General features: G+C 49.8%; 1 protein-coding gene across 1 annotated transcript; it reads right to left on the bottom strand.

Moving 5' to 3' along the window:
• Positions 1 to 40135: 40135 nt before the first annotated feature.
• EPHA8 (EPH receptor A8) lies at positions 40136 to 69884 on the bottom strand. Its single transcript, XM_007935870.2, has 16 exons — positions 69825 to 69884; positions 64062 to 64725; positions 55064 to 55219; positions 52604 to 52939; positions 47691 to 47815; positions 47458 to 47620; positions 45973 to 46066; positions 45157 to 45224; positions 44126 to 44290; positions 43748 to 43933; positions 43409 to 43470; positions 42455 to 42664; positions 41238 to 41387; positions 40963 to 41153; positions 40405 to 40578; positions 40136 to 40250 (listed from the first exon to the last, which is right to left on the bottom strand). The coding sequence occupies exons 2-16, from the start codon at positions 64657 to 64659 to the stop codon at positions 40136 to 40138; spliced, it is 2793 nt and encodes a 930-aa protein (XP_007934061.2). The 5' UTR covers positions 64660 to 64725; positions 69825 to 69884.
• Between the last annotated feature and the right edge of the window lie 1603 nt (positions 69885 to 71487).

Genomic DNA, 71487 nt, shown 5'->3' with positions numbered 1-71487 from the left:
TGGAGATCTTGGATTCATCATTCATTGGAGTCAACAGCCGGTATACTGCCTGCCAACCTTGAGCTCCTCAGCCCCTGCAGCTGCGTGAGTTGGGAAAAGCCTCCAGCTTGACGTTTGATCCAAGAACTTGGGACTTGCGAGCTTCCATAAGTGTGTGAGGGAGCTCTGGTTCTGTAGTGCCTAAGGTATTTGACTGCTAAGCAGGAGGCTGGCCGTTCAAACCCACTAGCCACTCCTCAGAAGGAAGGTTGGGCAATCTACTTCCGTAGTGATACTGCCTCAGAAACCCAAGGAGGGGTCGCTATGCCATTTTCCTGAGGTGAATTTCTCTTTCTCTTTCTTTCCCTATAAGCTTTACTGGTTTTGCTTCTCTAGAGAACCCAGCCTAACACAGTAGTCAAGGATCTAAGAAATAATCAAAAGATAATTTTTAAACTACTCATATTATTTATGATAGTGTCACATCTCATTCAAGGGTTGGGTTACAAAATCAGCATTAGGCAAAATTTATAAATAGCCAATATTATCCTTGGAAAAGCTTAGGGAGGCACCATATTTGAAACCATGCTAGTATTTTGCAATAGTCCTAGGCAGTCAGTTTTATCTTTGCCATTAGAACAGATTTCTCTCTTTTTTAGTTGAACACCAATAGGAGCTCTGGTGGCATAGTGGATAAGGCATTTGGCTGCTAACCAGAAGGTCAGCAGTTCAAATTCACCAGAAGGAAAATGGGGCAATCTACTTCTGTAAAGATTTACAGCCTCAGAAACCCAATGGGGGTTACTATGAGTCAGAATTGACTTGATGGCAGTGAGCTTGATTTTTTTTTTAATTTTTTTCATGCTAATGTAGACCCTCCCTGCTAAACAAAGGCATCCACTCTTTAAAGACAGGTCACACTCAGTGGTGAGGTGTTCAGACCACAAGAGGTGTGAAAAATGAAAATTTCCATGATATTCTGTATAAACGCTTAAGCTTTGTTTTTCAAATCATGGATTGAGGAACATCTATCTGGTCGGAAGTCAGACAAGAGTTCTGAAGAGTGGTTTTACCGTCACAGATACACAGGAACAAGGAAGCTATTCTGAACAAATATTACATGGGTTGGCAGGAATTTTCTTTCCTCATTTGGGACAAAGGGGAAATATTGAACTAGGTTAAACTGAGTAGACAAGTTCCAATTGGTTAGCTTAAGCTTCCATTTCTGACTGAGTGAATGACTTGGGTTCAGGCTCCTGGTAAGGTTAGACATTTACAAGAAATGGGAACTTAGGTTTTGTCTTGCTGGCATGAGGCCATCAGTGACTCCATTTTGGGCCCAATGTAAGCAGGTTAAGGAGCCCTGGTCACACAATTGCTAAATGCTTGGCTGCCAGCTGAAAGGTTGGCAGTTTGAACCCACCCAACAGCTCCATGGGAGAAAGACCTGGTGATCTGCTTTTGTAAAGATTAACCCAAAACTCCATTGTGGTCAAGTTGATTCTGACCCATAGTGACCTTATAAGACAGAGTAGAACTGCCCCATAGGGTTCCCAAGGCTGTAAATCTTTATGGAAACAGACTACCACATCTTTCTCTTGTGTCTATCACATGAGATCACTGTGAGTGAAATTGACTTGACAGCACTTAATAGCAACAGCACACAGGACTAGTCAGGTTAACAGAGGTTTACAGAGCCAGGGCAGACTGTGGGGACTCCAGGTCCATTGAGGTCTCCCTACCACCCCCACCCCCATGCTTACTACAGAAATAGGCTCCTTGAGGAGCAGGAGTGGCAGGCAGTGTCCCTCACTTTATTATGTCATTTCTGGCTCTCTCTCTACGGATCTTATTAAGATAGTCAAATGTATGTATAATGTGGCTCTCAAGTTCTTAGAGTTTTTTTTTTTTCATTAAAAAATTGAGATATAATTTACATACAGTAAAATACGTCTTAAGTATATTGCTTGACGAGTTTTTACACATGTGTGAGTACACCTGCTACCACCACGATATTCATGAGATTCATCCATGTTGTTGTGTGTGTCAGCTTGCTGTTGCTGAGTGATATTCCAGTGTATAACTGTATGGGATTTTCTTTATCTGTTCTGCTGGTGGTGGATATTTGGGGGTTATGACAAATAAAGCTGCTAGGAACATTTCTGTATAAGTCCTCCCCCCCACCCTCTGGTGAACATATGCACTCCATTCTTCCCTGTACGTTTTGAACACCATGAAGCAGGCAAAGAGTTGACACCAATACTTTTGACACACCTTCTGAGCCATGTTCTTCCTCCTCTTCTCCCACTCTGCTCTCTCTTCTGCTCTTCATTATGGAGAGATTCTTAATCTTATCTTTTTTACTAAACCCTCCCCCTTCCCCTGGGCCTTTCAGGTCTTTGCTCCCTTCTCAATCTCCATCACCCAACAAGATTAGAATTTTGTTGACCAAAAGGAGGGATTGTGATTGGGGAGGGGCTAGGAAAGCCTGTCTTATTTCACAGTGCACATTTTTTGTTCTTTGCCCTTCTGGGAATATAATAGTGCTTTGGGGATTTAATTTTTTTTTTTTTTTAAATTGTGCTGTAGGTGAAAGTTTACAAAACAAATTAGTTTCTCATTTAATAGTTTGTACATAAGAGTGTTGCATGATGTTAGTTGCATTCCCCACAATGTGTCAGCACTCTCCCCATTTCCACCCTTGATTCCCTGTTTCTTTTCATACAAATTTTCTACCCCTTCATGCCTTCTTCTCATCTTTGTTTTTGGGAAAATGCTGTCCCTTTGATCTCCTATAACTGATTATTCTAAGGAATGTGTTCCTCCTGATATTATTGTTTATTTTATGGGCCTGTCTATTGTTTGGCTGGGAATGGCTTCAGTTCCAGGTCAACAGGGTGTCTTAGGGCCATAGTCTTTGGTGTTTCTTCAGTCTCTGTCAGACCAGTAAGTCTGGTCTTTTTTGTGAATTTGATTTTTTCTGTTGTTGTTGTTGTTCTACATTTTTCTCCTGCTCTGTCCAAGACCCTCTGTTGTGATCCCAGTCAGAATGGTTGGTAGTGGTAGCCAGACACCACCTAGTTCTTCTGGTCTCAGGGTTGTGTAGGCTGTGATTCATGTGGGCCATTAGTTCCTTGCATCTTTAGTTTTCTACATTCTCCTTTGCTCTGGACAAGGAAGAAGCCAATAGTTGTATCTTAAATGACTGCTTACAAGCTTTTAAGACCCCAAACACTACTCACCAAAGTGGAATGCAGAACATTGTCTTTATGAACTATGTTGTGCCAATTGATGTTAACATTTGGGAATTTTTTTCAATGAAAGTGGAGGGAATTGTAAACAACAAATTTTTTTTTGTAAGATGGAGGCAGTGTGGTTTCAAATTCAGTGTCTGTCTCCTCCCTTTTTTATATTAATAGACTCTACATTTTAGAATTATTTTAGATTTACAGAAAAACTGCACAGAAGGCATATTCCCATATGCCCCCTCCTGCATGCACATTTTCTGCTATTATTAACATCTGATGAACAACAGAGTGAAACCCTGCCTGGTCTTGTGCCATCTTCGCAATCATGGGATTGCTTGAGTCCATGTTTGTGGCCACTGGGTATTTTGAGTGCCTTTCAGCCTAGAGGTTCATCTTCCAGCATTAGACTGAACAATGTCCTGTTGTGATCCATAAGGTTTTCATTAGCTCATCTTTGGAAGTAGATTGTCTGTCTTAGTCTGGAAACTCCACTGAAACCTGTCCACCCTAGATGACCGTGCTGGTATTGTTTGAAATACTGATGCCATAGTTTCCAGCATCATAGTAATGCACAAGCCACCACAGTATGACAATCTGACAGATGAGTGATATGAAGAACGTTAGTCAGTGAAGTCCATAATTTACTTTAGGTTTCACTTTTTGTGTTGTATAGTTCTATTGAGTTTTGAGAAATGTGTGATGTCATGTATCCACCACTGCAGTAGCATTCAGGACAGTCTCACTGCCCCAAAACTGCCCTGTGCTCTGCCTATTCATCCCCTCGCCTCCCCCTGAATGCCTGCCAACCACTGATCTGTTTTGCCTTTTTGCTGTGTGCCCTTGTCTGAGTGACCTCTATCTCTGAAGCTATAAACTGGTGATGAGAATGACCCGTCCAGACTGTGAGGCTTCAGGAAGGCTGGTCCTGGGATGCAGGAACTTTGCAAAAGTCTTGTCTCCTCCTTTTTCCCCAACCTGTCACTCAGAGGACCCATGCATGGTGACTAGTTAAGAAGTGTTGGGAAGAAAATGTGAAAAGAAGACCAAACAAGGCAAAAGCAATTTCTTGGTAGGGGTTGAGGGAGAGAAAATAGAAACGAAGCCTTTGGCCTCAGCTGGTGACCAGCATCCTGGATGTCCAGAGAGGAAGCAGCCCAGCTTTCCAGGGGCCTGCTGGAGCTGCTCTGGGACAATCTAGTTGGAAACATGCTCATGGAAGCCACCAGGCATGCAGGCATATAAGATGTAAAAAGATTAAGAGGATTAGGAGAGAGTTCAGAAAACAAACAGAGCTGGATGTGGGGTCAATGAAAAGGTATATTGCCTCTACCTTGTGGAGGCTGAGCCCTGAGTCCAGGAGGTCACAAAGACATGAGGGTCACAGGAGAGCAAGCAGGAGACACCTGCAGAAATAACCCCCTCTTAACAGACAGTGGTCCAATAACTTTATGTGTGTGATCTGAATTTCCAGGTGTATAATGGGGCTGACAAGGGGCAAGGTTGTAGTCACTGCTTGATCACAGCCAGCTACCCAGAGGGACCGAGTAGTTGAACCTGTGGGCTTGGGACCATAGTTCCAGAGGACATCAAGCTCAATTGGCATAACATACTACACAAATCATTGTTCCACCTTCTACTGTGGCTAGTAGCGGCTGAGATCTTAAAAGCTTGCAAGCTGCCATCTACAGGCAATGATTGGTCTCTCCTCGTCCAGGGCCAAGAAGAATGAAGAAAACCAAAAATTCATGGAAACAATCAGTCCTAGTGACTGGTACGCCATCCGATCTGCAGCCTATACGACTATGAGACCAGAAAAAATAGACGGTGCTTGGCTACTACTGTCAACCATTTGGAAGAGGATCTTTGTAGGAGATCCTGGATAGACAGGGAGAACAATGTGGAACAAAACTCAAAATCATTTGGAAAAAAAAAAAATCGGGGAACAGTTTTGCTGGCCTGATGGAGCCTGGTGGAACCACCGAGACTATGGCCCCTCGCTGCCCTTCAGGTCTGGAATTGAACACACACCTGTAGCTTCTAGCCAAGCAGTAGACAGGCATACTAGTTGAGCATTTACCTGAGGTGGATACACTCCTTGGAGAGAACAAGCAAGCAAGAAAGAAGGGCTGCTCAGGCACAGGGAGACAGCTCAGGGGGTAGGAGTGCATGGAGAGATGGCCACAGGGAAGCAGTACCTATCGGGAGGAAGTGGGAGAGGAGATGTTGCATTGTGCTAAATTGTGGTCAATGTCATGAGACAGAGTGTGTGTGATCTGCTGTATGGAAACTGTATTTGCTCTGTAAATTTTCACCCAAATCACAATAAAAATAAAATAATAATAATAAAAAGAAAAAAAAGAAAAGAAATACTTCCCTCATCTGCCCGTCATAGAGTCTGAAATTCCACCTTTAGTCATTCAATCCATGAGGCATTGCCCCCTCTGGGATGTTTTAAAATTGAAGATGCATCATGGTGCCTTTGCAAGATGCTAATGGGCACCATTTAGAGAGCCATACTACGTGTCAGACTCGGTACTAGGCGCTTAGTGCTGTTGCTGTTGTCAGTTGCATTGAGTTGATTCCAACTCATGGCAACCCCCCCATGTGCAGAGTAAACTGATCCACAGAATTTTGAAGGCTGTGTGACCTTTCAGAAGCATATTGCCTGTCCTGTCTTTCTGAGTTGCCTCTGGATGGATTTGAACCACCAACTTTATGGCTAGTAGTTGAGCACTTAACTGTTTGTGCCATCCAAGGACTCAAGGTGCTTAATACACTATCTCATTTCTTCACCACAAACCCCAAGGAGGTAGGTACTATGATTGGGCCTCTTTTACATGATGAGGTAACCAAGGATCAGAGAGGGTAAGTAACTTGCACAAGATAACACAGCCTGTAGGTGGTAGACATATTTTCACCATAACCAGTTACCTTTCTGAAGATGTGCATTGGCTTCCTGCAGGTTGGGATCTAAAATTGGGACTCAGAAAGGGAGAAAATGTGGGGAGATGAAAGTATTGGGTATGAGAGCTATGAAGACCTCCATACTCACTGCCATTGAGTTGATTCTGACTCATAGTGCTCCTACAGGACAGAGTAGAACCGCCATAGGGTTTCCAAGGCTATAAATCTTTACTGAAGCAGAGTGCCTTTGCCTTTCTTCTGTGGAGTGGCTGGTGGGTTCTAACTGCTGACTTTTTGGTTAGCAGCTAAATGTCTTAGCCACTGTCCCACCACAGCTCTTTAAAGACCTCCATAATGTTGTTGTTAGGTGCCATCAAGTCATCTCCAACTCACAGTGACCCCACGCACAGCAAAACGAAACACTGTCTGGTCCCGCGCCAGCTCCATCATCCTGGCTATATCTGAGCCCATCGTTGCAGCCACTGTGTCAATCCACCTAGTAGAGGGCCTTCCCCTCTTTCATTGACCCTCCACCTTACCAAGCATGATATACTTCTCCAGGGAATAATTCCTTCTTACAACATGCACAGAGTAGGTGAGACGAAGTCTGGCCATTCTCACTTCCAAGGAGCATTCTGGCTGCACTTCCTCCAGGACAGATTTGTTAGTTCTTTTAGCAGTCCATGGTACTTTAGGCATAGTTTTGCCAAATTCACAAACTTATCTCTTCTGTGCCAGGCATTTTCAATATATCAACTTGCTCAATTTACGCAGTATTCCTACAGGGCAGTGTTTTTAGTTCATTTTAAAAAATGAGGAAACTGAGGCTCAGAAAGATGAAGTGACATGGGTCTAGGGTTGGCTAAGTTAGCTGATAAAAATACAGGATGCTCAGTTCAATTTGAATGGGACATGCTCATACTAAAAAAGTATTTATCCTGTGTTTTATCTGGCAGTGCTGCCTAGGTCATAGCTTGTTAGTGACTGTTTGCCCCCAGTGCTCTGGCTTTCTGGTAAGAGTTGCCTTGTGAGGGAGTGGATGGGGATGAAAGGGAGACTCCTCTCTGCTTCCCAGGAGAATGTGAGCTTTTAACCACCACCTAGGGGAGGAAGTCATTGCTTCTGTGGAAGGGTTAGGAACTCCAGCCTGGTTCCCTCATCTTGACCCCCACATCATCTCCATGGCAGGGATGGGGCCACAAGAGTCTGCCCTGGGATGGCTCTGCCTGCCCAAGACTTTTCATCAGGAGAAGTCACTGTGGGCTGGAGGCAGGGCTGCATGTCCTTGGACAAATCATATGCCCAGGCCATAGTCTCCCCATCTGTGCAAAGGTGGGTTGAAGCAAAGCAGTGGTCCCTGTGCACCACAAGGGGAAGCTGGTGAGGATACCGACCTACTGCATCAGAATCTCTTCAGTAGGATCTAGGCTTTTGTGTTTTTAACAAGTGTCCACAGTGTCTGAGGCAGGTAGCCAAGCACCTTTCTGGAGCATTGATAGCTTCTAGGGTCCCTGAGCGGTAGAAACAATTAAGTACATGACTTTTAACTGCAAAGTTGGTGTTTCCAACCCACACAGTGTTCAGAAGACAGGCCTGGTGACCTGCTTCTGAAAGGTCACAGCCCTGAAAACTCGATGGAGCAGAAACACATGGGATTACCTTGAGTTGAAATCAACTTGATGCCAGCTGATTGGACAGCTTCTAAGTGTCTTTCCACACATAACATGGGGCTGGGCCTGCATGGGACATTTGGACATGATGTTTTAGCATCTGACAAGGGGAACAGATTCTGGAGGGCCTTTGGTGGTTGGGGGCAAGTTCAAGTTTATTGGAGGAGGAGGAAAGGACATTAAATCTCTCCTGGAGTTGAGACCATTTCCAATCTTGGAATAGAGAAATATTTCTTACATTTGAGTAGGGATTTATATTTTTCATGACCTCCACCTGCCTTGTGTGATATCCTTCAAGTAGGCATGGGGAGGCTACTGTTGCCATCGCCAGTGAACTGGTGGAAAAACAGACTCAGAGAGGGCTGTGAGTCACGCACGTCACACAGCAGAGCTGGGTCCAGACCCCAATCTCAGGCCAGGATTCCGTCTGCCAGCTCTGCCCTAGAATGGCTCTGGAAGATGTCAGGTTGAAACATACAAGGTGTTGCAGCATCTTGTCCCAGCCCTTTCCCAGCCAGGATCCTGGGTGCTGGATGCTACCACTCTATCTCTGTCCCACCAGCACTAAAACCAGCCCTAACAAACAAACAAAAAACAGCAACAACAACAAAAAAAAAACCCAGTTGCTATCCAGGCAATATTGACTGATGTCAACCCCAGGTGTTTCAGAGAAAAACTGCTCCACAGGGGTTCCAAGGTTGAGACCTTTGGGAAGATTTCCAGACCCTTCTTCCTTGCCTCTGGGTGAATCAAACCACAACTTTGGGTTGGCAGCCAGGCACTTAACTGTTTCTGCCAGCCAGGAATGATCTGCCCGCTCCTTCTCCCGGAACTCACAGCGTGCTCAGGGTCCACAATGTGTCAGAACAGAGCCAGGATTTTAGCGCAGGTCTTGCCTTGCACAGCTCACTCTTATTTCTCCACCCGAAGGAGCTGCTCCTGAAATCGGCGAATGGCAGCTGCTTCTGCCCTTTTCCTCCCCCTCTTCCCAGGCCTCTGCTGATTACAAATAAACACCCAGCTACATAGGAGAGTAATTAACTCTCCAATGTGGGGAGAACTAATCAGCCTGGAGTTTGCTGCAGGTGGGAAAAACGAAGGCTTTTCCTAAGTAGTATGCAAATGACACGGTAGTATGTAAATGAGCCCCTTGCTGGCTCCTGGGAAACACTGTCAAAGATGCAGCCGGAAACACTGACTGCTGAGGCAGGGGACAGACTCTGGGAATGGTGGCTGGTTGCTGTGGGGGCCTGGACCCTCAGGCTCAGGAGGACGGGGATCAGAGTCGGAGTCCTGATGGAGCTCACCTTCTGGGTTCCCCAGCACATCTGTGGTTCTTGTGTCTGCAGCACTGGGGTGAGGGCAGAGAGAAACAGTCTCAGGACTCAGAGAGAACTGACTTTGAATCGGAACACTACAGGTCCTTACCTCTGTGACCTTGGCCAAGTCTTTCACCTTTCTGAGCCTCAGCTTTCTCATTGTAACCAGCAGCCAGTTGCTGCCTAGGCGGCCCCATTCATGGTGACCTTTTGTGTGTCAGAGTAGAATTATGATTCACAGGGTTTGCAATAGCTGTTTTTTTCAGAAGCAGACCACCAGGCCTTTCTTCTGAGGCACATCTGGGTGAACTTGAACCTCTAATCTTTTGCTTAGTAGTCAAATACATTAACCAATTGTAGCATTAAGTGCAGTAAGATGAGGATTATAGCACGTCCTTTTTTAGGCTTGTCCCGAAGGCTGGACAGGTATTGTACATAAAGCATCTGACAGGGTCTGGCACTTAATGGATGTTCAGTAAGTAGATAGCATCAAGATGGGTCATAGCCTGTCAAGTCAAGGCCCAGCGCCCATGGGGCTCATCTTCACCACAGCTTGCCTTTCACAGTATGGTCAGCCATGTGGTAAGTGATTTGAAAGGCTTCAGAAATGGCCCTCCTGCTCCCAGGTACCATTAACTCATCTACTTTGCCTGAAATTTAGGTCCTGGACCAGGGCGAAATGAGTGAGGTGCCTAGGGTGCACAGTTTGAGGAGGCACTCACTCATGGGATGGTACAAGTGCAGATTCGGCCCCAAAGCTGAGAGCCTCCTTAAATATTGCCTCCTGGGCGTCTCACTTGCCTGGCCCTTGTCCTGGCCTCGCTGAGATTCTACCATTACAGAGTCATCACTTGTGCTTAAGCGTTGCCCTCATCTTGTATTTTCTTTAAAATGCAGGTATCAGGTGGGAGGTGGGCAGGAAGGGGGAATGAGATAATTTTCTAGGGTAATGGAAATATTTTTATCTTGGTTGGGGTGTCAGTTACACAGATGTATGCATTTCTCAAAACTCATAAAATAGTACACTTCTAGTCTGTGCATTTCACTGTAACATAAATTTTACCTCAATAGAATGCAGTTAAAAATTAAGTAAAATGGGTATCTCATGCTCATGGGAGATAGCATTCATCAATGCACAATGATGAGAGTGACCTAAGCGGTCATCCAGCTTCTGCTTGTATACCTCCTGTAATGGGGAAGTCACAACCTCACTACCCATAGAGCCAGCCCATCACCTTTTTAGTGGTGGGACTGGGATTTGAGTCCATCTCTGACTTCAGAGTCCAAGACCTTGGCCTGTACTCTATTGACTGCCCTAGTATTGTATGTGCTTAAGAATTGCCATGAGGGCTGATTGAGATGTGGTATGTGAAGTGTTTCTCATACACGGTAGAGACATTAAGAGCTCCCACACCCCTGGAGACAAGAGAGAATTGCACTTGCCCGCCCCATCCCTGTAGTTAGATGAGGCCTGGGACCAGTTCTGTGTGATGACACATGAGCAGAAGTGACATTGCTGGTGCAAACCCTCCTGCATGCTCTTGTTCTGCTGCCAGAGTCACGGAGTCCTTGAGTTGTGATCAAGGAGCCACGGGATCAAAGGGGCTTGCTTTGCTGAGGGTCTATATGAGGACAATTGCTCTGAAAGCCACCAAGATCCAGAGCAGGCTTTGCAGGGGTGAGAGGTAAACCTTTGTGCTGTTAAGTTGCTTGTGGTATGGGTTGTTACTGAAGCATAACTTAGTTTATCCTGACCAATACAGCACCAGAGGGGTCCAATAGAGAATGAACAGCACACTGATATTTTTGCTGGTGTCTTCATTATCTTAATCCTCCTCTTTCTCCCCTCCCCTCTCTCATTTTCAGTACTATCTTTGTCATTGATGACATTTTCTTTGAACTCTCCTCAGGAAGCACCAAGCCCAGCTGAGTCCAGTGGAGCTGTCCAGGGTCCTGCCCATGGCCGGAGCTCTCCACCACCACCCAGACTCTCATCAGTTCTGTGCCATCCAATTCAACACTAGTCTGGGTACCTGGGATTGAAATGAAAAATATCCAGACCCTCCTTTGGGGAATTTAGTCTGTTGGGAACATAGACACAGAAATAACTCTCAGACTGAGCAGGTCGGGTGGAGGGTGGGCACAGAGACATCCAAAACCAGTGATGGGAGCTCCCAGTGTATAGGACAGTCTGTTCCAGGAGGAGGAGGAGGGAGGTGGAAGTAGTGACTCACTTTCTGGTGCTCATATACTTTCATCACAACTCAGGTCTCAGTCTTCATTCCTCCATTTCCTTCTGTGTGACCTTGGGGCAGGTATTTTCACTTCTAAATCCTTTGTTTTCTCATATGTGGAATGGGGACAGTAAAAGTACATTCTTCATAGGGTCATTGTGAGTGTTGAATGAGTCAATATGTCTAAAGTGCTTTCCTCAGTGCCTGCCATATAGTAATTACCCAATGAACATTAGTTTTCATGGCATAAGCAGTTAAGCATTTGACTAGTAGCTGAAAGGGTGGTGGTTCAAACCCACCCAGAGGTGCTTTGGAAGATGTGCCTGGCAATCTGCTTCCTAAAGGTCACAGCCTTGAAAACCCTATAGAGCGTTTCCACTTGACTTGCCTAAAACCATGCAGCTAAGAAGCCAGGACACTGAGCCTGCCTGGCTTCAGTGCCTGTGTTCATTGTGCTGTTTGGGGTTAAGATTTGGGTCCTCTGAACCTGAGCCTCACTTGATTCCTCTGATCTGTCTACATCTTCTGGCCTCTCAAACTACCAGCCTGACCTTTATTATTATTATTAATTGTGACTTGGGTGAAAGTTTACAGAGAAAACTGCTTTTCCATACAGCAGTTCATACACATTTTATTTCATGACATTGACTGCAGTTCCCCACAGTGTAACAGCTCTCTTCCCACTTCCTCCCTGTAGTTATCTCTTCCCTGTGTCCTTCTTTCCTATGTATTCCTGCCCTCTGAGCTATTTCCCTATGCAAATACTGCCCTGTTGTTCTCCCATGATTAATTGCTCTAATGTGTATCTACTTAATATAAATGTTTACCCTACATGCCTGTCTATTGTTTGGTTGGAAGGTATGGGAGTGAGTTCAATTCCAGACCTGGAAGGGTAACTAGAGGCCATAGTCTCAGGGGTCTCACCAAGCTCCATCAGACCAGTAAACCTGGTCTTTTTCCATGATTTTGAGTTTTGTTCCACATTGTTCTCCCACTCTATCCAGGATCTCCTGCACTGAACCCTTTTTGAGTGGTTGACACTGGTAGCCAGGCACCATCTAGTTCTTCTGGTCTCATGGTCATATAGGCTGAGGTTCACATGGTCCACTAGTCCCTTGGACAGTTTCCATGTGTCTTTGTTTTTTTTTTTGCTCTGGATGAGGAGAGACAAATTTTTACATCTAGATGGCCTTGTGCAAGCTTTTAAGACCCCAGTCACTATACACCAAAGTAGGATGTAGAGCAATGTTTTTGTGCAATATGTTTGACGTCCCCTGTGACCATGGTCCCAAGCCCACAGATCCAACAACTCGCTCTATCAAGGTGGTTGACTCCAGCCTGACCTTTGAGACCCCACTATTATCATCTTCCTTGGGGCCACTCTAAGGGCTTTCACAGGTCCCAGAGTCCATGTGATGCAGGAAGTAGACCTCTAGCCAGCTCCCAGCCCACTGACCCTCTTGCTGCATCCTCAGCTCTATGCCTTTGTTCCTCTCTACATAGCATGCCTTTCCTACCATCTCCGAGGTCCAATCCACCCACTACTCAAGGCTCATCTTGAGTAGGCCTCCCTCCAGGAAGTCTTCTATACTGCTTCTGATGCTCCGTCTCACCTCTAGGGCCCCAGTCACCCTGTCTATCCCTCACTTCAGTCTCTGATCACTTTAAACCTTGCATTACTAATATCTGTGTCTGGTCCCACCCACCCCATCCCACATAGGGAATTTCCTTCAGAGTATTCTTGAGATTAGCTCTCTTCAAAGAAAGGCAAAAATGAGAGTCCTCTGGAATGGGTCCAACTTAGGAGACTGCAGATGCTTTTTATTATTTTTTAAATAATTTATTTTTGTTGTTGACAATATACACAGAAAAGCATACACCATTCAACAGTTTCTACATATACAATTCAGTGGTACCTATTACATTCAACTTGTGCATTCTCACTCTCCTTTTCTGAGTTGTTCCTTCCCATAAACATAAACTCACTGCCCCCTAAGGCTCCTATTTAATCTTTCAAGTTGCTATTGTCAATTTGATGTTAAAAGAGCACAGTGCTCAAGGCAGACATTCTTTATTGGTTAAGCTAAACTTATTGTTTGGTTTTAAGAATATTTCAAGGGATGTTTTTGGTTTAAGGTTTAAAGATTATCTCAGGGCAATAGTTTCAGGGATTCATCCAGCATCCATGGATTCCATGAGAATTTGGAATTCTGTTCTACATTCTCCCCCTTTTGATCAGGCTTCTTCTGTAGAATCTTTGATCAAATTTTTCAGTAATGTTAGCCAGGCACCATCCAGTTCTTGCCATATGGCAAAGAAGACAGTTGTTCATGTAGGCAATTAGCCACATACCCATTTCCTCTATTCCTATTCTCACTCTTCAGATGCTTTAGTTTAATGTGCAATGAATTGCAGGTCACCCTGCTTCTCAAGTCTTGCTAAATAAAACTCTGATTTTTCAAGCCAGATAAAGCTGCAGAGCTAACAGCCAAGAACCTCTTTCTGAATGGGCCTTACAACTAAACAAACTGCAGGAAGGAGAGGAGGAAGGCACCAGGAGCTGGTGGGTGGGGTGGGAGCATGGTATAAGAGCTGGGCCCATTGGCCCCATATTGCTTTATTGGATGGAATTTTGAGGATTGGCTTGAACCCAGTAGGTTACCCATCAGAACACATAACTTAAAATGGAACCCAGGCAGTATAAAGTCCCCATTCACAAGGGTACGTTAACCATGTCCTCCCCAAGAAAGAAATTGGAGATGGGCCAAGTGTGGGGAAATGGAGTGTGGATGTTCCTTTTTTTCCAGTGTGGACCCTGATCCCCAGGTAAAAGTCTTCTTTTCCTTTTGCAATGACTGGAGTTAAGGCTCCACATGATTGAGCCACACAACAGGACAAGAAGCATTGCAATGGACAGTTGAATTGCTCGAATTACATAGGAGCCCCAGCAGATGGTGAGTTTCTTGAGGGCGTGAGAAGGTTGGACTCTTCTTTGCCCAACCTGCCAGAGTGTCTGGCATGCAAGTGGTATCTCACCCACCATCCCTCCATCACTTGCCAGGGAAGAATCCTAGATAGCATGGATTCAAATCCCAGCCCTACCTCTCCCTGGCTGTATGATCTCAGGGAAGTTATCTCACCTCTCTGCACCTCAGAATGTTCATCTGAAAAATGAGCATAGTAATAGAAGCCACTTCACAAGATTGCAGTGAGTATTAATAGAGTCAAGTCAATACCACTACTACCATCAGTTGTCATTAAGTCAATCTGGCAACCCTACATGTGTCAGAGGAGAGCTGTGCTCCATATTTCAGTGACTAATTTTTCAGATATAGATTGCCAGATCTTTCTTCCAAGGCACGTCTGGGCAGACTCAACCTCCAGTCTTTCTGTTAGCAGTCAAGCATGTTAACCATTTGCACCATTCAGGGACTCTAAGCACAGTAAGTGCTCATGAAATACTAGATCTTGTTTATGCAAGAAGTATGGAGTGCTTGCTCAGGGAATCTTTGTCAAATGAATGAGGGAATTAGGCTGAGGGAGAATCCTGGGTTCAAAGTGATAGCACCTGGCTCCTGGCAAGCAGGGGTCCAGGTATCCTTGAGAGAGCTGCTGCCTGTCTCCTGCACTTCAAGAATCGCATGATGCCTGCACTGCATGGCTATTGTGGGCATTCATTGGGGGTTCACCACTACTAATCTGAAAGCTGGCAGTTACAATTCACATGGAGGTGCCAAGGAAGAAAGGCCTGGCAATCTGCTTTCATAAAGATTGTTGTTGTTATGTGCTGTCAAGTTGGACCCAACTCATAGTGACCCCTCCTTGGGTTTCCGAGGCAGTATCACTACAGAAGTAGATTGCCCAACCTTCCTTCCAAGGAGTGGTTGGTGGGTTTGAACTGCCAGCCTTCTGGTTAGCAGTCAAATGCCTTAGGTGGAGCACAGTTCTACTCCAGAACACATGGGCTCACCATAAGTCAGAAATGACTCAAAAGCAACAGGTTGGGGGTAAAAGCAACTAGTTTTTTTGTATTGGGGTGAAGGCATAGAGGGAAAAACAGACAACTGGGCTGTGATTCTGTTATTTTCTCTGCTGGGAGAGGTGAGTGATGCCTCTTTCCCTGCCCTCCACCAGCCCTCGTGGGCGGGGGTGCTTCCTGCACTCAATTTCTCTAACTTTTTGGCTCCAGGCAGTCAGGCAGTTGCTGGGATACCCGGGTGGGAATTGGCAAATACCAGGGTAGAGGCTGGTGGGATAAACCTTGCTCCCTCATTCCCACCGTCTCCTGCAGAAACTAAAGCTATAGGGGGCCTTCCGGAGGCTGAGTGACCTCTGTCAGGGAGGAGAAGAAGCAAAGGCGGGGGGGTGGTGGTGGTGGTGGTTGGGCTCTGGAGCCAGCCTGGGGAGATAGGTGTGGGTTCAAAGCTGCTCTGGGATCCAGGCCGGGGGTGCCAGTTCTGCCTCGGCACCGGCAAAGGGCACTGGATGAGGGGCCTGGAGACCTGGATTCTAGTTTCAACCCAGCCACACACACCCTCGGCCTCCTCCCTTCTTTCTTAGGGCATCAGAGACGTCGACCGCATCTACAACCACATTGCCCTGCTTGCCTGTCTCAAGGGGCCATGGGAGGCTCTCATGGGGTGATGATCACGAAGGAGCTTCCCAGAAGCCAGGTAGATCTAAAGGTGTCAGTCCTCCTGGTGAGTGACTCATGCTGGGTCCCCGCTGTACATCCAGCAAAAGGTGGAGCCAGATTTGAACTTAAACCTAAAAGTCAAACCAGCTGCCATCAAGTTGATTTTGACTCATGGTGAATCCACGAAAGCCAGAGTGGAGCTGTGCTTCACAGGGTTTTCAAGGCTGTGATGTTTCAGAAGCAAATCTCCAGTCCTTTCTTTCAAGCTGCCTCTAGTGGATTCAAACCACTAATCTTTTGGTTAATAGTCAAGTGCTTAACCATTTGCAACACCTAGGGATTCCTAGTTTGAACTTAGATGTTTATGGAATGGAGAGAGGGCTGGCTGGGATACCCTGTTGCCTCTGTTCCCCACATACTGGCCTGTATGAGTTGCCCCATCTCAGAGCCCCAGTTTCCCAATTGTTGAAGGCTGGCCACACTACCAGCCCATTAAGAGCCAGGCACTTCTAAATGTTTCCAACTTCCCACTATAGTAGTTGTATTGTTCCCAGTTTATAAATAAGAAAACTGAGGCTCTGTGAGGTGACATCTTTTACCCCCAGCCATGTATGAAGAGACTGAGAGAGTGAGGCCTTGGTTTCTGCATATACTAGCTGTGTGGCCTTGAGCAAACACCTTTGCTTCTCTGAGCTTTTGTTTCTATATCTGTAAATGGGAAAAACGGTCTCTACCACTAAATAAATGGCGCTTAATAATGGTGGTTGTGTGTTGTCAAATTGATGCCAACTCACAAAATACCCAAACCAAACTCATTGCTGTCCAGTTGATTCTGACTCACAGTGACCCTACAGGACAGAATAGAACTATCCCATAGAAGGAGCAGACTGCCACATCTTTCTCCCACAGAGTTGCTGGTGGATTCAAACTGCTGACCTTTTGGTTAGCAGCCAAGTCCTTAACCACTACACTGCAGGGCTCCTTTTCTGACTCATTACGAGTAGAATTGCCCCATAGTATTTCCTATGCTGTAATCTTTACTGGAGCAGATCAGCAGGTCTTTTCTCCCACAGAGTCGCTGATAGGTTTGAACCACTGACCCTTCAATTAGCAGCTGAGTGCTTAACCATTGCCCAACTGGGGCTTCTCTTAATAATAGTGTTGTTGTTGTTGTTGTTATGCGCTGTCGAGTTGGACCCGACTCATAGCAACCTCTCCTTGGATTTCTGAGGCGGTATCACTACGGAAGTAGATTGCCCAACCTTCTTTCTGAGGAGTGGATTCTAGGAGGTTTCACTGAGGTTGGAGCCAGGGTCTGCATAACACCCCCAGCCCTGCCTGCATATAGGTGGCCTGCTGCTGCCGTGTGACCTTGAAGAGCTTTGCAGTTTAGCTGGACTATCTTAGGTCTTAAGCTAAGAATTTGGATCCCTTGAGGATCTCTGCCTGATTCCGTCTGGTCTGCTGCCTTATTTTACTCAAAACCCAGGCCTCACACCTTGGTGCTGGTTTTGAGGACGTGGTGGCCTTCTCTCTCCCAGCTCCATCTCCCAGAGCTCAGGTGGGTGGGTGGGTGCTTCCGGGGTAACGGGACGCTTGTACCTTCTTCGGGATTCCACTATCTATACACTGCTGCTGGGGTGCCACTTCAGAGCACCCCCTTTTGCCTCTCAGCAGGAGGGGACAACCAGGTTATTTTTGTGATAAAAATGTAATAAATTGAAAGGCACTGTTTTCATTCTGTGGGTAATTAGCTGCCGCCTCTGTGCTCCCTCCTAATTGTCTCTCTCACTCCAGACAGGCAGAGATCAATAGGCAGCGGCCGCTGTGCGGTGAAAGTCACAATTAATTGTCAAGCATGTGTGTGTCTCCATCTCTATCACATCAAAGGATCCGGCAGCAGCTGCCCATGTCTCTGACTCTGCTGGGCTGGCCCAGCCCAGAGCCCCCAGCTCCACATGCCCACAAACCATGGGGCGGGCTTCCTACTTCCTGTCTCCCTGTAGGGCCGCGGGAGGCTCCTGGAGTAGGGGTCCCCTGAGACCCCAGCCTCGGGGGCCTTCTCTAACGGCCAGCATCCTCCCATCACTGACCCCTCATTTGATCTCCACCATAGCTTCTCTGCCTGGGACAGTTTCTGGTCCCTTTCTCCCCATCTTCCTTGTCCAATCCATTCTCCTCCTTGCAATCTGACTCCCTTTACTAAGTTGCAATTTTGACTGTATGGGTGGTCAGAATAATGGTCATCTGTGCTGGTGGCGTAGTGCCTAAGGCATTTGCCTGCTAACCAGAAGGCTGGAGGTTCTAACCCCCCAGCCACTCCTTGGAAGGAAGATTGGGCAATCTACTTCTGTAGAGATGCTATCTCAGAAACTCAAGGAGGGGTCGCTATGAATCTAATCGACTCTACAGCAGTGAGTTTGGTTTTTGGTTGGGGCTGGGAAGATGGGGGAGGTATTGACAGAGAGAGGCCCTGATGCTAGAAATGTTTCGCATTTTGATTCAAGTGGTGGTTTCATGGCGGTACACCTATGCAAAAAGCCACTTTGTTATACACTTTCGATTAGTGCAAAGAGTTAAACACACATACACACATACACACCCCAGTGGCTCCCAGTTCAATAATAACAACTTATGCTGAGAAGTTAGGATGCCAAAGATCATAGGTGCTCCTTGCACACACCTGTCCTAATCTTCACCACAGGCCTGAGGATGAAGAAGAAGAGGCACAGAGTGGGGTAGGAAGAAACTAAGGGGAGGAGAGGGTGGAGGAAAAAAGGATTAAATGTCGGGGGAGGGCGGAAGCATCTGTGCACAGGGCCATCCTGTGTGTCAGGCACCAGTCTGGTGCTTTACATACCTCAACTGCTCCATAAAGGTGGAACAACACAGCCCATTTTACAGACATGGAAACTGAGACTTGGAGATGTAGGATCTTTTGTCTGAGGTCACATGGCCTGAGAGTGATGGCTGGGTCTGGAATCTAGCTTGTATCACTCCAATATCCCTCCGAAGGGGAGGAGGAGGAGGAGTGGGAGGACAGAGAGAAGAGAGAAGGAGGTAGGGATTGGGGGGATTGAAGTGGAAAGAATGAATCTGGAATTACTCCCAGCCAGGGTGAACAGGAAGCAAGTAGGCCTGAAAAACTTTTCATGCTCGCTCGTACATGTGCACACACACACATTCACACTTATTCCTACACATACACACACTCATGCCTACACACACGTACACACACTCATTCACATACATATACATACTCTAATATACACATGCATTCACACATGTATACACACACACTCATTCACACACACTCACACTTTCATATGCAGACTCACACTTTCACACACACACACACACGTACACACTCACACACACATACTCAATACTTTAGCTTCACTCCAGCCTTTCTCAAGAGCTTCCTTCTGCCTCCCTGGGCCAGTGAGTCTGCCCACCTTTCTCTCATTCTTCCTCATCTATAAAAATACAGAGAGGACTCATCTGCTCCTGAAGTTTGCTGGGCCATGCACAGTGCTTAGCACACAGAAGGAACTCAGAGAAAGGTCTTTCTCTTCCTGTGCCTCCACTTTCCCTGAGCAGGGCAAGCTGGGCTCCGGCCTGCCCAGCCCTTTGCCCAAGGCCAGCAGCTCTGCAGGTGAAGCTTGGCTTTGAGGGGGTCCGGCCCCTCGGCCAGAACTGTGTTCTCCCCTCCACGTCCTCAGGGGGGCTTATGAGCCCCCCTGGAGCGCGCGGCTTGACAAATATTGTAACAGCTTCCTGCCTTGGGGGAGAGGCGGGGCCTGCCCTCCTGTCTGCTGTAGCTCAGTGAGAACACAGCAGTGCGTCAGGCCTCCCGCTCACCGCTGGTCGTCAGGGGAGGCCACCTCCATGCTCCCACCACCGCTGCCGCCTGTCACGGTGCCTTTGAAGTGGCGCTTGATTTTCCAGTCTGTCTGAAGTTGCTCGCTGTTTATGCAGCAGCTGGTCCGGCAAGTCCCCCCACCGGGCCTCTCCATGACGGTGCCAGCCGCCAGGGACTCCAGGAGACAGCTACCACTTCTCTGGGGGGGATAGTGGGAGGAAGCCGAGATGCTGTTTCTGTTCTCAGGGTCTTCTAGGCAGAGTTTGCTTATTTTCTGTTTAAAAGGACAAAAAACGAGTTTCTATGAACCCCGATGAGCTACTTCTCTTCAAAGAAAAAGAAATAAAGATTTTAAAAAAAAAAAAAAAACAACAGAAAACAAGGGCCAAAGGTAAAGCTCTTAAATTTCTTTCAATTTTTTGACTGCTGCGGCAGCGGTGTGGTGAAGTGCTACACTGGGAATCCTTTTGTGAATGCTAACGTGAGTGTGACCTTGGGCAAGTCACTTCTCTCTGGTCGTCAGATCCATGTCGGTGAGCTGATGAGGGTTGGATGCATTCTGGGACCTTCTCACAGACATTTCTGCTTTCCCTGAGACTCAACGCCACTGGCCACCTCCTCCTTCTGAATATGAAAGTCTTGCTCAGCTCAGACAATCAGAGAGGGGAAGTGGAAGGGCCTCCAGGGACCAGCCAAACAGGCCACCTCTTTCAGACATGATGCATAAAATCACCATTTTAAGGATGCCACCGACTCGACAGCAAACAACAACAACTGAAGATCAGAAGGGTTAAGTGACTTGCCCTAGGTCACACAGCAAGTGTGTGCCAGCATGGGCTTGTTACAAGCCAGTACTAGATGACTGTTTGTTGACTGTCCAACTGATTGTCAATGAATGAATGAATAAATATTGGGTTAGAAGCAAAATTGAACCTGTGTCTCCTCTCCTTTTCTCTTGCCTCCTTCAGCTGCAGAAGGAAGTTTCCAGAGAGCAGGCCTTACGTCTATGTGACTTATGCTTTTTCACTGAGGCTCCTGGGAGTAAAGTATAAGGGTGGAGGCTCTGGGAGCAGACAGAACTTGGTCCTACATCCACCACTCTGTTATGTGACCTTTGGCAATTAACTTCACGTCTCTGGGCCTCAGTTTCCCTTAACTGTAAAATGGGATCATTCATCATGCCAGCTTCATGCATGACTGTGAGGGTTAAAGGGACAGGATGTATGTAAAGCATGCAGCCCGGCATGGGTAAGCCCCATGAATGCTGGTAACTACTCTGGCGGGCCTTCAGTGTCAGGCTGGGCACATCTGCTTTCTGCGTCAAGCTCTTGGATGAGAAGGGCACACAGGGCCCATCTCCGGAGTCTGGCTGTCACATCTCTGCTTCTCACGCCATGCCTCCTCCCACTATAGCCCCTTCCTGGGAAAGACAGGCAGCTGGTGGCAGGCTGTACAGGAAATGCCGACCTCATCTCACTGAGAGGCTTCTGCTGACACTGACGAGGCCTCCGGTGGCGGGGCAGGCTGGGAGCAGCCAGAGCCTGGCCTCGGTCCCTCTGGGCCTGGCCTCCCTGTCACAGTTCTGACTCCAGCCCAGAGAAGTGATCCTGTGAATTGCTTGGGCCAGTTGCTTTGGGCTGGGAAACTGTCAGTCTTGGGGCTGGCCTTCAGGGGAGCAGGGCCCTAGGTGGGCTCATCTTCAAGCACAGGGTAAAGAGGGCAGTGCCTAGTGGGCGTGGGGTCAGGGATCAGATGCCAAATGAAGAGGTTGGAATCTTGAGTCACTACCCACCAGGTGTGTGCCTAGGGCAAGTCATGTCACCTTTCTGAATAGCTTGTTTAACTGAAAATGGGGACATGGTTAATGGCTTCTCCACAGGGCTGCTGGCAGGACTGGGCATATACAGTAGGAGCATAATAAGTGGGCGATGTTATGAATATTGCCATGATCTTGTCCTCATGGGTGGACATGGGAAGTGGATTCATTCATTTATTCTTCATTCACTTATTTAATACGGCTTTATTGTGCACTTACTATAATTTTCCAGCACAGTTCTAGGCACTAGGGATACAAAAGTGAGCAAAGAGACAAAGATCTCTGTCCCTGTGAAGCTGACATTCTAGTGGGAGAGGGGAGGATATGGAAAATCAGAGGTCCAGAGAGGACAAAGGATGAGGATGGGCAGCAGCAAGAAGCACAAAAGACCCATGTTCAAATCCTGCCTCAGCCACTAACTTGCTGTGTAACCTTGGGCAAGGCACTTTCCCTCTCTGGGCACGAGTTTCCAAAATGGGGCTAATTACTCAGCTTTGCATCACTAAGAGGAAAGTCTCCAATGAGGCCAGTCTTAGGGAGGCACTAAATGGCACTAAAAGAGGTTCCTCTCCATGCTCAGCTCCCCTCCATTGAGAATCAGGGTGGGGCTGCTAGCAGAGGACAGATGGGGCCACCTGTAGCATATCTACTCAGCCTGCAAGCCCAAGCCCAGCATACTCCAAACCTACAAACCCAGAAATAGTTGCTCTATATTTTGTGGTCTGGCCTGAGATGAGGGCTGCACATCCCTCCAGGCCTAGGCCCTCTTCCAGGAAATCCTGCTTCTTTCAGTTACCCTCAGGGTAGGATTCTGGGGATTGGGCAGCCTAGCTGTGCAGCTGCAGAAGACAGGCAGTATTTATTCATTCATTCATCGACAATCAGTTGGTCAGTCAACAAACACTCACCTAGTCCTTATGTGTAACAAGCTCATGGTAGGCACAGAGTTTTGTTAATTTTTCTAGTAAACCTTAAGTAGTTCCTCTATTTTAGACCCAGTGCCTGGCAGTGGGGTCAAAGTGATTAATTAATTTATTGAATGTTTAGAGGCACCTGCCATGTGCCCTTTGTGAGTGCCTAATAACAGAAGTTAGTTCAACAAAGATTGAGGCCCTACTCTGTGCCCAGCCGGGCCACTGGTACAGGGAGCAAAGACTCATCAGCTCCTGAGGCCGGTATCCGAGCCAGGCACCACACCTGGGTGAATGGCAGCCTGCGTTTTGTATGCGGGCTTGGAACCCAGCATCTCCCTGTGGCTAATGAATTACCGAGCTTCACAAGAGAAGCACGAACAGACCCCCTTGTCCATGAATTTGCTAATTGAGCCCCTCGAACTCAGACATTAACCTGCATTACCATAAATACTGCAGAGAACAGCCGTTCTCAATTGCTGCTCAGCGGTAATGGAGAAAATCAGTTGAGGAATAAAACTGAAATGAAATCATAAAACCTTATTTTCACCATTAATTGGAACCTAGTCTCCTCAAATACCTTTAGCTAAATCTTTCTATAATGCTCACTCCAGGGCTGGAGAGAGAAGAAATACAGGGCTGAAGAACAGGAGGGTCTGTACCACATAGGCTTAGGGGGGCGAATTGGGACTGGGGCTTGGAGGGCTCATGGGGCTGCTGGTGGTCAGCTCTGGCTCATGGCATGGAGGGATGGTTTTTAGTGATGAGTGACTCCAGGCAGGAAGAGATGGGACATGTAATAAAGGGCAAGAGAGTGGGCAGAGAGATAGGTGAACAGAGAGGTGATGGCCAGGCAGACAGATAGGAAGGCAGAAGGACTGACTGACTGCAAGATAATCAGAGGAAAACAGACAGACAAATTGAAAGACACGGGCAGCCAGCCTGACCAATAAGAGGCTAAAGTTAACTAATAGATGCAGTGACAGACCTCAGGTGGACTAATAAGAGACAGGAGGACAGACACATAGGTTTAATAGACAAACAGAGAGGAAGACCGACTGACAGACAGACTGATGAATGGACAGCTAGTTGGACCTACAAGAAGCCTGACAACCATCAAGAGTACTAACAGACTCAGAGGCAGACAGACAGACAGACAGGCAGGAACAGTGAGTGCCCAACAAGCAGATCAAGGGAGGGGCAGGTGGCCAGTCTGCCCATGGAGAGGACAGATTGATAGAATGACTGACAGACAGCAGGGAATGGAAGCTGGAGGGGGGGCTGGGATTATTGAGCCCTCCATAGATGTGCTTGGTGGGACGGGGGAGGTGCTGGGAGGAGGAGACCTGGCAGAGCCTTCACATTGCGTGTCAAGCCCCTTGCGTGAGGGAGACTGGCGTGCAGGGTGCTCCCTTGGGCCCAGGCTTCCTGGACTCTCCTCCCCACCTCCTCCTCCTCACAGCCTCATGCATCATCTGGCACACAAGCAAGGAGGTTCAGAACTGCTACTAAGGTCTGTTCTATGGTCGGGGAGTGAGGACAGCGTCTGGACCCCTATGGATCACCTGAACCCAGGTGTCAGAGGTGAGTCCAGGCCCAGTTAAGGATCCTAGCTCTGGGGAGTTGGGGAGCTGGCAAGCCTTGGAGGGAGCCCGCTGGCCGACTGCCCCATCCCACTGCTGCATTTGTACCATCTAACCCTGGTCACAGCACTGGATAGTAGGTTCTATTTTTACCCCCATTTGACAGTGGAACAACAGAGGGTCAGAGAGGGGAAGTGCCCAGGCAAAGGAACTTTAGCAGGAAGGTTATGGAATCTTTTCTTCTGGGAGCCATGCTGCCTACAGGGGCCTATGTGTGTGCTCTGTTCCTCTGTGGTTGATGGGGCTGCCAGGTCCCACACACCATAACTAGGCAGCAAATCTGACTCAGGGGTTTGCTATAAGAAACATACTAGCCCTCAGATCACCCAGTATCAGCTTCTTTCGGGGTCAAGATGCCTTTAGTCTCCATCTGAGGGACTCCTATCTGTTTCTTTGTTGGCTGCAAAGTCAGTTGGAGTAAACCCCAATAACTAGAGGTGTGACAAGTCTGACACGCTGTCACTGCCCCTCTTTACATCAGCAAGGGGCTGGACTAAAGAGAGACTGCTGGGGAGATGTAGTGGGGCTTTGCCAAAGAGTGTCCTGCTTCTCCACAAATGAGGCCTTAGCCCGAACCACTTTGACTTTCATCCATTTCTCTTTTGGCTGTAAGTCATCAGTATGAATGATGGAATGCTTCCATTCATAAATATAGAGATAGTAGTAGTCTAGCAAGGAGTCTTGGTGGTACAATGGCTAGGTGATCAGCCACTAACCAAAAGGTCGGCTGTTCAAACCCACCAGTAGCTCTGTGGGAGAAAAGACCTTGCAAACTATTCCCATAAAGATTACTGCCTAGGAAACTCTATGGGGCAGTTCTACTCTGTGCTGTAGGAACACTATGAGTCAGAATTGACTCAACAGCACACACAACAACAACAAGTAGTAGTAGGAATAGGAGTAATGGCCATTTGTTGAGTGTTAACCAAGAGGAAGTAAACTATGCTCACTTCTTACAGGAACTGTATGAGGCCAGCATTGTCCCTATTTTACTGGAGAAGTTTAAGTGGTTTCTCTAAAGTCTCTTAGTTATGAAGTAGCAGATCCAGGCTTGTTCTTCTGCCCTGGGCTTCCCCTGAGAGTGAACTGGGCTTCCAAGGGCCATGGCTGGGCCATGGGGAGCCAGGGAGGAGGAGAAGGTGGTGGCCGATGGTGGGGTGGGGTGGGTTGGGGTGGACAGCCCTGCGGAGCCAGGAGCCAGGTGGCCTTGATGACTTACAGGCAGCCTCCACTGCTACCCTGTGCTGCTGCAGGTGAGAATCACTGTACCATCCCTCATTAAAGAAACATAAGTATTAATCAGATCAGGCCCATACCCTGGACTCCCAGTCATATTTCATCTTTAAAACTCAGCCCAAGGGGATGAAGAGGGGAAGGTGCTGAAAAGCGGCTGTCGGGGAGGCACAGGGATGGGGTGGTGGTGTAGGAATGCTACACTTTCAAGATTGGTTCAGGGAACCTTCATAGCAGAAGTGAGCAACACAGGTTTAGAGTCAGAGAGATCTGGGTGTTATTTTCACCTGCCCTTGAGAAATAAAGGCCAGAAGAGAGACAGCACTCTACATGTGCCAAGCTGGCAGGGAGTACAATTGAGAAATCACCTCCCCTGACCATGACTCTCTGCTCCTAATAATCCAGCCTCAGGCTTTCTCAAGAGCAATGTTTGCAGCATCCCAAAATCCAGAGGTGGCTCCAGCCCAGGCCCTGGAGGCAGTCAAGTGCAGTGGCAGCTTCAGCACTAAGGACAGGGCACAGTGCCCTGGGGCTGCAAGCAAGTCCTGCTGGGCTCTAGGCCCAGCAAAATCTGGGGAAGGTGACAGCCATGTCCTCCTATCCTCAGATAGTTGGTTACAGGTTGACTGTCCAGGTCCTCTGGTTACAGGATGGGAGTGTGAAATAACTGTTGAGTGAATGATTGATTGAGTACCTTGGTTTCAGCCAGGACAAGCGTTAAAGGATGCTATGGAGTCTCTAGGAGCTCTGGTAGTGTAGTGCCTAAAGCACTTGACTGCTAACCAGAAGGCTGGCGGTTCAAACCCATCAGCCACTCCTCGGAAGGAAGGTTGGGCAATCTACTTCTGTAGAGATACTGCCTTGGAAACCTAAGGAGGGGTCACTATGAGTTGGGGCCAACTCGATGGCACATAACAACAACAACAACAACATGGAGTCTCTGGATGATACAAATGGTTAATACTCTTGGCTACCAGCTTTAAGATTGGATGTTCAAGTTCACCTTGATGTGCCTTGGAAGAAAGGCCTGGATATCTACTTAAAAATTATCCACTGGAAACCCTTGGAGCACAGTCTACTCTGACACACATGAGGCCACCATGAGTTAGCGTTGGAATTGGCTTAGTGGTAACTGTTTATTTTTATGGAGTAAAAGCTCAGAAAACCAAGGGACCTTGGGGAAAAGCAATTTGGACCTCGAGTTGGAGGCAAAGTCTTGCCTTGTCTGATCCTCAGCTTCTCAGCTGTGAAACGAGAAGGCATGTAGACTGTATATAAAGTGCCTGGTACACAATCCCTCTGAGACTTGGCCTTCCTCAGGATAGAGTCACAAGCAGCTGCCTGGCTTACAAGGAACACTGGGAAGCTGTCATGTTGTTGTTGTTATGTGCCGTCGAGTCGGCCCCGACTCATAGCTACCCCTCCTTGGGTTTCCGAGGCAGTATCACTACAGAAGTAGGATTGCCCAACCTTCCTTCTGAGGAGTGGCTGGTGGGTTTGAACCGCCAGCCATCTGGTTAGCAGGCAAGTGTCTTAGCCACTATGCTACCAGAGCTCCTGGGAAGATGTCATAGGAGAAGCCAAATGCATGTGTTAAGCAGGATTCTGAGGCTCTGTTATTCATCTGCAATTAGATAGTCCATGTCCAGATGTCTCTATGAGAATCATCAAATGAAGCTAAAATGATTCCTATGCTGAGCAGCTTGACAGACATAAGATTCTATCACTGGGAGAGAGACTTGGGGGAGGGGTGGAATCAGAAATGACCATCTTGGCTTGGCATACACACACACACCTCCCTCTACACATAGGCACACTCAGTCACACAGTGGCCCATATTACATGTGTGCTCAACACACACACACACACACATGCATGCACACAACCACATATGCAACATACCTACATAGATCACACACACATGCATTTGTGTATTTTATGTATTTGTCGTTAGATTCTACATATAAAGATACCCCCCATTAACTTCAACTACCCTCACTTAAGCATATTTCCACCTGTCACAGTCATACCCACACAGACACCTTCACATACAGCTGTACACCAATAGTCATACACACAATTGCAAGACACCACACATACCCTTTTGCACAGTCACATGCCAACATAAGCACAAAAAAATGCCTACACATGGTCATCTTAAATCCAAGCACAAATCAATAGCAGTGGGCTCCACCACTTGGCCTCATCACTCATCCGTTTGGCCAGTGGGTCTAGGATGCCTTCTACCTGGAGAAACTGTCCAGAAAATAGATTCAGGTGTGACCTGCTGGCTGGCCAGGTGATTCTTGAGTTTAAGACAAGGCTCACATCCTTAGCCACTTCTTCCTGCATATACCACCATTGACCTTCATCTAGGGAGCCAGTCGATCTGAACTTGAATACTGGTCCACCCCTCACCAGCCATATAACATGGAGAAATTTATGTAATCTCTCTGTGCCTCAATTTCCTTAATGATGAAAAGGGGGTGGTAAGAGTGACATTCTTATAAAGATGCTGTGAGAACTGGAGAACATAATGCATAGAAAACACTTGACACTGTCTGGCACATAATAAAAGTTCAGTAAATAGTGACCTATTATTATTATTATTAATAAGCCACCCACATAAGGTCCTATTAGATGCCATGCAGGTAGCTTTCTCTTTATGGTCTCTTTCACACGTGTGTGTGTGTGTAAGGGATGGATAATTACTCCTAGCATCCAAAGAGGATGCACTTGGGCTCCTCTCCCCACCTCTGTCCTGATCCTTGACCTTGGGATACCTTGAACTTGTCTCCACTTGAACTCTCCTGATGCTTCTTGACTTTCACTTGAATCAGAATCACCCTGTTCCTTCCCCTCCCCAGCCAAGGCCCCCAGACCCTCATCTTCTTCCCCTGGGCTTCTGCCAACTCAAAGCAGGAAGGTGGCTTTTTGGTTTATTTTCCATTTGATGCTGGACCCCTCATTCTTGGTATTCAGAGAGAAGCACTCGCGCTAATCTCCCCACTCTAAATGCGCATCACATTTCTCTTAAAGCCACAGGAGCTCCCCCCATTCCCATCTTTTATTCATCACCTTCCACCAGCCCCAACACAGGAGACGTGGAAATGCAAACCCTCCAAGGACTGCGAATTTCACGCCAGCAGCTGACCCTTCCCCAGTCACTTAGGGTGGGGAGATGGAGATGCCCTAATGAAGTGTCTGGGCATTGGGGATGGAGTGAAAGAGATGGCCAGCCTACCAGAGCCTAGGCCATCATCCTGGGCTGGAGTAAGAAATAGAGGAAACATGGTGAGGGCTGCCCTGGGGGCTGGGACACTAGATTGCTGGGGCTGCCCACCCTTCTCAAACCTCATTCGTACTCATCAACACCCTTGCCCTTACCAACCATCACAGAGACACCCAGTCATCATCCTCCAGAAAAAGTGTCAACCATCAGGCACTGTCCTTGTGTCTTATCCTCATGTTGTCTTTTAATCTTCATGACAAACCTGTGAGGTAGGTATAAGTATTGGACCCATGTTACAGATGATAAAACTGAGATTCCAAAAGGAGAAGTGAAATGCTTAAGGTCACAGAAGAGGAAAGGATGAATAAACTGACCCTTTAACATGGCAGATACCAAGAGCCCCAGTAAGACTGATTCATGGATTTAGCATTCACTGAATTCTTATCACAAGCCAGTCCTAGGCTAGGCAGTGGGGCACTCCAGCTAAATAGGGATAGTTCTGGCCTTAAGAAATTCTCATTGTTGTGGAGAGATCTACCACAGCGCAGTGTAAGCACTTTAATGGGAGAAGCTTGGGAGCCTATGGGAGCCTAGAGGAAAAAAGCATCTAACCCTGAACTGGGGGAGAGGCACCTGAGATTGAGGTTGAATTGGAGAGGAACATTCCCAGTAGTGGAAAATGCAGCTGCCACAGTTATTAAAGAGAACAGACAGTACTTATGGCCATGCAGGTGTTTTCTCACAGCTGGAGGGTCCTCTTTGTGGGTTTGCTGGGAAGTGAGAGCAGGAGACAAGGCCAGAGAGGTTAACAGAGCCAGAAAAGAAAGTTGTACTCAGTGGCTCTGACCACCTCTTTCTATGTTTCCTCCAACCCCCAGCCATATGGTCAGTACCTCCTCTCCCAGTGAGCCCCCTTGTCAGGGTGGGAGGGTTTGTCCAGCATCTCTTGCACTGAGTATCCCAAAGAGTTATCCTTCTAGGAGCTTCTGTGTTTGCATGGGAGTCCAAAGAGGACAAGGCATACTATAAAAGATGGGATCCTAGTGGAGAACTTTCAGGCATGGTATCACAGGGTGAGATGCCCCATGCCTGAGGATTTGCTTTTCCTCCTCAAAACACTCCTTTGGGGAATTTGCCTCCTTTATGGAAAGTGGTGCCTAGAGGAGAACCCAAGAACTGGGAGGTAGGCAAGGTCTAAGCCACTCTTGGGAAATAGGAAAACATGATTTGAATGCTTTGAATGCTAACTATGGTTAGGGGACCTGGGTTCAGGTTCAGACTATGCCACTGCAAGTGTGTGAACTTGAATGAGTCTTTTTCTCTCTCTGGGCCTGGAATTTTTTTTATTTAAGACACAAGGAGGAGGTGGGACAATGAAAAAAAGAAAAACTGATTTCCTTAAAGTTCTATAATTCTACCTAAGAAGAAAGGAATTATTCCAATGTTCTTTGAAGTTACGACTTAATTTCTCTGTTATCTCCAGCCTGTGAGAATCTTGAGGGCAAGAATTATTTTATTTATCACAGAATCCACAGTGCCAAGCATAGGGCTTGTCATAAAAGAAGTGCTCAGTAAATATGCATTCATCCATTCATTGATTTAAAAAACACCTGTTGCACACAATTGAGGGCTACTACTCTGCTTTGTCCACCACTTGTCTGTCAGTTTGTCATATTCTGGTGGCTGGCATGTTGCTGTGAGGCTGGAGGCTACACCATCAGCATTTCAAATACCCACAGGGTCACCCATGGTGGACAAGTTTCAGTGGAGTTTCCAGACTAAGATAGACTGGGAAGAAGGAAGGGGCCATCCACTTTTCAAAGAATTGGCCAGTGAAAACCTTATGAATAGCAGAGAAACACTGTCTGATGCATGGTTAGAAAACTTTATGAATAGTCCTGAAACATTGTCTGATACAGTGCTGGAAGATGAATGCCTCAGGAAGGCACTGAAAGTACAACTGGGGAAGCACTGTCTCCTCAAAGCAGAGTCAACCTTAATGATGTGGATGGAGTAAAGTTTTGGGGACCTTCATGTGCTGATGGGGCTTAACTCAAAATGTGAAGGAACAGCTGCAAATATCCATGAATAACTGGAATGTGGAATGTATAAAGTATGAACCTAGGAAAATTGGAAGTTATCAAAAATGAAATGGAGCACATAAAGATCGATATCATAGGCATTAGTGAGCTGAAATGGACTGGTATTGCCCATTTTGAATCAGACACTCATATGATCTACTATGCTGGGAATGACAAACTGAAGAGGAATGGTGTGGCATTCATCATCACAAACAATGTTTCAAGATCTATCCTGAAATACAATGCTGTCAATGATAGGATAATATCCATATGCCTACAAGGAAGGCCAGTTAATACTACTACTATTCAAATTTATGCACCAGCCACTAAACCAAAGATGAAGAAATTGAAGATTAATTACAACTTCTGCAGTCTGAAATTAACAAAACATGCAATCAAGATGTATTTATTATTACTGGTGATTGAAATGTGAAGGTTGGAAACAAAGAAGAATCATTGGTAGTTGGAAAATATGGCCTTGGCGATAGAAATTATGCTGGTGATCGCATGATAGAATTTTGCAAGACCAACGACTTATTCATTGCAAATACCTTTTTTCAACAACATAATGGTGGCTATATACATGGACTTCATCAGATGGCGTACACAGGAATCAGATCAACTACATCTGTGGCAAGAGGCGATGGAGAAGCTCCATATCATCAGTGAAAACAAGGCCAGGGGCTGACTGTGGAACAGATTGGTAACTGTTTATATGCAAATTCAAATAGAAGCTGAAGACAATTAAAACAAGTCCATGAGAGCCAAAATATGACCTTCATTATATTCCACCTAAATTTAAAGATTATTTGAAGAATAGATTTGATGCACTGAATGCCAATGACTAAAAACCAGATGAGTTGTGAGATGACATCAAGAACATCATACATGAAGAAAGCAAAGCGTCATCAAAAAGACAGGAAAGGAAGAAAAGACCAAAATGGATGTCAGAAGAGACTCTGAAACTTGCTCTTGAATGGAGGTAGCAAAAATGAATGGAAGAAATGACACAATAAAAGAGCTGAACAGGAGATTTCAAAGGGCAGCTTGAGAAGACAAAGTAAAGTATTATAATGAAATGTGCAAAGACCTGGAGTTAGTAAACCAAAAAGGAAGGACACACTCTACATTTCTCAAGCTGAAAGAAATAAAGAAAAAATTCAAGCCTCAAGTTCCAATACTGAAGGCTTCTATGGGCAAAATATTGAATGATTCAGGAAGCATCAAAAGAAGATGAAAGGAATACACAGAGTCACTGCACTAGAACGAATTCTTCAATGTTCATCTATTTCAGGAGGTAGCATATGATCAAGAACCAATTATATTAAAAGAAATTCAAGCTGCTCTGAAGAAATTGGCAAAAAGAAAAAAAAAAGGCTTCAGGAATTGATGGAATACCTGCTGAGATGTCAAAAATCTATGCAGCACTAGAGACGCTTAGTCATCTCTCCCAAGAAATTTGGAATCCAGCTACCTGGCCAATAGGCTTGAAGAGATCCATATTGTTCACATTCCAAAGAAAAACAATCCAACAAAATGTGGAAATTATCGAACAATATCATTAATATCATACTCAAGTAAAATTTTGCTAAAGATAATTTAAAAATGGTTGCAGCAATATATTAACAGGGAACTTCTAGAAATTCAAGACAGATCAGAAGCGGATGCTGAATGAGGGATATCATTGCCACTGTCATATGGCTGTTGGCTGAAATCAAAGAATACCAGAAAGATGTTTACCTGTGTTTTATCAACTATGCAAAGGCATTTGACTGTGTGGATCATAACAAATTATGGATAACATTGGGAAGAATGGGAATTCCAGAACACTTATGAAGAACCTGTACATAGACCAAGACAATGTTGTTTGAACAGGACAAGATATTTCATGGTTTAAAATCAAGAAGGATGTGTGTCAGAGTTGTACCATTTCACCATACTTATTTAATCTGTATGCTCAGCAAATAATCCAAGAAGCTGGACTATATGAAGAAGAATGTGGCGTCAGGATTGGAAGAAGAATCATTAACAACCTATAATATGCAAATGACAAAACCTTTCTTGGTGAAAATGAAGATGACTTGAGGCACTTATTGATGAATATCAAAGGCTACAATCTTTAGTATGGATTACACCTCAACATAAAGACAACAAAAATCCTCACAAGTGGGCCAATAAGCAACATCACAATAAATGCAGAAGAGATTGAAGTTGTCACGGATTTCATTGTACTTGGATCTATAATCAATACCCCAGGAAGCATCAGTCAAAAAATCAGATGTACTGCACTGGGCAAATCTGCTGCAGAAGACCTCTTTACAGTGTTAGGAAGCAAAAATGTCACTTTGAAGATTAGGGTGCACCTAACCCAAGGCATGGTATTTTCAATTGCCTCGTATGTTTGTGAAGGAGCTCTGGTGGTATAGTGCCTAAGGCATTTGACTGCTAACCAGAAGGCTGGTAGTTCAAACCCACCAGCCACTCCCTGGAAGAAAGATAGGGCAATCTACTTCTGCAGTGATACTGCCTCAAAAACCCAAGGAGGGGTTGCTATGAGTTGGATTTGACTCAACCAGAGTGAGTTTGGTTTGACATATGTTTGTGAAAGCTGGACAATGAATAAGGAAGACCAAAGAAGAGTTGATGCCTTTGAATTATGGTGTTGGTGAAGAATACTGAAAATACCATGGACTGCCAGAAAAATGAATAAATCTCTCCCAGAAGAAGTGCAGCCAAATGCTCCTTGGAAGTGAGAATGGCCAGACTTTATCTCACCTACTTTGGTCATGTTGTCAGAAGGGACAATTCCTTGGAGAAGGATGTCATGCTTGGTAAAGTGGAGGGTCAGCAAAAAAGGGGAGGACCTTTAACAAGATGGATTGACACAGTGGCTGCAATGATGGGCTCAAGGATGGTGCACAACCAGGCTGTGTTTTGTTCTGTTGAACAGAGGGTCACTATGAGTCAGAGTTGACTCAATTGCACCTAACAAGAACAACAACAACTGTGCTTTTTGTTGGTATTAAAGGATTGAGTAAAAGTGAGACTTTGGCTGTCATACTTAGGTCATGCTATTAGGAGGGACCAGTCCTTGGAGAAGGACATCATGCTTGATAAAGCAGAGGGTCATCAGAAAGGAAGAAGATCCTCAACAATGTGGATTGACACTGTGGCTGCAAAGATGAGCTCTAACAGCAATGATTGTGAGGCTGGCACCGGACTGGGCGCTGTTTCATTCTGTTGTACATAGGGTCACTGTGAGTCAGAGCCAATTCAGTGCTACCTAACTACAACAACAAGATGATTTTTATAGCTTACTGAATGGTGGGGACACAAAATGGGCAAGCTCTGGTGGCATAGTGTCTAAGGCATTTGACTGCTAACCAGAAGGATGGCAGTTCAAACCCACTAGCCACTCCTCGGAAGGAAGACTGGGCAATCTACTTCCATAGAGATACCACCTCAGAAACCCAAGGAGGGGTTGCTATGAGTTGGATCTGACTCCATGGAAGTGAGTTTTTTATTTTTATTTTTTAAATAAATACATAAATGAGATAACCTCAACAGTGGATAACACAACAGAAAATGACTACTGTGGGAATTAATTTACATAGAGGTCTCTCCAAGGAGGTCACGTTCTGGCAAAGCCTTTTGCAGGTATGGAAGGACATCCCAGGCAGAGGGAAGAGCTCATTTAAAGGCCTGGCATGTTCACAAAAGAAAAAGAAGTAGGTGTGGCTGGAGGGGAGTGAGTGAGTGAGAGGATGGTCAGAGAGAGGTTAGAGATGCCAGCAGGAGAGACCGTGCCAGGTCTTGTAGGCCACGTAAGGGCTTAATGATGACCCGAAGGTTATAGAGAGTTATAATCAGGGAACTTGGTAAGAGCAAAAGAGAGAAAGCCCCTCAACAAGATGGATTGACACGGTGGTTGCAACAAGGGCTGAAACACACCTACTATTGGGAGGATGGTGCAGAACTAGGCAAGGGTTCATTCTGTTATACATGGGATCGCTGTGAGTTGGAGCAAACTCGATGGTGTCTAACAACAACAACAACAACCAGGGACATGCCATAGTCCCATGTATGTTTTTTAAACTGGCTATTTGAGAACAGATTGTGGGGATGAGAGAGAAAACTAGAGTAGAGGCTACTGCAGTCATTGAGGGAAGAGGTTGTGTCAGGTAAGATCATGGCGACAGGCATGGAGATAAATGGTTAGATTTGTGATACTCACCAAAACCAAACTCACTGCTGTGGAGTCAGATCTGACTCATAGTGACTCTCCTTGGGCTTATGAGGTGGTATCTCTATGGAAGTAGATCACCCAACCTTCCTTCTGAGGAGAGGCTAGTGGGTTTGAACCGCCAGCCTTCTGTTTAGCATTCAAATGCCTTAGGCATTATGCCATCAGAGCTCCCAGATTTGTGATACATTAAGGAAAGAGAGCCAACAAGACCTGCTGATTTTTTTTGCGGCAAGCTAACCGCTGCCATTGAGATCCAGGACCGTGGACAGTGTAAGCACATCAATTTCTGCAATGGCCCTTCTCTGAACCTTTTCTGACTTTTCATGAGACACTGAGGAGCCCTGGTGGCACAATGGTTAAGTGCTTATCTGCCAACTGAAAGGTTGGTGATTTGAACCCACCAGTGCATTCGACTGTTAGCAGAAGGCATTTGACTGCTAGAAGAAGTCTGGAGGTTCAAACCCACCAGCCACTCCACAGAAGGAAGGTTGGGCAATCTACTTCCATAGTGATAGTGCCTCAGAAACCCAAGGAGAGGTCACTATGAGTCAGGTCCAACTTGACAACAGTGAGTTTGGTTTTTTGGTTGAGTCAGTCCACAGGAGAGAAGACCTGGCAATCTGCTCACATAAAGATTACAGCCTTGAACATGCCAGGCCTTTAAATGAGCCTAGAAAACCCTGTGGGGTAGTTCTATTCTGTCACTTGGGATAACTACGAGTTGAAATGGACTCAATGGCACCTAATGACAACATTAACCCTTGTGGTTGTTAAATTTTTTCAAGAGTAAAACATTTCAACATACAGAAAATAATGTAACAGACATACCCACCACTGAGATTAAAGTTAATCTTTTTTTGTTGTTGTTGTTTTTGTCACAGTATAGTGGGAGCTTAGAGAGTAGAGGGTCAACAAGAGATAGAAAGACCCTCAATGAGGGCTCACACATCCCTACTAATGTGAGGATGGTGCAGGCCTGTCAGTGCTTCATTCTGTTGTACACAGGGTCATTATGAGTCAAAGCCAACATGACAGCACCTAACCAACATAGAAGATGCTCACAGCCTGTCTTCCCTACCCCATAACACCCAATCTCCTAACAGATCCCATGGCGCCAAGGATATTGTTCCCACAAAATGCTCCTTTATTACGTGTTCCTCTTCTAGAGGATGTCTTTGCCACCAAGACATCTAGAGACAAGGACAATGCCCAGATGAAAGGGACTCTGCTTTACTAGTGGGACCATTAAGCAGAATCTGCACTTCACAGAAGAGTGAATCTGGGGCCTACTGGAGTGCTTCCTAGCAAAGCATAGGTTTTGAAATGGATAAAACCGGGTTCCAATTCAGCCCCATCCCATATCAACTGTAGGCAAGTTAACTAAGCTTCCCCATAGGCAAAATGGGTACACTCATTCTACCTCCTAAGATAGATGAGGAGACCAGAAGGGGAAAAAATTGATGGGATGCTGTTATGGATTAAACTGTATATGTGTGGAAATCCTAATCCCTACACCTGTAAATATGACCCTGTTTGGAAATGTTGTTGTTAGGTACCACTGAGTCCATTCCAATTCACAGTGACCCTATGTGCCACAGAACGAAACACTGCCCAGTCTTCTGCCATCTTCACAATCACTGCCACACTTGAGCCCATCCTCACAGCCACTGTGTCAGCCATCTTGTTGAGGGTCTTCCCCTTTTTTGCTGACCCTCTACTTTACCAAGCTTGATATCCTTCTCCAGGGACTGTCCCTTCTGACAACACGACCAAAGTACCAGAGATGAAGTCTGGCCTTTCTGGCTTCTGAGGAACATTCCAGCTGTACTTCCTCCAAGATAGATTTGTTCATTCTTCCAGCAGTCCATGGTACATTCAATATTCTTTGCCAACACCACAACTCAAACGCATCAATTCTCCTGTGGTCTTCCTTATCCACTGTCTAGCTTTCACATACATATGAAGCTATTGAAAGTAACATGGCTTGGTACAGGCACAAAGTCTTCAAAATGACATATTCGCTCTTCTTCAACACTCTAAAGGGGTCTTTTGCAGCAGATTGGCCCTCCAATGCAATACGTCATTTGATTTTTGTGAATCCAAGAAAAATTACATCCTTGACAACTTCAATCTTTTCTCCACTTATCATGCTGTTCCTTATTGCTCCACTTGTGAGAAATGTTGTTTTATGTTGAGGTGTAGTCCATACTGAAGGCTGTGTTCTTTGATTTTCCTAAGTACTTCAAGTCTTCTGCATTTTCAACAAGCAAGATTGGGCCATCTGCATTTTACAGGTTGTTAACGTATCTCCTTGTTCTGTTTGAACAGTTGCTTGGTCTATGTACAGGTTCCTCATGAACACAGTTAAGTGTTCTGGAATTCCTATTCTTTGCAATGTTATCTATAATTTGTTATGATCCACACTGTTAAATGCCTTTTCATAATCAATAAAACACCAATAAGCATCTTTCTGGTATTCATAGACCGATTCATTGGATATAGGAGTTTTCTTTTGTTATGTTAATTAGTCTACACCAGAGCAAGGTGTGTCCTAAACCAATCATTTTTGAGTTATAAAAAGCAAGAGACACACACCCCTCTCTAGGCCTCAGTCTCTCCATATGGTACAGCTAGGATCTTATGGGGGGAGGGAAGAGGGTCTGGGCTGGGCAGTGGAGGATGGCAGAGGGATGTCCTTACAAGGGGAGGGAAGAGAACAGACAATGTAGACAGGTATATGTATAAGCCCAGGAATGCCAAGGATTGGCTGAAATCAACAAGGAAGGGCCTTTGCCTAGAGCCATGCCTTGAATTTAGACTTCTAGCCTGAAGGCAACAACAACACACTGCGTGGAGTCGGATCCAACTCACAGTGACCCCTCCTTGGGTTTCCAAGGCGGTATCACTACAGAAGTAAATTGCCCAACCTGCCTTTGGAGGAGTGGCAGGTGGGTTTGAACTGCCATCCTTTTGGTTAGCAGTCTAATGCCTTAGGCACTATGCTACCAGAGCTCCTGAATAGTGAGAGGGGGCAGAATTTCTGTCCTTCAAAGCCACCCACTTGTGGTATCTGTGTTATGGCTGAACTAGGTAACTAAAACAGATGCACTCGGTAAGCGCTCAGCGTAAGAGTGCTCCTTCTCCACCAGGAGATGTCTTGAGGTTGTAGGGATGAAAAAAGACAGAAGACGCAGGCGAAGATGAGGCAGAATTTATTCTCATTGTGGGCAAGTTCAAGACTCAGGAAGGAGACCACAGAGAGGCAGATCCCTGGGACCCCAAGGGGAACCCCACAAGGGGGGGCAAGGGCCACACTTTTGCAAGTGCCAGGCCCACTGTGCTCCCTGACTGTGAAGATCCAGAGCCCAGGAACCAGGTGAGAGTAGGATGGAGGGGGAGACAGTGTTCCCCCTGGATTGAGTCCTGACCATGTTTCCGACTTCCATAGGAAGGAAGAACAGCTCGGCTATATAGTAATATAATATATAGAGGTGTAGAGAGCTGGCCACGGCACCTGGGCGGGGCTGAGGCTCCCCAAATTATTGCAGGAGGAAGAGGGGGCTCAGTGCTGGTGGCTCCGCGGGACAGCTGTGCTGGCTACTGGGAGGGGGTGGGCGGGGGGGGGGGGCTGGGCCTGCCTCTCCTCTGGGGCTGGCAGGGGGCATGGGGCATCCTGCCTGGTGGGGTCCTTGGGCCCTGCCTGCCAAACTTCCCCCGGGATGAGGCTTTCTCACCCTGGGTGGTTTATGTGCTTTGAAGACCATTTTTGCATTGTCAGGAGTGAGGAAAAAATTCTGACATGGTAGAAAAACGATATTTACATACCCTGGAGGGCCGTAAGGAGGGGTCAGTCTCTTAGAGGGGAGGAGGGGCTTCCCAGGCCCCTGCCCACCCTCAGCTGTCCATGTGGGTGGTATGTGGGGAAAGAACCCTGGACTGGAGTCCTTGGCTCTGGAACGGGGTTGTTGTGTGACCTTGGACAAGGCACATCCCCCTCTCTTGGCCTTAGTCTCCCCACATGGCACAGGTGGGTGTGGACTTAGGGCAGAAAAGCTAGGATCTTATGGTCTCTGATCCTAACCACAGGGGAGGGGAGCAGGCCAGGCCTGGGCAGTGGGCAGAGGGACGTCCAAGTGAGGAGATCTGGAGGGGAGACATCAGAGACCAGAGCCCCCTGGAGTGCCCTGGTAAGGGACACAGATGGACCCTTGGATCCTGGCCAGGCAGCTAGGTCCAGCTAGGGCACCTCCTAGACTCTGAAGTGATGCCCACATAAGAAGTGGCCAGAGGGACTGGTTCAGAACCCTGTTTTCCTGGTGAAGCAGCGATGGGAGCCATGGAGGCTGCAGGTGGCCCCCCTAGCTAGAAGGAGGGCCTGGACCTGAGATGCAGCTGGGGTGGGCTTGCCTGGGCAGAGAGACAGGTGGGCCTGGTGCTGGTGCCATTTGGAAGTGGCCCCTGCTCTGCCTCCAGGCATTGAGAAGTGGGCATCAGCTCTTCCCAGTTCCCGTGGGTGTTGGGACCTGGGCTCAAGTATGATGGGCAGTGTCACACTGAGCCCCCTGCTCACACACCTGTGACATGTATCCTCATACATGGCCCATCATCCACAATCATCACATATGCCCCAATCTCAGTGGATAAGCACATGTATCAGAGTATGCAGTCACCCATGTGGGGGTCTGATATGGACACCCACATATGCACACACACGTGATCATGTCCTCCTGTGCCCCCATGACCTCATGAGAACACACCCCACAGCATTATGTGTGCATATTCACACACATACAAACACACACAAACACCCAGGCAGGTGAGCAGCATTTCTGGTGAGCCCACTGGCATTGAGACCTCCCCTGGGGAAGGGAAGACCCTTTGCCCTAGGAAGCAGGTGTCCTGGCCATACTGGGCACCAAAGGCCCCTTCCCTGTGGTCTGGCCCCAGTCACTCCAGCTGCTGTTATGGGGCCATTGGCCTCCCTGGAGCCTGGGAGGACAGCAGCCAAGAAAGAGGGCGGAGGCCTGGGACCACCCTGACTGCCATTCAACCTGCAAGTCCGCTGACAGCTGCCATGACCTGGGCTAGCTTGGTTGTTGCCCAGGCTCCACAGGCCATGGGTCAGAGGTGCCGGTGGGGCCCCTGGGTGCTGGTCAGCTGGGCCCTCATGGTCTGGATGCTGCCCAGGATCTTCTTCTGGTGGCCCATGAGGGTAATGCCCAGAGCACGCACATCCCTGCAAAGGCACGGTGGTGCTGACCACCAGCTGGGCGGCTGGGAGCCATGGAGGTGGGGCCATGCCCATCCCCCTGGGGCTGCCAACCTCCTCACTGGCCCTGCCTCTTGCTCCCTGCCCTCTTCCCCCAACCCCTCCTCCCACACACACTCACTGAGCATTCATGCGCAGCACCATGCCCAGGGAGGAGTAGCCGCCAGCAGCAAAGTGGTCCCGGTAGCGGCCCATGCGGATGGAGTCCAGCCAGTCTCCCACGGTGAGGCCCCCACCGCCACCACCGCCTCCACGGAGGTCAAAGCAGCTCTGGGCAAAGGCAGGGGGTGGGCACCTGAGACACAGGGACCCTTGGTGAATGGTGTGCCAGGGCCTCTGCATTCCTCAGGGACCCTGGTGTTAACCACTCTCAGCTTCCATCCAAACTCAGCAGCGAGCAGGAAGCCTGAAGAGCTAAAGACTAGGTTTGGAAGTAGAGAGCTAAGGAAGGGCCCACACAGGGCAGAGGTTAGGGGTGCACGCAGGGCACAAGTCAGAGGTTCAGGCTGGGCAGAGGTCAGGAGTCTGAACAGGGCAAAGGTTAAGGACCCGGGCTGGGGAGAGGTCAGTGGTCTGGGCTGGGGCTGGTCTAGGGGTCAGGGCAGAGATGACCCAGGAACAGGATTGAGTTTGGGCACTGTCTGGGGTCTGGGATGGAGCCAGGGTGGATGCCAGACACCTGCTGACGGTGGCCGTGACCCTGAGACTCTCAGGGCTGCGGATGAGTGCATCAAGGACGCTGACGATCTGGGAGAATCGAGGCCGCTGGGCCCGGTCCTTGTGCCAACAATCAAGCATGAGCTGGTGCAGGGCACGGGGGCAGCCCATGGGTGCAGGCAGGCGGTACCCCTCCTCCACGGAGCTGATGACCTGGGGGGGGGCACAACACTGGGCTTGGGGCCTCACCTCCACCCCAAATCCCCACCCCTCTGCTCAGGCTGGGCCAGCACTCACATCACGGTTTGTCATGTTCCAGTAGGGCCTCTCCCCATAGGCCAGAACCTCCCACATGACCACGCCAAAGCTCCACACGTCACTGGCCCAGGAGAAGGTCCGGAAGGCGATGGCCTCAGGTGCGGTCCAGCGGATTGGGATCTTCCCGCCCTGTGATGGACACAGGAGCATTGAGGGGCTGCCCAGGTCCAGCTGGGGTTGGATCCAGACTGGGCATCTCCTCGACTCCATGTCAAGAGCTGCACTCAGAGGTCCTGCATCCCGGGCTAGGTTTGCAGTCCAATTGAGGTAGGTACAGCGTCCACCTTCCAAGAGGGAAGTGCTGCCTCACAGAGCTGTTATGAAGACTGAATGCAACGTGTGGAGAGTGCCTGGCACACAGTAGGTGCTCAATAAATATAACTCAACAGAGCAATGCCCAAACAAGTAAAGGAAGCTCAGATGTCATGGCCTAGAAGTTTCCTAATTCCTCCTCCTCTTTCTCCTCCTCCTCCCTTTTTTGTCATAAAATCCTTTCAATAAGTGAGACCATATTCAGAGACCCAGAATGAGAGACCCAAAGGGAAGCTTCTGGCAGGACTAGTGGCCAGAGTCCTTGCCTACTCAGCCTCCGGCCTCTAAGGAAAACCCAAAGGCACCTGTAGCCAGGCGCCATCATGTCAACCCCATTCATGGTGACCCCATATGTGTCAGAATAGAACTGTGCTCCGAGGGGTTTCCAATAGCTGATTTTTCAGAAGTAGATTGCCAGGCCTTTCTTCCAAGGTGCCTGAGTGGACTCGAACCACTAATCTTTCATTTAGCAGCCAAGCTAATCATTTATACCACTTGGGACTCTACAGAAGCCCAAGTCTCCACAGAACACATTTTGAAAACAACTCGTTTTTCATGGAACTTAGACAGAGATGAACTCTGTGTAGTTCAGAGAGATGCTGATTTTCCCAGTCCCTAAGTGACTAAGTGACAGCATAGAGGCCAGCCTGAGCCCCTGGTGATAGTTGAAAATCAAGCAGAATTGTTCCCATTTCCCAGAGGGGGAAACTGAGTGCAGAGAAGAGAGAAGACGTGGCCTAAGTCAAAGGCTACCCTGAAACTGCCAACTTCACTTAGCTACATATGGAAGACCTGCAGGCCCTATGTTAGTGGGGAGCCTCCTGTGCCTCCTGGACCACCTTGTCCCTCCCAGAGCCTAGCAGAAAGGAGAGTGGGTGACTCACTGTGGTGGTGTAGGCAGCATCAGGATCATCTTCCAGCACTCGTGAGAGCCCAAAGTCAGACACCTTGCAGACCAGGTTGCCATCAACCAGGACATTGCGGGCAGCCAGGTCACGGTGGACGTAGCCCAGGTCTGAGAGGTAGCGCATGCCGGCACCCACTCCTCTTAGCATGCCCACCAGTTGCATGATGGTGAACTGCCCGTCGTGGGTCTGCAGAGGGACACGGCTTGAGTTCTGGAAGGCGCCTGGTTTGTGATCAGGAAGCCTTCCCATCTGAGTGACACTTTAGAGTTGAGACGATTTGCCATTTGCAAAGTGCTTCACTGTTGATGAGGTCCCTGGGTGGCACAAATGGTTAAGTGCTCGAACCTGCTCAGAAGTGCCTTGGAAGACAGGCCTGGTGATCTGCTTCCGAAAGGTCACAGCCTGGAAAACCCTATGGAGCAGTTCTACTCTGCATGGCAACAAGGGGTTGCCATGAGACGGAATCAACTTGACAGCAACAAACCACAATTACTGCGGATGAAGGTTTTGGCAGTTTAAGATTTACTCTCATGGTCTTGTTCACACTTGCAGAAACTCCGGGAGGTAGGCAAGGCTCAGAGAGGTTAAGTTGCATGCTTAAGAATGCCCAGCAAATAAGGGCTAGGGCTGGGAATCTAGAGATTTCCACCACACCCACCAGGCCTCCTAGCTGTGTGGGGCCCCTCTTAGCCTGCATGCAGGGCAGGGCAGCAGAACCTTGTGGAGCAGAGAGACTCTCCTGTGATGGGGGCTGGAAGGCAGTGTGTGGCCTGATCCCTAAGACCCTCTCCCTGGACCTTGTCTTCCCCCTTCCCAGGTCTGTCAGGTCCCAGTTCTCAGTGTGTGTGAGGAGGTCGCACATTGTCTCCCAACACCCGGACTGAACTTCCGCCCTTGGATCCCATGAGAAAGGTGGGATAGGACACGTACCCTCAGGAAGGCATCCAGAGAGCCATTCTCCATGTACTCTGTGACGATCATGGCCAGGCGGCCTGGGCAGGGAGAGAAGCATGGCTCTTGGTGGGGGAATCAGACTGCTGACTGTAGGAACGTGACCGGGTCCCATGAGCTGCCAAGAGCTGGGCCAGCATTAAGGGTCCCAGGGCCAGCCTAGGACTCCCACTGGGGTCCTGGGTTCTGGCATTCCCCCCACACACCACCACCTAGAGTTATCTGGGGACTTGAGCCAAGGGAATGGGGTCAGAGCAGAGGCACAGAAGGGTGGTGTTCTGGTGACTAAGAGCCCTGTTTGGGCAGGAGGGCACCTACCACGGGTGACGACTCCCTCGAGGCGAATGATATTGGGGTGGTCAAACTGACCCATGATGGATGCTTCACTCAGAAAGTCCCGCCGCTGTCTCTCTGTGTAGCCGGCTTTGAGGGCCTTGATGGCCACAGGCACGTCTCGCTGCCCCGGCATATGCAGCCGCCCGTAACACACTTCTCCAGATTCTCCTGAAGACCCCGCATGGAGTAGGCAAGGAGAGGGCGTGGGACCCTCCCTGCCTGCCCTGACCCCACACACCCCATGTGTCCTTGTGCCTGGCTATGCCAGTCTTCTCAGATGCCCCGCCTCCACCTCTGCCCTGGGTGCCTCACCCCTGGGTGCCCTCTGCCCGGCCCCACCCCCACAGCTCCGAGGCTCACCAGAGCCAATGATTTTCTCAATGTGGATCCTGGAGGCCTCGATCTCACGGGTAAAACTGCGGCCCGCCCGGCCCGGCTCCTCGTAGTTGTGGGGTTCTGCATAGAACTGGGGCTCCGGGAACTTCCCCGGGGGGTGGTGCAGAGGCAGGAAGACAGGTGGGGGTGCTGAGGGGACAGGGGAGAAAGGCCTTCAGTGGGGTCCAGAAGGAATTCTCTCTCCCAGCATCCCTGGGCCTGGGATGAGTATGGGGTGAGGTGAGGGGTGTCTCTGGGAGTCTCAGGGTGTGGTGGCAAATAGTAGGTGCCCAATAAATGCCTGCCAAGTGAAAGTGGTGTCTCTGTGGAATAGCTCTGGTCTCTATAGGACTTTGGGTTCTCCAGTAGTCCTGAGTAATGTGATTAATACTTAGGTCTACCATGGGCACAAAGAGCACTGGTGGTGCAGTGGTTAAGCTCGTGGCTGCTAACCCAAAGGTCGGCTGTTCAAACTTACTAGCTGCTCCACAGGAGAAAGATCTGGCTGTCTGCTTCCATAAAGATTACAGCCTTAGAGACCCTATCAGGCAGTTGTCCTCTGTCCTATAGGGTTGCTACAGTGAGTTGGAATTGACTTGACAGCAATGAGTACTATGGGCACAGGAGTGGGACATAGATGTATGCCTGCCCCCCATTTGTCTTGTTGTCCACAATCTGTACAGGATCCTGAAATATTCTCTATGTAGCAGGGGTTCTTGTCCAGGATTATTTACACCCTTCTGAAATTGTATCCCACTTGGGGTGTGTGTGAGGACATGTGTCTATTTCTCTGGGGAGAGGATTCCTGGCTTTCTCAATAGGGTCTGTAGACCCAGGAAAACTAAATAACACCACGCCTCTGTGGTCTCAGGTCTCTGTGACATCCTAGCATCTGCCTCTGGGGCTCTGGCTTTCTCTGTGAGGACCTTCTTCTTTGACCACCTTTGCCACCCCCGATCAGGGATGGGGTCCCACCACAACCCCCTCTTTACAGATTCCCAGGGCCCTGTGCTTACCCTGCCCACTCTGATAGTGCATCTTTTCCTCATCTGAGTCCTGGAAAGCCTTGCTGTAGCCGCAGTGCCTGTGGAGAAGGTCATCGCCCTGCCTGAGGCCAGGCCAGCCCCAGCCTCAGCCCCAGCCCCACTCAGGGACAAGTCAGGACCCTTCCCTTCTACTCATCTTCCCTGACACCCCAGCCTCTGACACTGGGACTTAGGAAGTCTGCAGATAGAGTTCATACTCTCAGGCTTTCTACCTGAGAGCTGTGACATTTACAAAGCACTTTACAGTTTACAAAGTGCCATCAAGTCCACTTGACCCTCACAGCCAAGCCTATATCTCATTTTACACAAAATTGTCCCTGGTGGAGGGGTTGGGAGATGAGGTCTCTGATGCCAACTCTGCATGTGACCTTGGCAACCCCCTTCCCGTTCCTGGGCCTTGGTTTCTCCATCTTAGAAATGAGATAGCCCTTCCAGTTCTGTCTGAGGTCTTAAGCACACAGTGACCATACTATCCCATCTCCACCTCCCTTGGGAATGGGAGAAGGGACTGTGACTAAGAGTCCTCAGGGTTGACAGGCCTGGGTTCAGGTCTTAGCTTTGACCACTATCTGTTGTGTGACCTCGGCAAGTGACCTAACCTTTCTGATTCCCAGTTAACTCACCTGCAAAATGAGGTCAGAATCTCTATTTCACAGGAGTGTCATGAGCATTACGAGATGGTGTGTCTGTAAGGGAGCACAGCCCCAGGCACTGGGGGGACCACCAGCCGGTGGGAGGCATGCCCTCAGGAGGGGGCGGGGGGGCTGCAGGGCTGGGACCACCCACCTCTTCTTGCACATGAGCAAGAGCAGGAGCACCACTAGGCCCGCGATGAGCGTCAGGCAGATCCAGACGATGGTTCGCGTGTCATAGCGGGGCCCTGCAGGGAAAACCGGGGTGGTGGGGAGACCAGGCTCTTAGCCCTGACCTCAGACCCAGGGTGCTGGCAGTCCTCCCAGGCCCCAGTGGGTGCAGCCTTCTCAGCCACGAGCCTAGAGTCAGGGCACAGGTCACCTCCTACTCTGTCCCCATGTCATCTCTAAACTTCCCTTTCAAGATCCTGCTGCTTGAGGCTTCCTGATTTCCCACCTCTGGTGCCACCGTGTCCTGGGACTGTGACCGGGAAGAGTCACTTAACCTCTCTGAGACTCAGTTTCCTCATGTGTAGTTTGAGCCCAGTAATGTCCATTCAGACCAACTCTAATGGCAACAAAGCTAACACGTGCAAAGGGCTGCACAATAGTGTCTCCATCAACACTTCCCACGTTCTTCCAGTGGACCGAAGGGTTGATTTCTGTTTACACATGAGAAAACTCACGTGCAGAGACAGTCAGGCCATACAATAAGTGGGGTCGGGGCAAGGGTGTCTCAATGTGGTGTGTACCAAGGGAGTGCTGGGTGAAGGGTCATTCATTCCACCTAACACCACCTCATAGGGGGGTGCCCATCCACTGGAGAGAGAGGGCACCAACTGGAGATGGGAGCAGGACAGACTGCAGGGGCAGCCCCTAAGTCAGTGGCTATCAGATTAGGGTGAGCTGGGAGTCACCTGGAGGGCTGGTTAAAACCCAAATGTTGGACTTCCACCCCATGGTTTCTGATTCAACAGGGTCTGAGGCGGGGCCTGAGAATTTGCATTTTACCAAGTTCCCAGGTGATGCTGACGCTGCTGGTCCTGGCCTACATTTCAGAACCACTGCCCTAGAGGCTGGGAGTGGGGAGATGCTGGCGGGGGAGCCTGGACTTGGGCCCCAAACTGATCAGGCTCTCATCTCACTTTGCTGGGTGGCCTTGGGCAAATCACTTGACTGCTCTGAACCTCATTTTTCTCATCTGTAAAATGGGAGTGTGGATAATACCAACCCGCTGGAGAGTTTTTGGGAGATTATAAAGTAAAGGTCAAGGACATCCCAATGCATGCGATTGACACTGATACCCAAAAGATGCCAGCGGGTGATGGTACTGTTACCAGCTCTGTTGTCTTGGCAAGGGATTTTCCTTTCTGACCCTCAGGTTTGTTTACCTGGAAGATTGGACAATCTACTTCTGTAGCGATACTGCCTTGGAAATCCAAGGAAGGGTCACTATGAGTTGGATCTGACTCCACAGCAATGAGTTTGGTTTTTGGGTTTTTTTTGACAAATGATGAGAGTGTGGCTCGAGGCCTAGTACAGGTTCCAGCTCAGGGCATTCGAGCTCCTTCCTGGGCCCCACCAGGCACTCTGGTGACCCAGCCAGGTCCAGCCCCCACCCTCCCACTCCTGCACTCACGGGGTTTCCCGGTCTCCACCTCCATGGCCTGGCTGAAGCGGCCACAGCCTGCAGAGGTACGGGCTCGAACCTGGAACACGTAGCGGGTGCCTGGCTTGAGGCCCGAGACGGTGGCCCTGGTGGTGACAGCCTTGAGAGTGGAGTAACTCTGCATCTCCTTGTCCTGCCACAGAAAGGGCAGTCAGCTGAGGCCCCACCAATCCCCCTCCCCCAACCCTGTCCTCGCCAGGTACCTTCTCATAGTACTTGATCTCATACTCTAGGATGATGCCATTGGGCTGCTCAGGCTCCTGCCACAGCAGTGAGACGCTGGTCTGGCCTGCCCGCTCCTGGCGGATCACCACCACCTGCGATGGTGCTAGGGGAGGCCGGCTCGGTCAGGCGAGGGGATGGGTGACCATTGGGCTGGCCTCTCCCACCCTGTTCCCAGGCCCTGCCGAGGACCCTGGTCTGCGCCATGCTCATGCCCCAGGCAGGAGGGACAGTCCCCTCCAGTCTTCCTGGCAAAGCCTTGGCCATCTGGGTCAATGCCTGAGATCAGCACAGCCTGGCTCTGGCCCGGGAGGCTGGGTGGGCTTGACCTCAGTGAGGCCTGACTGCCCCAGCTTTCACTGCCTCCTCTTCCTCCTCCTAACACCCCCCACATACACACTGGGAAGGATGTCAAGATCCCCACCAGCCCCAGCTGTTCCTGTCTGCCCTGAGAGCCGAGGCACCTGGTGTCTCCACCTCCAGGTCTCCTGTCCCAGACCAGGCTCAACATGGAGCATAAGCTCATGAATGCTTGAAGAAGAAGGAAAGGAAGGGAGAAGTAGTAGGGGGTGGGTGGCAGGTAAAGAACTGAAGGAACCCAGCCCTCATGGCCTGGGCTTGGAGGGTGTGGCCAGGACAGCTCTGGGTACTTAAGGGGGGTGGGGGTGAGGTTGAGCTCAATATTCTTCCCAGCCAACGCACCTCAAGCACAGCCATTACTCATCTATCTGTGGCGGTTTGTGTGTTGCCATGAACAGCTTTCAGTGAAGCTTCTTCTACACTAAGACAGACTAGGTAGAAAGGCCTGGCCATCTACTTCCAAAAGTCAACCAATGAAAATCCTATGGATCACAACAGTCTGATCTGAAACAGTCCCAGGGATGGGCCGGGACCAGGCAGCGTTTCACTCTGCAGTGCAGGGCTGACTCCATGGCAGCTGACAACAAGAGTCTGACCAGCAAGATGTCACCTGTTCACTCCCTCACTCACTGATTCATTCATCCACTCCCTCCCTCCTGTGTTCAATACAACTACCCCTGAGGTGAATCTGCTGGGAAGTGTCAGATACTGTGCCAGTCACCAGTGAACCACCACCAAGCTGAGGACACAGTGCACAGGGCCCTTCCCACAGGTCTCCTCTTCCCCTCCACTCACTCGTGTTCTGACTCTGCCTCACACGCCCCATCCCTTCCAGTTCTTGCCTCCTGTCTTGGCATAGTCTCCTTACACACCTAGGCACTCCCTGAAGGCAGGGACTACACACAAGAGGTGTCCAATAAATGTTGCTGGATGACACTGACATTGGGAGCTCTGGTGGCGTAGTGCCTAAGGCATTTGACTACTAACCAGAAGGCTGGTGGTTCAAACCCACCAGCCACTCCTTGGAAGGAAGACTGGGCAATCTACTTCCGTAGAGATACCGCCTTGGAAACCCAAGGGTGGGGGGAGGTTGTTATGAGTCAGATCAATTCGATGACAGTGAGTTTGGTTGTTGTTTTGGGCACTGACATGAGAAATGAAGCAGCAATCTCAGAGTGACACTGGAAGGGTGTGGTCCAGGGGAACCCTACAAGCCCGGGAATCAGGTCTGGGTTCACAATTTGGCTCCCTTTCCTGCCAGCTATGACCCTGGTTAAGCCATTACTATCTTGGCGTCAAGGTCCCCACTCATAAAGTGAGGCTGGTGGGTACCAACCGGCAGGAGGAGGGAAAGCTATATTGTATGCAAGGGCACATACAGTCCTGGGAATACGTGGGTGCCTCTTAAACACCCTGGAAGGTGACAAGTCCCAAGGCAGGAGGTGCTTCATGAGTAGGGCAGATACAGAATGAAACCAAGGCTCAGAGGTGGGAGGGAAACAGGACTAGGGTATTAGAGAGGGCTCCCGGGAAGAGGTGGGCTCCCAGAAGGAGGTGATTATGGAGATGGGGGGGTGCATGCCTGGAGGGGAAGGTGCAGGCAGAAAGGGCTGGAACAGGCAAGAGGGATGAAGAGAGGTGGGAGGGGTGAGGAGCAGGCAGAAGGGGCAAGAGGGGAGGAGACTCGGTACAAACCACACCCACTTGCTCAGTGGCTGCTGTCTACTCCGGCCCCATCCTACAGCTACCGGCTTCCCTTTGTTTTTCCTCCAAGATTTATGGTAGCCGGGGAGCTCTCTGGTAGCATAGTGGCTAAGACACTTGCCTGCTAACCAGACGGCTGGCGGTTCAAACCCACCAGCCACTCCTCGGAAGGAAGGTTGGGCAATCTACTTCCATAGTGATACTGACTCAGAAACCCAAGGAGGGGTCGCTATGAGTCGGGTCCGACTCGACGGCACATAACAACAACAACAACCATATGCTCATCACTGGGCTAGGACCTAGGGATTCAGGAGCAACCAAGACAGCCCACAGAAACTAATGGCCCAGTGAGGGAGACAGAGTGTAAATAAGAGAGCAAATGAAGCAGGTAAGTGCAGGAGGTGTAGGTGCTACAAGAGGCGTGAAGAGGGAGCTGTGATGGAGGGTGCCTTGTGCAGAGGGGAGGGGACTGAGCCATCCAACTGGGATGGGCAGGGGGTCTCCCTGAGGTGAGGATGACAGGATATCTGGGAGGAGAAGCAGTCAAGTCTGGGAAGACTGTACCATTCAGAAGGAAAATCCAGGCCAAAGCCCAGGGCAGGAAGGGCTTGGTGTGTTCAAGGACAGGAACTGGAGGTCAGTGTAGCTGGAAGGGAGTGAGGTGGCCGGCGTGCATGGGAAGAGGTCGGTGAGGTGGGCAGGGGTGAGATCACAGAATGTTGCGTAGACCCCAGAGAGAAGTGTGAATTGGTTTTCTGCACAGTCGGAAGCTGTTCAAAGGTTCCAGTGTGATCTGATCCAACTTAAGTTTTTCAAAATCATTCAGGAGGTGGTGTGGAGAATGAAACACTGGGGACAAGGGCAGGGCTGGGAGGAGGCTACTGTGGTTGCCTAGGCAACATGTGATGGTGGCGTGGACCAGAACGGTGGGGCTGAGGAGGGAGAAGTGGTTAGATTCATGACAAATTTTGAAGGGAGACCAGGGGGGCTTGCTAATAGATGGATGTGGCAAGTAAGAGAGAGATGGCCCTCTGGGTTTGGGCTTGAGGAACTCAGTCAACAGTGGTGCCATTTGCTAAGATGGGGAGGGTTGTAGGAGGTGCAGGTATGGGGAATGTTGAGTTTGGTTGAGTTTACTACACATGTGGGATGGGAATGGGCAGCTGGGTCTCAGGAGAGAGATCTGGGCTGGGGACATAAACGAGGAGGCTATCAGCATGAAGGTGGAATTCAAGGCTGTAGCCCTGTTTAGATCACCCAGGGACGACGGACCCCAGGTGAGAGAAGAGTGGAGGGTCCAGGACCAGCTACAGACCTCCATCTCTTAGAGGCTATCAGAGGAGCGGAACTGGTGAAAATGGGGCAGGGCAGGCCAGACAGAGGGCAGGCCAGGCTGTGTCAGGGAAGCCAAGAGAATACAGCCATGTCAAGGAAGAACAGGGTCAGGAAGGGCCCATGAGGTGTGGCAGAGATGGGCTGTTGAATTTCTGTGGCTATGTGGGAAGGAGGCCTGACTGGAGTTGTCTGCAGAGCAAAATAGCTACAGCCAGTGTAGACAGCTCTTTTAAGAAGTTTCTGTGTAGAGAAATAGCCCAGTTGCTGGAAAGGATCATGGGTTCAAGGGAGGGTTTTGGTTTCTTTGTAATGATGGGACACTGTGGATGGCATCTGGATGCTGCTGGGTGCTCTGTTCCACTCCTCACCCTGAATGGCCAGCCCTGCCTCAGTTATTTTAGAAGCTGGTGGGCAAGGGCCAGGCTTAAGCACTGAGTACAGGTATTGCCAGCACTGAACACAGTGCTTAGCACTTAGTTAGGAGCTCTGGTAGCATAGTGCCTAAGGCACTTGACTGCTAACCAGAAGGCTGGTGGTTCAAACCCACCAGCCACTCCTCGGAAGGAAGGTTGGGCAATCTACTTCCGTAGTGATACTGCCTCGGAAACCCAAGGAGGGGTCACTGAGTCGGGTCCGACTCGACGGCACATAACAACAACAACAACACAACAGGTGCTTGCCAAATGCACAGTATCCTGCAGAGGGATGGCCTGAATTCAGAGCAAGGAGGCCTTTTTCATTTGGGAGTGAGGTGGATCTGGGTTTGAATCCTGGCTCTGCCACTTCCTATCCAGGTGACCACAGGCAGCTCTCTTGAGCCTCGGTTTCTTTCTCTATAAAATGGTGAGAAGGTAGGTGAGGATCCTCAGGGTCCTAGGCATGTACAAGGACAGTGGGCTCTCAGGTCAGGCTGTCACTTGACAGGTAGCACCCACCTGAGTTTGGCAAGAAAGAGGTGCCAGGGTGTGAATTCAGCCCAACAACTAGTTAGAAACAGATAAGTTAAATGGCCGTTGTCCAAACCAGTGTGACTAAATCCATCCCAAGGGGCAGCAGTGGCAGCTGTTCTGGAAAATGATAATCTGAGTGATTTTATTTTTGTAATGACATTTATTGAGCATGTACCATGGGCCAGGTGATGAGCTCAGCACTTTCATTTCTGTCACTGAAGGCTCTCAACAGTAGCTGAGCCAGGTACAATGTTCTCATGCACTAGGGAGGAAACAGGCACAGAGAGGGGACGATTTGGAGCCCTACTCTGTGCCACCACGCCAGCCCACCTCTGTGCTTACTGGATTCCTCCCACTTATACAATGTGTTCTGCTTTTCTCAGGGCATGAAGGGCCTCTAGCTCAGAGTCTTGGTGAGGAGGGCAGGGCCAGGAGATGCAGGCACTTGCCTAAGAGCTCACAGTGAGTCAGTGGCAAATGTCTGGGCCTGGGTCCACCTTGGGGATGGGGCTGGGGGATCTGGGGGACGGAGCGTCTCCGCCTACCTGCCTGGTTCGTGGTGATATTGACGACGGTGGCCCTGCGGGGCTCGGGGCTCAGGTCAGACACACCATTGACAGCCTCGATCCAGAAGGAGTAGTTCATGTGAGCCAGCAGATTGGCCACCAGCAGGCTGGCCTGCACCAGACTCGTCTGCTGGGGCACGAAGCGGGTGCCGCTTCCACACGCCTCACAGTGGCCCAGCGTCCAGGGGCAGCGGCGACACACAGCATTGTAGGTAATGTCGCTGCGGCCGCCTGGGTCCAAGGGAGGGGCCCACTCCAGGGTCACCGACGTGCCATTTACGCTGGAGATCAGATTCACCGGTGCCGAGGGTGGCCCTGGGAGCAGAGACATATGGAAGCCTGAGTGACAGCCGGGGGTGAGGAGCATGTATTTGGGCTGGCCCAATCTCTTCCCCTGTCAGACTGAGGGTCCCCAAGGGAAGGGCTGTGTCTCCCCCATCATAGCTAGGGCTCCCCAGGGATAAGGTCATGTCTATCCCATCCTCTTGGAGCTTCCCCAAGGGCAGAGGCTGTGTCTCCATCAGATTAGGACTGCATCTTCAATATCTGGGCCACAGGGATCCCAGGAACCAGAGAGGCTTGTGCTTCCCAAAGTTTTCATCCAGACCCAGGGACAGGCCACCTGCCCTGGGGGGTGCCTGTGGCCATGCTGTGTGTCAAACAGCCCAATCATCTGCATGCCACAGTTCATCCCTGAAGCTCCTCTGCTGGCTTAGTGTCAAATGCCACTGAGCACACATCGTGGGGTAAATAGGGGCCTCAGGAAGCCCCTCACGTGCTCCATGAGTCTCAGAAGCACAGACGCTTTAGAGGGGTAGCCACATGGTCAGGCAGAACACTGGGATGGGGGTATGGGGTAGGCCCCTGGGGGTGGGGACTTGAGCCAAGATGGCATGGGGGGCTGTGGGGCCTGCTGAGCTTTGGAATTCTAACTCTCCACGTCCCAGGCAGGGCGTCTTAGATCTTAAGAAAATATAATCGTAAAATCTCAGAATCAGAGAATTTCACAATCTTATGAGATGAGAATCATAGAATCTGAAAGGGGTAGAATACTAAAAAGCTCAGTGTTTACACGATTTCTAGGCCACCCCTCTGCCCTGGAGGCCCCGCCCCCTTCCATTTGCTGCCCTGAACTCCTGACACCTGCATGGGGAGGCACGGGGATTTGGGCAGCCCCAGGGGAGAGAGGACATGTGGGAGCGCGTGCATGTGGGCACACACAGGCACGCAAATGTATGAATATGCCCGGGCCCTCACCTGCCCCCTGCAGGAAGCCTGGGGCTGTGGTGATGAAGGTGTGGGGAGGAGGAGAAGGGGTTGAGGCTGGGGTAGATTTGGGAGTAAAATATTCAGAACACTGTGACATGCCCCTCATCCCATTGCAAACACCCAGGGCTAGGAAGTGGGCTGGAGTGGGTGTGAGCAGCTGGCTGCAGCCCCTCTCCAGGCCTGGCTGTGTGAGTGAGCAAAGAACAGAGGAGCTTGTATCAACACAACACTGAGACCATGCAGCCCTGTTGGCACAGCTACCAGACTCCTCCAGTCCCTCCAAGTACACACACACACACATACACACACACACAGCCACACCCTCTCCAGGCACATACTTCCAGTGCAGGCCAACCACGCACATGGCCTCACTCACATGCTGGGCTCATAGATACATCGTCCAGGCTTTTTAGGGACTTCTAAATGTGTGTACCCAGAGGGTACATACACACATATAGAGACCTGATTCTTCACACAGCTGGGCAGAGGTACTTGCACATTCATACTCAGGCATACAAACACTGCAGACAGGAGCAGCTGCTGACACACACACGCACACAGTCATACAGATATAGAGTCGCACAATCACTGCAGGGATCCTGAGACACACACAGAACCAGATACATGCATGCAGTCCTGCAAGCAGGCCACATACACTCCAAAGGCACACGCTCAGGCACACACACTTATAGAGCCCCCGGGATTCTGCAGCTCCAACTCATTTATCAAGGATGATGGTGACTTGGTGGTGTGGGGGGGCAGTTCTCCTACTTCACAGGCTGTGCCCCCTCTCCCGACCGCCCAGCACCAACATGAGGATCACTGCTGGGTAAGATGACCAGATCTGCCCAGCGGTGTGAAGGGCATGCATCCAGCTCTCGTCTGCCCTCCAGAGCAGAGGGGGGACAAGGGGAAGGAAGGAAAGATCTCCCTACAAAGATGGCAGGTGACACATTACAACAGGCTGGAACCCAGAGAGGTCAAGGCCACTGTTGAAGGGCCAGAGTCACCCCCATACACACACACAGGCTAGTCTCTGTCTGGCCCAGCCTCATCCACAGAGAATGGCTGCCTGAGGTCTGTGGGGTCTAAGCATGGGACCTTGGCCCAGTCTGGGTCTTGCAGGGACTCCTAGACCTGGGCGGGGCTAGGGCTGGGGGCGGTACTCACGGGTGCAGGCTGAAGACGGTGGGTCTAGGGCTGCACGGTAATAGCTGAGGTCACAGCGGCAGGCTTGGGCTGCAGGGGCTGCAGAGTGGCTGTGGGGAGGGCAACGGGCACACAGCTGGTCCCCGGGGGCTGACTTGTAGAAGCCCAGCTCACAGGCTGTGGAGAAAAAGGCATCTGCAGGTGAGCTGGGCCACCCTGGTGGACTTGGGGACAGCTCCAATTCTGATCTAGGGCTTCCTGGTGGATCTTCCAGAGCCACAGAGGGACAGTTCTTCAGCATCACCCTGTCCTATCCCTCGTTTGCAGATGCAGGGAGTGAGGCACAGAGAGGGCTTGTGACTTTCACAGGGTTGCACAGCAAGTCGGGGCAGAGCTGGGGCTGGGACTCTGGGCACTTGAGTTCAGCCCCAAAGGGTGCACAGGGAGGGAGCCCACTTCCAAGCTTCTCTCAATCTTCTTCACCTCCTCCCATCCAGGGTCTGGCTCTAGCCTCAATCTCTGCCCATTAGGCAGCACTGGTCCTCAGACACACTCGTCTCAGGGGATGGAGCCACAGGCTGTACAGGTAGGAGACCTGAGAATCCAAGGAGGGACCACAACCCCAGGAGTACGTCTTGGTTGAGATAGGAGAGCAGGACTGGGAATTAGACTGGGTGGTATGTGACTGAAGAGAGGCAAGTGTGGTAAGACCTGTGCTTCACAAACATGGGCTATGTTTCTATGAAAATACAGACTCCTGGCCCCACCTGAGTTAGGGCTGAGGTATGGGAATCTGTGTTTTTACCAGTTCCTCCTCTGGTCACCATATCTGGGATTTGTCTCATATCTGGCCCTCCTCCCCACACCTCTGCCACCATAAGAGTCTCCACCCCTGCCCTTTCAATCCCAGCTCCTAGCCTGGTCATTCACTCATTGAATCAGCATTTACTGAACACAGACTCTGTGCCAGGCACTGTTCTAGGCACTGGAGGCCCAGTCATGAATAAGATACACACAGTCTCTACCTTCACAGACCTGGTATTTAGAGGGTATTAGACCCACAGTAGGAGATTTGGTAGCGTAGTGCCTAAGGCACTTGACTGCTAACCAGAAGGCTGGTGGTTCAAACCCACCAGCCACTCCTGGGAAGGAAGGTTGGGGAATCTACTTCTGTAGTGACATCACCTCAGAAACCCAAGGAGTGGTCGCTATGCATCAGGTCTGACTTGATGGCACGTAACAACAGACCCACAGCAGACAGGCTGTGGTTATTTCTTTGAGGGAAATAAAGAGAATGATGTGGGCAAAGGGAATTGGTGGGAGGAGCCACCTTCCCCAAGAGGGTGGTCAGGGAAGACCATGTTCAGCAGAGGACATTTGAGATGTGGCCTGAAGGATAAGAAGGGGTGCACCGTGCAGGGAACAGGAATGTTCTAGGTTGAAGGACTCTCTCTACAACGCAAACTTGTCAATGTGTGTCAAACGCCTAGTCAAACCCTGTATGAGCTCCCCACGGCCTAAACCATAAAGCCTGGCATCCGGAACCCTTCCTGCAAGACCAAAACCCACCTTTAGCCTCTTTCTGTGCCACCCTCACACCCCATCCTCAAGTCAAGCTGAAGGACCAGCCCTTCCCCACACTCAGCAGGCTGCTTCTTGCCTCCAGGTCTTTGAATATGCTGTGCCTGGAATGTCTTTTCTGCTCTGTCCACCTGTCAAACTCTTCTTTGACAAGATTCATTTTAACCACCTTTTCCATGAAGGCTTTCTGGACATCTCCACAGGTACACGTACATGCACACACATACTCACACACAGATGGAAGTGACACCCGTCCACACACATACACACAGAGCCCCATTCCATCTCACCACTGTAACACCATGGCTGTACTTACTTATCTGTGTGTCTGACACTCTCCACAGACTAGGAGATTCTTGTGGGCTGATCCTTATGAATAAGGGCTGTTGTTGTTGTTAGCTGCCTTCAAGTTGGCCTCCCACTTATAGCAACCCCATGCACAACAGGACTGGACCACTTTGATGCATAGGGTTTTCAGAAGTAGATCACCAGGCTTTTCCTTCTACTCCATCTGAGTCTGGAAGCTCCGCTAACATCTGTTCGGTATCATAGCAACACTCAAGCCTCCACTGAGACAGGTGGTGGCTGCACATAGTGTGTGTTGGCCATGAATCAAACCCAGATTTCCTGTGTGAAAGGCTAGAATTCTACCACTAAGCCACTACTGCCCCCACGATTAAGAGCAGAGCTGCCTTCATTTATCTCAAGTTCCCAGTGCCTGGAACCAAGCAGAAGCTCTGTCAATGCCGGTGGGGGTTTCCAACTGTGAGCCCATCCCAACCTTAATCTTCTCTCTCTGAAAGAGAGAATTCCATGGATTCAAATAACCCAGATGCAACCCAGCTAGGCAGCTCCCAGGCCGCATCATGGAACTGAATTCCTTTGTGACAGGGAGCACCAGGAAGCTGGCTGGAGTCCTCTCCACAAATCCTGATCTGGAAAACTCAGTGCTTGGGAGAAGCTCCATTGGAAAGACAGCAGGTCATCTGAGAGCATATCTTCTTTGCTGATGGGATCTTTTTTATCATAATAGCCAAAACCAGGTGAATTTGTAAAATTCTACAAACTTGAAAGACAGCCTGAAATCAGGAGAAATGGTGATGCCCATACATTGCTTCGCTGATGCAGAGGCCATGGATGGAGGTAGAAGGAGCCTAGAGGTTGAGCATTTAGGGAACATATGGCCCTGTTGTGAGGTGTCTCTTTCCATTTCAGAAAACTTTAAGGGGGCTCAGGCCTGACTAGGGGCTGGGCTTGGTTGGGGTTGGTAGCTCAGTCATGGGGACCCTGTTGACATGCCATGACCTTGCTTCCCTTCCTGGAAGCCCCCCTGGAGCCTAAGACCCACCGTCGCTTCTTGGCAGTGAGGCTGTCATAAGCTTCTTCTGAGCCCAAGAAGCTGGCACAGGAGGCGTCATCAGGAGAGGGCTTTGCACTTTGTCAGCAAGTATTTGTTGAATCTGTTGTTGAACTGAATGACAGTAATCCTCACTGTAATCACAGGAGCCACACAACAATTAGCATCTGGGGGCCACATTCTCTCATCCCTTTCTTCAACCAGCATTTATTGAGCTCCTACTGTGGCCAGGTGTGGGCGACCCAAAATAAGTAAGAGCTGGTCCTGCTCTCAAGGCACTTTCAGATCAGTAAGGGAGATGACAAGGGAAGGAGCGGTGACATCGTATGGGATGCATGGCAGGAGGGACAGCCCAGCAGCCTTCGTCATGTAAATCCCTGACTGCTTACAAAGTTCATCTAGTCCTTATCAGTTAAGGGCAGAAACTTGAGCAGGATGGGCTCCTCTTCACAGACAACCCAATTACCTCAGATAAATGACATTGAGCAGGCTGCTAGGCCTCAGTTTCCTCATCTGTGAAATGGGAATAGTATCACTTTCACTCCTCCCAGGGCTGTTGTGAGGATTAACCAGTTGCCATGGAGTTGATTCCAATGCATGGTGACCCCATGTGCGTCAGAGCAGAGCTCTCGTCACAGGTTTTTCAGTGGCTGATTTTGTAGGTCACTTGGTCTTTCTTCCAAGGTGCTGCTGAGTAGACTCTAATCTCAGCCAAGCTCATTCACCAACCGCACCACCCAGGATTACATGAGTTAATACATGTAAATTCATACCGGGGCAGCGCCTGGCACCTATTCTTATTACAACTCTGTGTTGTCAGCATTCATACATCCATTTGGCAGAAGAGGAAACAGAGGCGCTGAGTGCTGACGTGCCTCACCCCAGGTTCTGCAGCTGAGCCAGGACGCAAACCTAGGTGGGGGAGCCCAGAGCTTAGCGATGGCTACGCCGTGCTGCCTCTCACCAGTCGGTGTTCTCACATGCTCGGCTAATACCCATACGGCTATACGTGTCAAGGCCAGATTAATCCACACAATGAAAATAAAATAATCTTTAATAAGAATACTAATCACCAGGCCTCGGGGAGCCTGGAGACCTGGAAGCTGGGCCAGGAATGAATGGCTGAGACAGATGGAGCAGCTCTGGGCTGGGGCTCGGTACTGCCCGTCAACCCGGGGCACTTCCGGAGCCTGTGTGCGCCCGGGTGTCGGGCTGGGAGCCAGGAGGGGCTCCTGCCCCTGTCCAGGGCACCTTGCCCAGCCCGCCTGTCAGGCCGGCAGCTGCCTGCGGCCCTGGCCACCTCTCCCCTCTCCCCAGCAAAAAGCTTGATATTTGACAAATAAGGTGTCGCCAGTGGACGACCAAAGGAAATTAATTCTAAATCAGATTTTAAACACAGTCAGGAAGGCAAAAAAGCTTGTCGCTCATGCTCCCCCTCCGAAATGAGACTCTCTGATATTTATAGAAAGATGATTAGGGCCACGGAGGGCGATTTATATTCTGCGTCCAGGTGACAGGGAGGACAGCAACTGGGACTTCACACTCTTGGTGGCTGCTCTACTGGGTGATGCTTCAAGAGGTCCTTCTTGTTTCTGCAGCAGGGCTGGGAGTGAGCAGTGTATCCAGGTGGGGTGGGGGCCACTAGGTCAGGAACTGTGTAGTGGGGAGAGCTGGGAGGTTTGAGATCTGATCAACCACTCCTAGCTGTGCACCCTTGGGTGAGTCACTCCATCTTTCTGGGCCTCCATTTCCCTGCTGGTAAGCTGGAAATGCACATAGTTAAGCCCTCAACTACTAGCTGAAAGGTTGGCAGCTTGAATCCACCCACAGAGGCCTCAAAAGACAGGCCTGGCAATCTGCTTCCAAAAGGGCCCAGCCTCGAAAGTCTTATGGAGCAGTTGTACTCTGCACACGTGGGGTCACCATGAGTCACATTTGACTGGACGGCAGCAGCAATAATAAAAAGCTGGACTCCATCTGGCTCTGACATGCTTCCACGGGTCTCCGAGTCATCTCAACCAAGGTGTGACCTGGGTAGGCCTCTTCTCCTCCTGAACCTTATTTTCTTCATATGTAAAACCAAATGCCACCTGGCCACCCTCTAAAGGAAGCTTCCAGGGAAAACCAGTGAGATGGGAAACTGGAGCCTGGGAGGGTGTTGTCACTGTGGCCTGTCCCCTGCCGCAGCCTCAGACTCCAGACCCCTTCTTCCATTTCTAGAGGGCAGGGAGTTCAAGGCTGGGCAAACAGGAGCCCCTTGAGAGAATCACTGGACAGTCCAGGGGCCCCACAGACCTTAGGAGGTGTTCATAAGACCCCCTCAAGCTAGAGGGTGGGCAGAGTGTGCCCAGGGGACTAGGGCAGTGCAGCTGTGAGAAGACCCCTCAAGAAGCCCAGGAAAGGCCCCTCTACTCTGTCTCCATTTTCCCTACTCCCCAACTACAGAGGCAGATTCACCAAGGACTAGGGCCTCCAGGAGGTGGGCATGGGGGTGCTGAGAGGGCTCCTGGGCTGGGGTCCCACACATGAAGGACACTCTTTCCAAATGAGGTTATGCAGACGGTCCCAGAAGCCCTGCCACCAGGGTTGAGAAGAGCCTCCACATGCAACTTAGAACTGGTGCCCCGTTCCCAGACCTCACTGCCTGCAGTGCACTAGAAATTAGTATTTTTCATAAAACCTGTAATTATCTTGCAACTGATATAATTATGCTGTATTGTGATTTAACTATTAAATCCAAAATATGCTGCAATTTCCTAACCCTGCTTTGGCATTTATTATTTTTAATTAATGTGCCAAAAGTGCCAGAAATGGGAATGGCCTTGGCCTCTCCCAGCCCCAGGAAGTCCCACTGCTCACCCTGCCTGGCCACACTGTGTGACCTTGGGTGAGATCCACTCCCTCTCTGGGCTCCACTTTCCTCTTCTGCCAAACAATGAGGCTGGAACAGCTCCTGGGCCCTCTCAGCAGGGCCCTAGCCCTAAAGTCAGGAGGACACATCTCCTTTCTATGTGCAAGTGTATTTCTGTGCAAACAGCTGGCTTATGTGTGCCAGCTGGCTATATCCAGTGTTAGAGCAGTGGCGCTGACCTTGAATGGGTCTGCACTGGCCAGCCAGTCCATTTGTGATGGCTTATGCTGTACCAGTTATAAACTGAATATTATTCTGGGAGAAGGAAGGCTGGGCTCTGAAGAGGGCTTTGTGGACAGATGAAATAGCTCAGGGCTTTGGAATCAGACAACCTGGCATCGGATCCCTACTCTGCTACTTAGTAGTTGAGGAATTTCAGTTTTTCTCATCTGTAAAGTGGGGCTATAATGTAAAAAGGGGCTATAAAACTTAGCATTATAGATTGAATTGCATCCCCACAAAGATATGTTGAAGTCCTAACCTCTGGTATCTGTGAATGTGACCTGGTTTAGAAATTGGTTTTTGAAACTGTTATCAATTAACGTGAGGTCACGTGGGAGTAGGGTGGGTCCTAATCCTATCTGTGGGGTGTCATATAAAAGAGGGCAGACACAGACAGAGGAAGGATGGCCATGTGACTACAGAAACAGATGCAAACCAAGGAACGCTAAGGATTATGGGTGGGTGGCGTGGGGGGCAGCGAGCGGCACCAGAAGCTGGGAGACAGGCATGGAACGGTTTCTCTCTCAGAGCCTCAGAAGGAATCAACACAGCTGATAACTGGTTTGGACATCTAGCTTCCAGAGCTGTGAGACAATAAATTTTGGTTCTTATAAATCCCTTGGTTTATGGTATTTTATATGGCAGTCGTAGGACACTAGACACGTTAGAGAACTGCTGCAAAAAGGAGAATTTAGCCCCACTTGCATACGAGCTCTATGAAGGCAGGGACTCCCCAGTGCTTGGGACCCAGCAGGTCCTCAACTGAATAAGCACTTGACATAACATGGAAAGAGCATTTATCAGAGTGCCTGGCACATGGCAAACACTCGAAAAATTGTCTCTGACATATTTTATTATCCCCATCAGAAGGAGGGGATTTGGGGACCCAGGTCTGCAAGGGAAAACAGCCAGAGGTAGGCCAGGCATAGCTTAAAAGTCTAGATCTGGCTCAAAGTGAGACAGAGCTGACCTCAGGTCCCAGCCCCACCTCTTACCAACACTGACTTTCCCCATCTGTAAAATGGAAAGTAAGTTGTAAGGGCAATAGGGATGCTGGTTATCGATATTAGCCAGCAAGAAGTTGAAAGGACAGGGGTTTTCGTCAGGAGACGCACCACGAGAGGCTGGAAGCTTGGGGAGCCTAGGAAACTAGGCCATAGAGGGCAGAATAAATGCAGAAACAAAAACATCATACATGGTGTTTTAAGGTTTAGGGTCCAGGAGAGGTAAAGACTTGTAGCAACTGGGAGTATGAAGAAAGATTTCTTAAGGAAACCAGAGAGCCCCAGGGGAGGTGCTGGGAAGGGCCTGGTGTCTAGACAGAAGGTCTTGGTTCTAGGATCTCTGGGCTAGACAACTCCTAAACTGGACTAAGCTGGACTGTGTCACTACACTGTGTAACTGTTGCTGTTGCGTCAGTTCTGACTCACGGCAATCTCACGTGTGGCCGGGCAGAACTGCTCCATAGGGTTCTCCATGGCTGTGATCTTATGGAAGTAGACACGAGGCCTTTCTTCTGTGGTGCCAGATGGGTTCAAACTGCCAACCTTTCGGTTAGCAGTCACACGCAAACCGTCTGCATCACCCAGGGGCCTCTACCGTGTGTATCCTCTGTAATTGTCAGTCTGTGCCCTGTTGTCTTGTCAGTACTGAGGGGCCACTACGACCTGCCAGGGACAGAGGATGGGTCTGAGGTGAATAAGGGTCTCCTGCACTGTAACCACGGGGCCTGTGTGTTAGCAGTCCAAGGCAAGGAAGATATTCCTAGTGGCTGGCAGGGCCCAGTCCCAGCTTTCCCTGAAGGTGTTTGGGAACAGGCCACAGGCTTCTGACCCCTGTAGGACAACATCCCCCTCCCCTGCACCCCATCACCCTGGAGAACCAATGGTCCCAATGGCCAGGTTTCACTGTGCTCTGGGGGCTGAGCTACCATGTGTCCAGCCCCTGAGGAGGCTAAGGGAGCACGGGAAAGCCAGGCTGACCCCAATGACAGTAGGGATACCAGCTGGCCATCCACATGTGCTCTCCTAGTGCTTCCTATTCTCTCAGGACGGAATGCCTTGGTTCTAGGATCTCTGGCTGCACTGTTCCACAGAGGGGCCTGCTAACAACACACACACACACACACACATGCACACACACAATGCACAAACACGGACACATACACAAATATATCTGCACATTCATACATATATGTGCTCACCTGTGCCTAGGCCCTATCCCTTGCTCTGGCGTGGGCACCCCAGCTACAGGTGCCATGCTCTGTCATGGCCCAGTGCTCTCGGCTATCCTCCTTCACAAGGACCTTGGCTATCCTCTCCCACAGATTCCTGGGTAAGTTCCCCCTGAGCCTGCTTCTGGTGCCCTAAGGGTGCATCATCCAACCTAGACTGTGCTGTCTGGGTGCCCCTGCCCGCAGACCTCTACTATGCCCTCTCACTGCAATGACTCACCCAGGGCTCTAGTCCCACTCCCCTCACCCCACAGTTTAGAAATTAATGGTTAAGAGCATGGACTCTGGAGCCAGACTTCTAGGATCAAATCACAGCTCTGCCACTTCCTAGCCGTGTGACCCTAGGCAACGGCTTCACCTCTCTGTGCCTCAGCTTCCTCATCTACAAAGCCAGGATAATAAAGAGTTTCTGTGTTATAGGGTAGTTACGAGGATTAAATGAATAAAAACATGAAAAGTGATTAGAACAATGCCTGGCATAAGTTAGCTGGTAGTACTGTTCCTTAACACAGGCACATACCCAGCAGGGGACTCAATCCCACAGGTACCCTTAGCTGCACCTTCCATGGTGCCTGCCTGCCTGACACACACACTGACGTCCCAGTGTTGCTGAGTTTACCCATCTTCCCATGATCTGTGTGCACTACCGCATGCCTGCTGGTTACCACATCCCTTCCATGCCCCCTGCCGCCCACCCATGCCAGGGCGCGCTCACCCACACAGGCATCCCGCCGCTCCTCGTAGCCAGCGCTGCACACGCACTTGCCAATGGGCACCAGCCACTCGCCCTCAGCACTGCAGTACATCTTGGGAGTGTCCCGCTCCTCTGAGTGACGCACACACTGGCCCCTCACCTCCACCAGTGAGGATGAGTCGGCCCCCGTCACTGCCTCCGAGAAGGCTGCCAGGTTGCGCACCATGGCCGGGCACTTCTTGTAGTAGATGCGAAGGGAGAGGATGGCAAGGCAGGCACCAATGTCCTGGAAAGCCAGGTAGAAGCCGCGTTTGCTGAGGGGGCCCACACCGCGCACCTCGGTGTTGAGCTTGAGGCGCCGCACGCCGAGGTCGGCACCAGTGAAGCTCTCATCGGCTGCGATGGTGTCAATTTTGAGGAACTGGCTTTCTTGTGTGCTGGCGCCCAGGTCGCGGTCTGACTCCAGGTAGTAGAGGTTGAAGGTCTCCTTGCAGGTGCCCAGCACACCAGGCATGCTGTTGCAGTCACGCAGGGTGAACTTGATCTCAGCATAGACGCGCCGGGCGCCATCACGGGGCACCCAGCTGGTGCGCAGCCAGTTGTTCTGGTTGGGGCTCATGACGTTGCACACCTGGTAGGTGTGGATGGGCCGGAAGGACTCATCCACCTCATTGATGGAGTCCCACTGCGGACAGAGAAGAACAGAGGTAGCGGGCAGGGTCAGCACCCCTCAGTTTAGCCAGAGGTCCTTGCCGCATCCCAGAAATTATGCTAGGGACGTGCTGGGAAGGAAGACTCGACTGTTCTCTGCCCTCAAGAAACTGACCTTCTGGTGAGTCGCCTTAGCCACCAGATGTTGGGCACCACACCAGTGTGGTCTCACAGAGTGCCACCTCCTCTGGGGAAGCAGACTTCTGAGGCTCTTAGGACGAACTAGGGGGGTAGAAGAAGTGAACAGGCTGAGGTCCCTGTCCCAACTTCCACCAGGGCAGCAACACCTTCAATCGATTTCCCCTACTGGGTGTTGTTGTTGTTGTTATGTGCCGTCGAGTCAGACCCGACTCATAGCGACCCCTCCTTGGGATTCCGAGGCAGTATCACTATGGAAGTAGATTGCCCCATCTTCCTTCTGAGGAGTGGCTGGTGGGTTTGAACTGCCAGCCTTCTGGTTAGCAGTCAAGTGCCTTAGGCACTATGCTACCAGAGCTCCCCCCTACTGGGTATCTATGTGCAATTGCACTTGAACTAAAGCTTCTACTTTTCTTTCAAAATGGGAACATTAAAGACCTCTTCCCATGGTGCTCTGGGAATCCACGGGGGTCAAGCTTATTCCACAAGCACTGGAGTGGGGACCACAGGCATCTCAAGTCACTTCCTGCCTGGCATAAGCCCCTCTGCCTGACCTCTTCTTGGCCAGCTGGCTGGTCTTGACCCTTGGTGCCACATCTATAAAATGGGGCTCAGAAAGGGCCCACTCAGTGAGGTTTGAGAGAATGAAATGGAAAAAAATGCCTGTAAAGTGCCTAGTTCAGGCTGGCAAAGCAATGCTCTGGACGAATGGGGCACATACACAGCTGAGCTGCCAGTGTCTCCCCCAGCCCCCTGCACCTGCCTCCAGGGGCCCTGGGGAAGAAGTCCTGCTTCCGAAAGGGCTCCAGGGCATTCCAGGCCCACCTAAAAGAGGTTACGCATCCTGTCTCCCACCCAAAGATCCCTGTCCCGTGCCCCACACTACAGTCAGGGTTTCTGGGCAGCACTGTGTCACATCTGGGGTTAAAGTCATTGTCACAATTAATGGAACACCAAAGAGCCGGCCAGCTGCTCCCTGTCTGTTTCCTGCCAGGGCCCCAGATAAATTCATCAGCTCATCTGAGTCAGCGCCAGCTGCCCCATCTGTGCCAGTGCCCTGGCCCAGCCCTGCCAGCCCAGGAGCTGCAGCAGATAGGGACAGTGGCAGGGATGCCCAGAGGCTGGGCACAGAGCTGGAATCAGCCCCGAGCTCCATCTAGGGCACCCCCACCAATGCCAGACACCACTGCCACCCCAGATCCTGTCTGGCCTGGGAAACTGACCCCAGCACCTTCCTCCTCCAACCCCACCATCACCCTACAACTCCATCCTCCTTCCGAAACAGAACACAGTGAACCAGTGTGCGGTACTGGGTACATCACACTTCCCTTCTGAGCCTTGGGCTTCTCATCTGGAAAATAGGGTAGTGGCTGCCTGCCTTTCCCATCTTGAGTGTTGTGACACTCAAGAGAGAATGGAAATGAATGTGCCCTCTCATCTAAGGCAGCTCTAGCCAACCATTACCCTCAAGTGGTCTCTGACTCATGGGATCCCGTGTCTCAGAGAACTGTGCTCCCTAGGATTTTTAATGGTTGAATTTTCAGAAGTAGACTGCCAGGCCTTTCTTCCAAAGTCTCTGAGAGTGGACTCGAACCTCCAACCTTTTGGTTAGCAGCTGAGTGCGTTAACTGTACCACCCAAGACAGCACTAGTTGCTACTAATTCACTAGGGGATGCAAAGCCCGTCCCAGTGAGCCTTCCCACTTCTCATGAGGAAAATGCAGGCCCTTTTCACACATCATTCCAGTTAGGGACAACTGCATGGAGCATGCATCATCATCCCCAGGGCATAAATGAGGAGGTCAGGGTGACTAAATGACTTGTCCAAGTCACTCTGATTATAGGAAGCAACATACTGTCATCTGGACCCAACATCCTTGTCCTTTAGGCTACGTCATTTACTAGAGACAGCCTAGATGACCCTTGAACTCATGGCTGTGTAACAGACCCCAGAATCTGGGGGTGGACAGAAACTCAAGGCCCATCTCCAAGAGGCCCCCACCCAGCTGGGCAGGATAATCACCTAGGAAGCTTATTAAACAAAAGGTTCCCAGGTTGCGCCTAGACCTCCAGGTTGGGGGCATCTGCATGCTTCACCTGCTAGCCTCCCACACGTTCCAGGTCCAGAGTCTGGGAGCCAGGGATGTCATCTAACCATCTCTCCTCCCTGGGAACGCTAGTCTCTTAGATTACCAGTGTGGTCATCCAAAACACATCTGGCCACATTCCCCACCTGCTTAACATTCTATGAATCCCCATGAAGACGGGAAGTATCCCTGGCTCAGCAGATGAGGCAGGGTCCCCTCCACCCATCACAATGAGGACACAGACTAAGACTGACCACCTGCATTTTATAAGGGGATATAATGGACTCAACGCAGGCTCTGGGCCCAGACAGATCTGAGTACCAGTCCCAGCTCCTCATCACTTGGAACCTGTTTGAGGGTGAGCAAGTTATTTTTCACTGCCTGAGCCTCAGCTTCCTCATCTGTGAAATGGGGGCTATATATCCCCTGCACATTGGCTGTGGGGATTAAATGTGTTGATGTCTGTGAATTGTTAAGAGCCATGTGAATATAAGCTGTTATTCTTTGTTGTAACTCCCACATGGCAAGAGATAACTTGGAGCCATGCTTTGCAGTGCCTGTGAAACGAAGGAAGTGTAGGGTACCAGTGCAGTCATCCAAAACACACGTCTGGTCATGTTCTTCGCCTGCCGAACACCTTACTCCCCCTTACCCTAAAGATCTAGTCCTGAGCTCTGGGTGGGAGACAGGGGCACACACCCCAGGGCAATCTGGGCCAGGCCAGCTCCTTCCTAGCCACTGGGTCTCAGGGAAATGTCAACCGAGCCAACAGCCAGGGAAGTCATGGGACCTCAGAGTGGGATCAGGCTCCATGGGTGGAGCCAGTTCAGCATGGCAAAGCCCTTTCACACCCATGCTTACCCCACAACCACCTGGGAGACACACAGAAACGGTTTCCACAGATGTAGAGACTGAAGCCAGGGAGGTAAAGGGACCCTCCCAAGGACCATCTGGTCTCAGGCCATGGTGCCAGGATGTGAGAAGGGCTTCCCTCCTGGCTCTTGGGCTGAAGAGTTGGGCCCATGGGACCCGCCCTTCCAGGTCCCTAGGGCACAGGGGGCTGATGGCAGGGGCTCAGCTCATGCGGCCTGGTGACGAGACCCCAGAGAGGGAGGAACAGGACTCCATCGTGACCTCCAGCTGCCAACAGCCTGGATGAAAACCCAACCCCAAAGTAATGAAATGCTCCCTCCAGGAACGTTAACTCTGACAATTACTATCATTATTATCATTAGTATTCCTCTTCTTCTGCCCCCAAAGCCACGATGCTGAAAGTCTTCATCAAAGAAGTCGTGTGTGCGTGATGTGCTCACATCTACGGGTGTGTGTGTGTGTGAGATTGTGTGGCAATGTGTGTGAGAGAGTGCATGAATGTAAGTGAACATGAGTATGTGAGTGTGAGAGTGCACATATGTGTGTGAGTGTGAGTGTATGTGTGAGTATGTGTGGGAATGTATGTGAGAGAGCACATGAATGTGAGTGTGTGTGAAAGCAAACATGAGGGTGAGTGCATGAGTGTGTGTGAGTGCATGAGAGCATGTGTAAGAGACAGTGTGTGTGTGTGAGTGTGTGGGAATGTGTGACAGCATGCATGAGTGTGAGCATGTGAACGTGAGTATGTGAGTGTGAGAGTGCATGAGCATGTGTGTAAGAAAGAGTGGGGGTGAGAGTGTGTGTGTATGATTCTGAACACTTTGAGGAAGGAAATTTACATGAGACAATAGTCATAAACAATACGTGGCTGTAAGTGCCCATCTGGTCGATTCCAACTCCTGGTGACCCCAAGTGTTAGAGCAGGATTTCCCCAGAGTTTGCTTGGCTGTAATCTGAACAGGAACAGATCGCCAGGCCCACCTTCTGTGGTACCAATGGGTGGATTTGAACCTAGTCTGAGGTTCACAGTGTGAACTGTTTGCACCACCTTGGGACCTTAATCAATGCTAATGATAATAATAAGAGCTTATATTTCTTGAGGGCTTGCCAGGTGCCAGGCACAGTGCCAACACCATATATCATCTCACCTCATCCTCTCAGCAAACCCAATGAGGTAATCAAAATACAGACAAGGAAACCAAGACTCAGGGAGGTGATGTGGAGAACTAGAGCCACCCAGGCATTGATGGCAGAGCCAGGACCCTACCAGGATCATGGGCTTGTGATGAGGCTTTCCTTCCTCATGCCCTGGGGTTTGAATGAGAGAAGGGTGGAGCAGGGCATACGGCCTTGTCAATAGACACCTGGGGGCTATATATATATATATATATATATATATATATATATATATATATATATATATATATATATATATATATATATATATATATATATATATATATATATATATATATATATATACCTGTGTCCAGGCGAGAGGGTGCATCTCTTGTGAGCACATGATCCCAGTGACCTGATGGTCTGAGCTCAGGGCCACCATGGAGGCAGAAATGAGCCTAAGCGCTTGGCCACACTGGGGGTTGGCAGTACCACCCAGGTGGTTGACAGTAAAGAAAAGAACAAATGAAGACTCCAGGGGTCCAGGCAGCTCCTGGTGAGGGAGAGGCAGCCAGCTACGAGGGAGGGGGACAATCTTGAAGGTACAAGGCCAGGCTGGGGCACTTCTGCCCTGGCCCTCAACTCTACCACATCCCAGGCTGCCCTGGACTTAGCCTTGGCACATTATGAACCATAGCCCCAGAGCCCAGATACGTGGGTCCTTGAATCTGGGACACCGAGTTCTGTAGCTCAAGGGTCTAGGGTACAAGGCTCTGACTTCAGGGCTTTCTCTGCTTATAGAGGGAAGATGCTGCCTGGGCCCAGTGGGCTGCTGCCCATACTGCGCATCACTCACCCCATGAGCCGGATATGTCAGCCAGCCCCAGTCCCCGTAGATGGTGGATGTGTCCAGCAAGTTCACTGCAAAACAGGAGAAAAGCAAGTCAGACCCCCATGGCCTCGTCCACTCCTCGAGAGCAGCCCAACCAGCCAAACTGATCCTCTCTCAGCCTCCAACACACAGGCTTCTCTGACAGGAGTGCCCTTTCTCACTTCTCTTTCAAGGGACAGTTCAAGTTTTCTCTCTGCCATGAAGCCTTCCTCCATATCAGCCAAGAGCAAACTTCCAAACTCCCAGAATACAGCCTGCCCCAAGCAGGCTGGTGGTGCAGTAGGGTGGTTAAGAGATGGGCTCCAGAGGGGTGAGTGTTGGAGTCCCAGGGAGGGATGCAAGGGCCAACTTGCTGGGCTGTTAACTGAAAGGTAGCTATTCACGTCCACCCAGAGGTATCACAGAAGAAAGGCCTGGTGATCTACTGAAAATCTGGCCATTAAAAATGCTACAGAGCACAGTTTTACTCTGACACACATGGGGTCACCATGAGTCAGAGTTGACTTGATGGCAACTGGTTTTGGGTTACACCATCTGTATAGCAGAGAGCACAGTGCCTGGCCCAGGATTAGTCCTTATAAATGTTAGTTCCCTTTCTCCAAGTCCCACCCCTCCTGCATCTCCCCTTATACCTCCTCACTTACCAATAGTGTATAAAAGTGCACTGAACTGATAAAAAATCATGGCTCAAATTCTAGCTCTGTCCCTAACTGCTGTGTGTCCTTGGGTAATTCTCTTTACCTCTCTGGGCTTCTGCTTCCTTTGGACCTACCTGGCGATAGTACCATGAGAGAGCATTTGGCTCCAGAAGCCCATGGCTTTCCATTTTACTCTCTTCCAGGCACTTCTTCTCCCAACCATGGCCTTCCGACTACCCTGTCAGCTGTCTTGGGCAGGTCAGGTCATAGAGGGTTAAAGCCAGGTCCTCCTAGAACTTTCCTTCTGCCTGAGATTTGCATAGCTCTGAGCCTGCCCCTCAGAGATGGAGACAAGTGTCCTCAGGAAATGTTGGAGTGAGGATGCTCTTATTTGCTGATTTCCTTCTTCCTCTCACCACCCCACCCCTATTGTCAGGGATCCCAGAGGCTGCTAGAGAGGGGGCTGGCAGAGCAGGGAGGGGGCCTCTCCACTCCTCCCTGGGGCCCCAAGGGTCAGGTGGGATCAGGGGAGGGAACAAACATCAACAGAAGGTTGTCCCCCTCCCAGCTCCGGCCCCACGCCAGGGGTGCAGGCAGAGAGGAGCAGCCCTCCCGCCTCCTCCCTCCCTCTCAGGCAATGTAGGGAAAACTGGGTCAGGCAGCTCTCTCCTCCTGTTGGCTGGGGGGAGGGGGCGGGGGCCGCACTGCAGTCTCCCCCAGACCAGCAGGACCTAGTTTGGGGAGCAGATAGGGAAAGGAGACCCATGGGCTACCCCACCCCACCCTACCTCCCGGACCTGGGCTTAGGGCTGGAGGGCCCCTTCTGTTGTTATTCCTGATGCTGCTCAGATCAGCCCCTACTGAGGGGCCACCCGAATGAACGTCCACCACTCAGAACTCTCCCCCTTGTGTACCTGACTCCAGGGGCAGCTGCCTGCAGACCCCACTTTCTGGACCCTTCTCCTCCCCTGGGAAGCCCCACTACATTT

The sequence above is a fragment of the Orycteropus afer genome, unplaced genomic scaffold (assembly GCF_000298275.1).
Source record: "Orycteropus afer afer isolate SDZICR_OR568_19922 unplaced genomic scaffold, OryAfe1.0 scaffold00031, whole genome shotgun sequence".
Lineage (NCBI taxonomy): Eukaryota > Metazoa > Chordata > Mammalia > Tubulidentata > Orycteropodidae > Orycteropus > Orycteropus afer.
The sequence above is the reverse complement of the archived record's forward strand: the minus strand, read 5'-3'. Positions and strand labels throughout refer to the sequence as shown.

Excerpts from the sequence above, each read along its gene's own strand:
- EPHA8 (XM_007935870.2), bottom strand. The coding sequence starts at position 64,659 with ATGAGCCCCAACCAGAACAACTGGCTGCGCACCAGCTGGGTGCCCCGT. Across the intron at positions 41,154-41,237 it reads GGAACATGACAAACCGTGAT|GTCATCAGCTCCGTGGAGGA; the intron begins GTGAGTGCTGGC and ends GCCCCCCCCCAG. Across the intron at positions 40,579-40,962 it reads GTCACGGCCACCGTCAGCAG|GTGCCCACCCCCTGCCTTTG; the intron begins GTGTCTGGCATC and ends CCTGTGTCTCAG.